The following is a 72,089-nucleotide window of genomic DNA, read 5'->3' on the forward strand; positions in this document are numbered from 1 at the left end:
AACTGCCAGTTTCAGTATGACCGTTTATTGTTTTTAGCTTTCTTTTTGCATTTCAAGCATGTTTCTGCATAGAGAAAAAATACCTCTGGAAAGTTGTTTTTCTCCAAGAGGGAAAAAGCTAGGAGGCTGAAACTCTGCAGGTGTGTAGGGTACTATCCACCCTACAAAGGGGTAGGGCAATCCTGGTTCTGGCTTAACTGCCAGTTTCAGTATGACCGTTTATTGTTTTAGCTTTCCCTATGCATTTCAAGCATGTTTTTGCATAGAGAAAAAATACACCTGGAAAGTTGTTTTTCTCCAAGAGGGAAAAAGCTAGGAGGCTAAAACTCTGCAGGTGTGTAGGGTATTATCCACCCTACAAAGGGTAGGGCAATCCTGGTTCTGGCTTAACTGCCAGTTTCAGTATGACCGTTTATTGTTTTTAGCTTTCTTTTTGCATTTCAAGCATGTTTCTGCATAGAGAAAAAATACCTCTGGAAAGTTGTTTTTCTCCAAGAGGGAAAAAGCTAGGAGGCTGAAACTCTGCAGGTGTGTAGGGTACTATCCACCCTACAAAGGGGTAGGGCAATCCTGGTTCTGGCTTAACTGCCAGTTTCAGTATGACCGTTTATTGTTTTTAGCTTTCCCTATGCATTTCAAGCATGTTTCTGCATAGAGAAAAAATACCTCTGGAAAGTTGTTTTTCTCCAAGAGGGAAAAAGCTAGGAGGCTGAAACTCTGCAGGTGTGTAGGGTACTATCCACCCTACAAAGGGTAGGGCAATCCTGGTTCTGGCTTAACTGCCAGTTTCAGTATGACCGTTTATTGTTTTTAGCTTTCCCTATGCATTTCAAGCATGTTTTTGCATAGAGAAAAAATACACCTGGAAAGTTGTTTTTCTCCAAGAGGGAAAAAGCTAGGAGGCTGAAACTCTGCAGGTGTGTAGGGTATTATCCACCCTACAAAGGGGTAGGGCAATCCTGGTTCTGGCTTAACTGCCAGTTTCAGTATGACCGTTTATTGTTTTTAGCTTTCTTTTTGCATTTCAAGCATGTTTCTGCATAGAGAAAAAATACCTCTGGAAAGTTGTTTTTCTCCAAGAGGGAAAAAGCTAGGAGGCTGAAACTCTGCAGGTGTGTAGGGTACTATCCACCCTACAAAGGGTAGGGCAATCCTGGTTCTGGCTTAACTGCCAGTTTCAGTATGACCGTTTATTGTTTTTAGCTTTCCCTATGCATTTCAAGCATGTTTTTGCATAGAGAAAAAATACACCTGGAAAGTTGTTTTTCTCCAAGAGGGAAAAAGCTAGGAGGCTGAAACTCTGCAGGTGTGTAGGGTATTATCCACCCTACAAAGGGGTAGGGCAATCCTGGTTCTGGCTTAACTGCCAGTTTCAGTATGACCGTTTATTGTTTTTAGCTTTTTTTTATGCATTTCAAGCATGTTTCTGCATAGAGAAAAAATACCTCTGGAAAGTTGTTTTTCTCCAAGAGGGAAAAAGCTAGGAGGCTGAAACTCTGCAGGTGTGTAGGGTACTATCCACCCTACAAAGGGGTAGGGCAATCCTGGTTCTGGCTTAACTGCCAGTTTCAGTATGACCGTTTATTGTTTTAGCTTTCCCTATGCATTTCAAGCATGTTTTTGCATAGAGAAAAAATACACCTGGAAAGTTGTTTTTCTCCAAGAGGGAAAAAGCTAGGAGGCTGAAACTCTGCAGGTGTGTAGGGTATTATCCACCCTACAAAAGGGTAGGGCAATCCTGGTTCTGGCTTAACTGCCAGTTTCAGTATGACCGTTTATTGTTTTTAGCTTTCTTTTTGCATTTCAAGCATGTTTCTGCATAGAGAAAAAAATACCTCTGGAAAGTTGTTTTTCTCCAAGAGGGAAAAAGCTAGGAGGCTGAAACTCTGCAGGTGTGTAGGGTACTATCCACCCTACAAAGGGGTAGGGCAATCCTGGTTCTGGCTTAACTGCCAGTTTCAGTATGACCGTTTATTGTTTTTAGCTTTCTTTTTGCATTTCAAGCATGTTTCTGCATAGAGAAAAAATACCTCTGGAAAGTTGTTTTTCTCCAAGAGGGAAAAAGCTAGGAGGCTGAAACTCTGCAGGTGTGTAGGGTACTATCCACCCTACAAAGGGGTAGGGCAATCCTGGTTCTGGCTTAACTGCCAGTTTCAGTATGACCGTTTATTGTTTTTAGCTTTCCCTATGCATTTCAAGCATGTTTTTGCATAGAGAAAAAATACACCTGGAAAGTTGTTTTTCTCCAAGAGGGAAAAAGCTAGGAGGCTGAAACTCTGCAGGTGTGTAGGGTATTATCCACCCTACAAAAGGGTAGGGCAATCCTGGTTCTGGCTTAACTGCCAGTTTCAGTATGACCGTTTATTGTTTTAGCTTTCTTTTTGCATTTCAAGCATGTTTCTGCATAGAGAAAAAAATACCTCTGGAAAGTTGTTTTTCTCCAAGAGGGAAAAAGCTAGGAGGCTGAAACTCTGCAGGTGTGTAGGGTACTATCCACCCTACAAAGGGGTAGGGCAATCCTGGTTCTGGCTTAACTGCCAGTTTCAGTATGACCGTTTATTGTTTTTAGCTTTCCCTATGCATTTCAAGCATGTTTTTGCATAGAGAAAAAATACACCTGGAAAGTTGTTTTTCTCCAAGAGGGAAAAAGCTAGGAGGCTGAAACTCTGCAGGTGTGTAGGGTATTATCCACCCTACAAAGGGGTAGGGCAATCCTGGTTCTGGCTTAACTGCCAGTTTCAGTATGACCGTTTATTGTTTTTAGCTTTCTTTTTGCATTTCAAGCATGTTTCTGCATAGAGAAAAAATACCTCTGGAAAGTTGTTTTTCTCCAAGAGGGAAAAAGCTAGGAGGCTGAAACTCTGCAGGTGTGTAGGGTACTATCCACCCTACAAAGGGGTAGGGCAATCCTGGTTCTGGCTTAACTGCCAGTTTCAGTATGACCGTTTATTGTTTTTAGCTTTCTTTTTGCATTTCAAGCATGTTTCTGCATAGAGAAAAAAATACCTCTGGAAAGTTGTTTTTCTCCAAGTTGGAAAAAGCTAGGAGGCTGAAACTCTGCAGGTGTGTAGGGTACTATCCACCCTACAAAGGGGTAGGGCAATCCTGGTTCTGGCTTAACTGCCAGTTTTAGTATGACCGTTTATTGTTTTTAGCTTTCCATATGCATTTCAAGCATGTTTTTGCATAGAGAAAAAATACACATGGAAATTTGTTTTTCTCCAAGAGGGAACAAGCTAGGAGGCTGAAACTCTGCAGGTGTGTAGGGTATTATCCACCCTACAAAAGGGTAGGGCAATCCTGGTTCTGGCTTAACTGCCAGTTTCAGTATGACCGTTTATTGTTTTTAGCTTTCTTTTTGCATTTCAAGCATGTTTCTGCATAGAGAAAAAAATACCTCTGGAAAGTTGTTTTTCTCCAAGAGGGAAAAAGCTAGGAGTCTGAAACTCTGCAGGTGTGTAGGGTACTATCCACCCTACAAAGGGGTAGGGCAATCCTGGTTCTGGCTTAACTGCCAGTTTCAGTATGACCGTTTATTGTTTTAGCTTTCCCTATGCATTTCAAGCATGTTTTTGCATAGAGAAAAAATACACCTGGAAAGTTGTTTTTCTCCAATAGGGATGCAACTGTGTAGTTGTTCAGTGATTAGCTACACACTGGAACACAATGCGTACATGGACACAACATTGCTGTGCAGGTATTATCAGCTCTGCAATGCCCTCTGCACCATCACTCACAAGTATACATGCTATGGCTGCATGTGTTATCTGTGTGACACATAGATATCCATGTCTGAGTGCAGTGTCTGTGTCCATAGCAGATAACAGTGGGCACGGGTGTAGCACATGCATGCTATGTACACACACGGGATGTGCGGTGCATGTTGACATGAAGGAATCCCAATGCTCGACATGGCCAGTGTACAGTGGTTATGGTGAGTGTGGGACATATTGCAGATATGTGGGTGCCAGACATGGCATGGCATGCTACATGACTGCAACATTAAACACCACACATGCCCAATATGTGTCAAGTGACCTATACACCCACTAGCATTACAGGACATATATGTGACACTTTGTGTGGATGGTGACTGCTGTGCATATTGTGTATACTGGCATATGTAAGCACACAGGCAACATGCTATGCATATTGTGTATAGGTGCATATGTTTGCACACACACAACACTGAGGTGCAAAGCAATGACTGCTATGAGTAGTATTGTGGTCACTGTAACTGGATGGGGTGTAGTACCCTGTGCCATCATCAACATGCATCTTGTGGTCACTCACAGCTACTAATGTGTGCAAGACCACAGCCTAGCATGCTGTACCTCAACTGCAGTGCCGTGGCTACGTTCACAATTACACAGCCACCTTGTACATGGGTGTGGGAGGTGCCCAATAGGGAGCATTGCCTAACATGACTGTGTTATGTGTTGCAGAGTGTTGCACAGCCCCATGATAGGCCACTACCCCTGAGGTACATCATGTGTGTGTGCATGACATGTGGGATACTGAAGTGTGACCTTACAGCGAGTGTGTGGTAATACCAAATGTAGCATGTTTTCATGTACTGCGTATGATAAACGTGTTCTGGTGTGTACAGCTGTAGCAACTATGCATATCCAATGTGCAGTACAGTGTTGTCACAATTGTGTCTGCTGCACTGTGCATTGCATGTGATTGAGGCAGCTACTGACTTTACTGAGATGATTGATGTCTCACAGCAAACATGCACAGCATGCATTATGCATAGGTGTGTAATGTGTACATGGCCTACACCTCACCTATAACATGCACATTTCATTACCAATATTAAAGTGTTAACACACTCACCAGCATGTATTGTCTGCCCTGCTGTCACACCAGAGGGACCTAGAAGAATATGACACAGTTTGTCAGTGGCCACAACTGTGGCATTGCTACTGTGAGTGTGCTAAATGACAGTGGAACAACAGTCAACAGTCACAGGTGTACGGATACTATTCCAAATATCAGTATTGCACACGTTAGGCAGCACAACTGCTAAACACACAGCACATATCTCACATATGCATATTCTAACAATACAGGTAACGGTAGTCTACAGCTAGGGTGTATTACCTGCACGCTCCATGTCATCCTGCTGGGTGGCTCCGGCCTCCATGATGACAAATGTGTGATGCTGTTGCTGCTGTAGGCCAGGAGCCACCATGCTTAGGAGCAGCTCCTCCACTCTGGTGAGGGGGGTATGTGGCAAGCTGTTGCCTATGGATATCAAATGCACACCACCGGGCATGTCTAATTAAATCACTGCAGTGATGGCATACCTTCTCATATGTCCGGTTATGCATGCCTATGTCATTTACCCAGCGAACAAGGTCTTGCCACATTGCAGTACGGTCATGCTGGTGCTGGCTGGCCCTGGAAAAAAGCAGGTTATAGCGCTGCACCAGACTGTTCAGAATTTCCTGCTCCTCCACAGCTGAATACGATGGATTACGTTGATGAGCCATAACCCTGGAAGACAATTAAACGATATGTGTGAGCATGTCATGTGGCACACTTAACATTATGAAGTACAGATATCACTTAACTACCATATATAGCATCTATCTGTGTATCAGAGGATACACACATTCATTACCACATATCAGTGCTCAGCCCCAACTGGCTGACAGTACCTGCAACACTCCATATAACACACCAGTATACACCAGTAGTCGGCACACTGTTTGGGATACAATGCACAACCTCGCCCCGGGGGTATATATCAAGCTAATGCATGAAGAAATATGTCATCCAATGCAATGAATGTCATGTACATTTACAGTATTACCGGTAAACCACCCTATTCTTTGATGCCATACCCCTACCTAACATATGTGCATGGTTGTTAATATAGCTGGCATACTGCTGTAACAGAGTATACATGTTGCTAGGTACACACACACATACCCTGTAACACACATGTCATTGTGGGCATGGTACAGGCATCATTAAACACACATCAGACATACATACAACACACAGATGTATGCCGACACAGATGAGCATTACCTGTGTACCTTATAGTACTGTGTGCCCCTACTTACAGATACCTATGCCTGTGGTATGTAATTTGTGCAGACTACAGGAAACACACAAGACAGTGTTAGCAGGGACTGTGAACATACACCATACTGTGCTGTTTAGGCCTACAGCTTCAGGTAGTACAACAGTTCATATGTGAGCTGGAGTCACCAGCAGTACCACTTACTGAGCATACATGTATTGCTTCAGCCTACATTGGGACACCACAGTCATACACAAGGAACTACGTCACGACATATGCCATCCTACTATGTCTGCATCCCAATAACTGAAACATCTTTCTCTGGCCTCACACCTAGGACACAAACTACCATGACAGACACAACCTCACACTAAGCTATCACACCTTTACAAACCTTGCACACAGTCACTGTCACACTCATTCCACCTCACATAGCAGGTATTACACTGAGTACATGTGTGTGTGCATTGTGTCATAGGTAGGTAATACGCTATTGGCCCTAGGGCCTAGAGCAGCCTAGCCATATGCTACCCTGGCCATTGACACACATGTAATGTGATTTCACTTGCTCCTGTCAACCGGATAGACAGACGTGACTCCCAGGGCATATTACCTATCTCCAAAACAATCATCAGGGGTATGTATGGCATCTGTTAATGAGGAGCCTTGTTCATTCATGCTGGGTGGTTTAGTCCAGAGTATGGCATATTTGTGGATAGGAACCTGTACCTTCAGCATGTGCTGTTTAGTGAGGTGACAAGGATTAGGGCCCTAGGTCATGTAGCCTGCAGGGATTGTGAGGTGTTGTCATGGTGGTTGGCTGACTGCTATGGGTGTGACATACCTCTATATGTCCGGCAGTGGTAACCTCTGGGTGGGCGGTATGCAAGGCACTCTAGCTGTGGTTTGTGAGTCAGTCTGCATAGGGCATGTGTTTGAGGGCAGTATTACTCTTTGTTAGGTATGTCTGTGGCCTTTCTACTTGCTGTAGTTGTCATGTGAGGTACATACCACATGGGGCATTGTGATGAGTAGAGGAGACCACCGACCTATATTTCCCTAGATGACAAAACTTTTGTGATTACACGTACCATGTAGACAGATTACATTACTACTGTGGCACTGTGATTATCAAAGGGGAGCCTACTGTCCACCTGTGTCCCATGTACCCTTCTGACACCATCAGTGTTAGGCAGGCTACCACCTATGTGGCAGTTACTGTGTAAGGTGTTTTGGAATGGGGTATGGCACTGCAGTATCAACACTGGTGTTCAGTCCATGCCTTGGACAACAGGCACCTGTTGCAGTACATATGACCCCGTGTCTCCCTCACTCTCTCTTATAAATATATATATATATATATATATATATATATATATATATATATATATATATATATATATATATATACATGCATACATATATACATATCTATCCGTATCTATCCATATCTATCCATATCTATACATATCTATACATATCTATACATATCCATACATATCTATACATATCCATACATATCCATACATATCTATATCTATCTATATATTTATATATATATCTATATATCTGTATATATATATATCTATATATATCTACATATATCCATATATATCTATATATATCTATATATATATATATATACATATATATCAATATATATATATCTATATTTATCCATATATTTCCATATATATCTAAATATATCCATATATATATATATATATATATATACACACACACACACACACACACACACACACACACACACAGATATATATATATATATATATATATATATATATATATATATATATATATATATATATATGTATACATGTATATATACACATACATGTAAACACCCATTGCTATACATATAGTTGCACATACAGGCACATATACTGCCCACCTTTCATGATGGGGATGTCAATTATGCAACAGTTGTGAGACATATGGTTATGTAATGCTATTGCACAATGTTGTGCAAAATGCATTATGCTGTCCTCAGGCTGTATAGCTGTTGCAGGCCTCACTGCCTGTAGCTCAGTCCCACAGGGTTTAACACCACATGACATATACTGGCACTGCTTGCTTTCTGCAATGCCACACACTACAACCTACATGCATATGTGCACATAGCAGCCTTCAACAACATACTTATGTCCAGCCTTCACTAACAGTTGCAGTATGTCCCTTGCCCTATGCAAATGTGCATGTACATATAGATATGGACTGCTGCCACATATGCATGATTCACAGTATGTAGAGTACCCTTCAGACACATCTTTCGGATGTCAGCAAATACATATCTGTTACATACCTTACCATTGTATTCCTCACCTCTGTCTGTTGTAGGTGTTGTTTTTTTATTTTCTATTTTTTTTTTTTGCTTTTGTTTCCTATGTGTGTTGCTGTTTGTTTTCAGCGTCTGTCTCCTTCTGCCTGTTTGTGTCTGTCTGTCTCTGTCTGTCTCTCTTGCTTGTGCTGTCTCTCTCTCTCTCTCCCAGTTGTTGCAATGATATTATTGCATATGTGGACAGCAGATACAGGCTGCTTTTCTAGGTATCTGCACATGTGCATGTGATGGCCTCTGCACCAATTGATGCCCACCATTTAGTAATTGCATGCAGCCTGCTGTGTGGTAATTGCAGTTCTCACTGTGATTTCAGGACACTGCTATAAAATTATAGGTTAGGTAGGCATAGTCCTTTCAGTTTTGCAAGGTGGGGACCATGCTTGTTTGCTGTGGGCACTGTTGTCTCAGTCAGAAGGTTGGTATATGTCTCATATCTGAAGCTGGGTTGTAGCCAGTGAAATGCATGTTGTACTGAAATCTGACTGTTGCTTCTTCCAGTACACTCTTCTCAGCATGTAGGTTTACTCACACCTCCTAATGCTAACACTGGATACATGGGAGTATGTACTTTCTTTTCGAATTAGAGAATTAACTGGCATACAACAGTAGTTATTGCAATGTATTCCTATGGCTTTCCTATTTTCCCTTCACATTCACTCATTGTAATGCATGTTATATTTCTTTCAGCACCAAGTTATTGTATATCTGCTGTGGTGTAGTGGTACTTCATGCAGACTGGTGAGTCCAAGGTCCCGGGTTCGAGACTGAGAAGGTTTTTTATTTTGCTGCTGAGCAGTACAAGGGCCTTGTCATACAAGGTGACTAAGGCACTTTTAAGCAGTTGTAAGCGGGTTTGGCAGGTTTGCGCGATGCTTAGCGATGCTAAGCTAAGCTTAGCTCAGTTTATTTTATTTTAGCAATACTACGCCAAGCTTGGCTTAGCTTATCATATCTTAGCAATGCTAAGCTAAGCACACACATGCGCACACTGGTGCAAACCAGCTTACTACTGTTTACAAGTGCTCACTCCCACTAACCCCTGCGCTCATTTCTTTGACAGAAAAGTAAATGGGGAGATAGGAATGTGGTGATAAAGGGTGCACAAAGAGGGGAAGACAGTAGGGAAACCAGCTCGGGATGTATAGGATGGGTGTGGAGAGGGTCCATAGCTGCCCATTTCTTTACCAGCAACAGCTGTGCATATGCAATACATTAGGAGGGATATTTGAAACCTTCCACCCCTGAGAGAGGAGTGAGGACAACTAAGTATGTTGTACTACCAATTATGAATATCAGGCACATGCACTATTTGTGAACTGCTACACTGTCATTAGTACGTTACTCACTTCTGAACAGTTCGTGGTTTGTTTGTGTTGACATTAACGCAGTCTGCTCAGGACAACTGGACATATTTCACTACTGTGTATGCCTACCTACACCCTTGGTTGTGCCTGACTACACGGGTATATAGTATCTTTGGGTAGGGGTGCAGAAGTGCAGAGTACATTATTTATTATCGTGTGATGTTTATCTTACTGAACATGCAGAGTTGCTGTGTACCTGTAAGTCTATAAAAGCTAGTAGTCTGTCTGAGTTGCTCCCACCTGTGTACATATCCAGATGGTAGACAGAGGTCAGCCTAGTATTCTTTGACTGTGCACCACAGCAGTCTTTTCAGCACCTGAACAATGGTATTGTCACAGGTGGTTGCTAGCAGTACATGGCTACTTCCTTTGATATTTCTGTGTGTACTTCTACATAAGGGCATGCTTGTGGGATTCATTCTACAGCTATTTGCAGAGTTTGTAACAGCAGACAAGCTGATATGCCTGTGTGTTTCTGAGTCTTCCAGGCCTCAGATACCTTCAGGTATATATTTGAACAGCCTCAGGGAAAGGTACATATAACTGGGATACACCTGTGATATATTTCAGACACTTTGCAGTTCAGACATTGGGGGATTCAGAGCATATGTATTACTACACCTTTTCTGACATGCAAGCAGTGTCTACTCTCACTTATTGACATTTGACATTAAGTGAGATTCCCCACCTTTCTGCCTACTGTTAGTACATTTCACAGGGAGTCAGAGGGGCACAGCTAACATTTGTTTACAAATTAGGGTCATCACTGTAGATCAGTCACTGTTGGGAGGTCTGGCCTGTGACCTATGCAAATATGCCAGTGTTTATCCTGCTCTGATACTGTGTGGGGTTTGTAAGGTGCTACTGTAACATTATTCCCTACTAGCATGGCTGATTCTCTTTTCCCAGTCATATCATGCAATTCCACAACACCTGCTGGTTAAGGCCCACAGAACAAGATTTGTGTTATGCCATTCCTATTTTCCCTTTACATTCACTCATGGTAATGCATTATATCTTGCTTTCAGCACAAAGCTATTGTATATCTGCTGTGGTGTAGTGGTACTTCATGCAGATGGGTGTGTCCAAGGTCCCAGGTTCAAGACTGACAAAGTTTTTTATTTTGCTGCTGAGCAGTACAATGGCCTTGTCATACAAAGTGACTAAGACACTTTTAAGCAGTTGTAAGCGGGTTTGTGTGGGTTTGCGTGATGCTTAGCAATGCTTAGCTAAGCGCACACAAGCTCGCACTCGCACACCCCCGCTAACTACTGCTTAAAAGTGCTTACTCCCACTAACCCCTGCGCTAATTTCTTTTAAAGAAAAGAAAATGGGGAGATAGGAAAGTGGTGAAAAGGGGGCACAAAGAGCGAAAGACAGTAGGGAAACCAGCTCGGGATGTGCAGGATGTGTGTAGGGAAGGTCCATAGCTGCCAATTTCTTTACCAGCAACAGCTGTGCATATGTTTGAAATTTGGTGTGAAATTTGAAACCTTCCACCCCTGATAGAGGGGTGAGGACAACAAAATATGTTGTACTGCCAATTAGTATTATCACTTTACATGTCCAGCAGACATGTGTGCGAATTGGGCAGCTATGTATGGGGCTTAATTTTTTTTTGTGGGAACAGATTGCCCTTTCTTTTTTATTTTTTTTTAGGTGAGAGTGGAATATGAGGTAGAGGAAGTAGGTATATTTGGGGAGGTAGGTTGGGGAAGTAAACAGACAAGACAAACAAGATGCATACAGGGGTGGAGTTTGACACATGGGGTGGGTGAACACAATTGGCGGGGAAGGATGTTTGGAAATCGCAAGCCCATGAGCCCACAGATGGTAACAGTGGAACTGAGATCCCCACCCATGGGCAGTCACCACTGCACCTTCACAGCCCTGAGGGTGGCTGTGCTGAGGACTGTGTAGGATGGGCAGGCTCACCCGAGAGACACGCCACTCTTGCCTCGAGCTGGCGTAGGGGATCAGTGACTGAACACTGGATCTCCCTATGCACCACAGCCCGGACCCTAGCAAGGGTGACAGGTGGCCCTCCTCCGCCCACGCTTGCACAGGGGAGGTGATCCCCATCCCCTGCAGTGCTTCCACCCAAAGGAGGCTCAGGACCAATGGAGGAGGTGAGCCCGGGCTGGGCACCAGAGCCGCTGGTGCCAGGTGCACTCGCCAACTGAGGAGGAACAGGTGGGTCCACTGGGACCAGCCTTCCCATACATTCTGTGATTATATGTGTTTAATTACAACATAAACAACAGCATTCCAGATTAGTTGTAACAGAATGCAGTAATATTCCCATTAACCCAACACACCAAGGTTCCAAGAATTGAACAGCAAGCATAACACATGCATATATTGAATGACAGTGGATATTCCAACAGCATGCAGGGATGTTTGGTAGCAACAGGCCACCATGAATGTGGTGTTTGAACAGGGCACATGCATCAACATCAATGCAAATATTCATAAAACAATAGGACATATGTCCCAACAAATATTTAAGATTACACATACCCATTGAGGTGTGGAATTGCATGGTTTATGCACATACGGTAGGGTGTAGAAAAAAACCTCTGTTAACATCTTATAATGACCTTTTAGTCTACACTACATTCCCAGTGACTGCAAGTGTATATCCCCTACCTGTATTATTACACTTGCCACCATACATTAGGTTGTGTCATGGGTTTGGCTAGTTCAATATATGCCTGACCTATATCTGACATACTAACTGTCCAGGATGCAGATGTTACTGCTACATATTTCTTGTTTGCATTTATATTTCTTTATCTACATATCTGGGATGTTTTCACATGACATTTTCACTTCAATTTGTACAGAACCCTGCATTTCTTGACACACACACACTCACATTTCTGGTGAATAATTACATGCTACACATGTGCCAGGTTTACTTATTCATGCCAGCCAGTAACTGACTATTGTGGACTGTATATATGTTTCACAGCTACTAGCACTTCCATCACCCACTTTATATGGGACTGCATAACTCTGGGTTGCCAGCATATTTTCAAACAGTACTGTTTGTATAATGCAAGGGTACAACAATATTTCAGACTCTGTGACACAGACACACTCTGGGTTTTAGACCTTTATTAATGACATTGCACACTTTTCCACAGGATCACGCCTTTATTTGTTTTAACGGTGTTTATAGCAGACATGTTCAAGACATATTATACCTTTATTAATAGGTTAGAACAATCTTTTTTCAGGCTCACTCACTTATGTTATATGACAGTGCCTGCAGAGATATTATTCCAGACATATGTTACCTTTCTTAATGGGTTACTACACTCTTTTTCTGCCTCTCTGACATTTTTATCTGACAGTACATGCAGAGGACTTATTCAGGCAATTCTATGGCTGTTTTATTGGACTACAACACTTTCTTTCATGCTCTCTCCCATATTTTATATAACAATACATGCAGAATAATCACTAACCTGCCTGGTGGCGCAGCCTTAGCAGCCTATCAGCATAGGCTTGCTGATTCGTAGCATGGTCACCTGCAGCTGTAAAGTAAATGAAGGGATATTGAGACATACCTATCCATTATACATACTCCATTATCAATTCTTACATACTGCATTCTATGGTTACATACTCAGTTGTGGGGCATTCTGCATCCCACGGGCCTCATGTATGCACTGGTTCAGGTGGTCCTGCTTTTGTCTCTTCAGGTCTGCATGGTGGTGACGGACCTGCTCACCAGTCCGAGGAACACCTGTGGCACTGGTGAGGTCACGAGCTAACCGGTTCCAAGCCTCTGCCTTGTACTCCGTCCCTTGGAACTGGCCCTGCAGGAGTCTTGTCTCATGATGGTAGACAAGGAGCCAGACCATGTATTTGGACTCCTCAATGCCCCAATGTTGTGCTCAGAAGCATGAACCCTCTCCTGCACCTGCTGTTCTGACTGCAAATGTGAGCTTCAATCAGTTATGGCGAGTATTCCCACCTATGGGGCTTAAATATGCCGCATTTCCCACACTTTTTTGAGATTGGCCGTTTTGTAAAATTCTCAGCTGACTGCAGACCTGCTTAGTATTGGTTAAACTACCATTCGTAAGTTTAAGAATGTTAATAGTGGCTGTTTTCTCTATGTTGTCATGGCTTAGTGGTGCTGTATTTTGATTATGATGCAAAGGGTCCTGGGTTCGAACCTTGTCATTTTTTTATTTTTATACTGTCTAGACAGGCTAGGGGGTGTTGCTGTGTTTAAGCAACTTAGCTCTACATTGCTCCACAGTGCCCTACGGTGCCCTGGTTGGCGTGACACGCACGTCAGCGCAAACACATTGCACTGGGTAAAGCGCTTTTAAACTTTGGGCAACTCTATTGTTCTGGGTAAAGCACTATTAAACTATGGGCAGCTCTGTTTAGCTGGGTGAAGTGCTATTAAACTATGGGCAACTCTGTTTAGCTGGGTAAAGCGCTATTAAACTATGGGCACCTCTGTTTAGCTGGGTAAAGCACTATTAAACTATGGGCAACTGTGTTTAGCTGTGTAAAGCGTTTTTTAACAGCAGGCTATTATATATCTGGGTCCTTTAAAAATATATATTTTGTTCACTGATACATTGGCCATGTCACTGCTTTTAATAAAACTTTAATCATATATGTCTGGTATTATTTCAAACACTGATTTAAAACATAAATAAGACGGGGAGTGGTGGGACTCGAACCGTGAACGCCTTCTCTTTATGTATACACTCTACCATTACGCTATTGCAATTTGGTGTGATTTGCATAAACATTCTTTCTTCCATGTCAGAATTGCTAACTCTAGCTAAGCAATGGGCACACCCACGCACACACGCGCAAATACAGGCAGCTATATCATGGATTTAAAAAATATATATAATTATTTACTTTATATAAGTGTGATGGGTGCTTACAGTGTCAGGGAGTGTGGTGTTGGGTGCAAGTACATTTGAGCGAACTCGCTCTTGTGTGTTGACATTATGCTTTTTAAAACCTTGCAGGGGTGTGCACATTTAGACTGCTCGGCAGTCGGACACTCCCCCTGCTTTCCTACTCAGTCCGTGTAAGAGTTACAGTTGAGTCAACATGCCGTCATGAATATTCATGGCACGCTGACGTCAAACCATTCAACTGCAGCCTCCGAGTAAGACTTATTAAGTCTTACACAGAGGATTAGTGAATCTGGGGGACTGGGTTTAAGAATGCAACTACAGCAGGGTGAGTGGGAGGGGAAAAGACCCTTAGCTCTGAGCTAACTGGCCTGGAATTTCCCTAGTGCAAAGACAAGACCTGAACTAGCATGAAATACACTCAGTACACAAGAATGAAACCAGGGGTTAAATAACAACAGTTAGGACACTTAAAGAGAAAAATGCAGTACAACTATGTACTGAAATCAATAATATAGGCTTAACCACCTTAGGTAAAGCAGATATAGACTGTTAAAATAATTTAAGATCAGAACAAGAAATTAAGACACTTGCATCTCTATCTGTATAGTAGAACTATTACAATGTGTTTGTGCAGCAAATATCTATTACTATAAATTAATGAAGAGTGAGTTTCAATTCCATGATTGCCACTAGGTCTAAGCCTGCAGTGGTATGGCATTAGTGGCAGAAAACCTGAGTCTTCTTTTAGTAACTGCTCTACAAGACATATACATATATATAAATATGTATATGTATATATGTATATACACAGCTATATGTATGTATATATATATATATATATATATATATATATATATATATATATATATAGATATATATATATATATATGTATATATATATATATATATATATATATATATATATATATATAGATATATAGATATATATATATATATATATATATATATATATATATATATATATACATGTATACATATATGTATGGGTATACTTAGATTGAGCTAATGCTAATATTGGCATAAAAATATCTAACAAAAATTATGTAAACTACAAAATATTGACAGAAAAGGAACTCACCCAAAAACAATGCTTTTGCAGATGGGCAAGCCCCCTTTACTGTTCCCCACACACTCCCTGCAACTTAAATATATCCACACTGCAACCACACTACAGTGGGAAAGCAAATGTATCCTTCCCTGCTATTAAATCAGTTTGTTAATATTTTGTGTTTTAGATATTTTTATCTTTTTATTTATCTTTTTATATTGATGTTATTAGCATTAGATCAATTTAAATATTCTCTTTCTCTCTCTCTCTCTCTATATATATATATATATATATATATATATATATATATATATATATATATATATATATATATAACATTTTCTACTTCTTTCCCTTATCTTTTTGTCACTTTTAATTCATGATTATGCACATCAAGCAACATCCTTTTCCATTTTGGAGGTGCCTCTAACAAAACATGCATGAATATGCTTTGCTAAAGCTTATCGTACAGTTATGCATCAACTGTTTTGCCATAAATTCTTTCTCACAAATGTATCTGTATATGAACAAATTACTACTGATAACAGTTTTTCTGTCTGAGTGTATCTCCTTTATGCATTTCTGACAAGTATATTTTCTTGTAGGATCACAGCTCCCATACCATTCTGATTTGCATACAGCTGGCTTATTACATTATACTATTTCATGAAGCTGCTTTTGTTACTAATATTATTAGTAGTTTAAAACTACTTTCTTGATCATTACCCCTTCTTACCCGCACTAGAGGAAGCAACATCCTTGACCTGGTCATTACTAACATGGGCGGCTGTTGATCTACACCAATAGTCAGCTCCTCCCTAGTTAGATCCAACCACAAACTAATCACCTTGGAAATCCACATCCCTCCCACCCCATCCGCAAAGGTAACCACCAGGAAAAACTTCTAAAAAGCTAACTTTGGGCTCCTAAAATTAGAGGTGACTAACTTCACGGCACCCATGCAAATAGAAAATAGTTGCATGAATGCAGAATCATACACCAATGCACTGTACGTACATGTACACAAATGCATGGATCTTGCCATACCCAATAGAACCAAGACACTCTCCTCCAAAAAAATGAAGCCAATCTGGTGGTGCCCTGCCATAAACAAACTGCAACAGAAGGAGGAAACTGATGCAGAATAAGGTGAAGTCCCAAGAGTGGAAAAACTCCCTTATCAGCCTCAACAAAAAGTTGAGATCCCTCATCAAATCCTCTAAAACTAGCTATGAAAACAGAATTGCAGCAGATAGTAAAGACAACCTCAAGGCCTTTTATAGTTACATAAAGAATCTCCATGGCAATACCCACATTTGCTCTGAGCTACTGCACAATGGTACCTCCTATACCAAGCCAGTAGATATTACCAGTATACTGGCTGACAGATTCAGTGCCAACTTTACCCCTCCGCCCCCAAAGGACCAATCACAATACCAGTAGATTGCCAGGCACCCAGTATTACTACTGCACAGGTTAAAACAGCACTGTCCAAAGCCAAGAATACTGCTTCTATGGGACCTGACAATATCCCTGGTTATGTTCTACATGAACTGCAGAGTGAACTGGCACCTCACCTGTGTGCCCTGTTCAATCACAGCCTCACCTCAGGCTTTGTCCCTACCGAATGGTGCACTGCTACAGTCATCCCTCTCCACAAGGGAGGAGTGACTACAGACCCTAGAAACTATCGCCCCATTAGCCTGATGAGTCTGATATGCAAAGCTATGGAATGCGTCATCATGGACCTAGTAAACAAGGATATAGGAAATATCCAAACTCTGGATCCCACACAGTTTGGTTTTGTGAAGAGTAGATCATGCCTGCTCAACTTGGTCAACTACTTTGAGTCAGTCACCAGAGTTGTGGATGAAGGCAATGTGGTTTATACAGCCTACTTTGATCTGGCCAAGGCTTTTGATACCATTCCCCTCTCAGGAATCATAGGAAAACTCACTAAGCTTGGCATCAACCCCTATATCACTAGGTGGGTTGCAAACTGGCTCACAGATAGAACCCACAGTGTAAAAATAGCTGACTCCAAGTCAGACTGCCAACTAGTCATGAGTGGAGTCCCACAGGGTTCGGTCCTGGATCCTCTCCTCTTTGGTATCTACTTCTCTGAGGTCATGGCCAACAAGAAGGGACTCTGGCTGACAAAGTTCGCAGACAATTGCAAGTTGGGAGTTATTATTAACTCCCCAAGTGATGTTAACATCCTACAGAATGGCCTCAGACCAACAACTGGTGTCAGAACCATGGTTTAAGCTCAATGCCAAAAAAATGTGTCATTATCCCCTTTGCGAAAAGCCCAGTTCCTGTGAATTACCACATTGATGGTAGTCCACTGAACACAGAAGGTATTATAAGAGATCTGGGAACACAGGCTGACAGCAACCTTTCTTTTAATCACCACATTGCCACTGTGGTCAGAAAGTCCTTCTATGTGGCACATCTCATTACTAAGAGTTTTGCATCCAGGAAGAAAGAGGTCATTGTCTCCCTCTACTCTTCCCTCATTAGGCCAATCATTGAGTACAATGCCCCATTTGGCATGTACCTCACTAGACACCTGCGACAACTGGAGAGGTCACAAAAGTACCTCACAAAGAGAATCTTAGGCCTTAAGCACTTGTCCTATATGGACAGACTCAAAAAACTCCAACTATTCTCTGTATCATATCGCCTACTTAGAGGAGAACTCTGCATGACTTACAAAGCCATGTCTGACCCAGCTCTGTTAGAAATGCTACAGCTAAAGAAATCCCAATCCCTCTGAACCACACACTCCAGAGTCCTCAACCTCATTACCACAATCAAAGAAACATGCTGGAGGAGCAAGTTCATAACCCAGAGACTGCCCATGCTATGGAACAGACTTCCCATACATGTCAAACAGAGCACCTCGCTGACCCTCTTCAAGAGAGATCTTGATGAGTGGATGGGAAACAGAAAATTCACCCCGGAGATAACTCCAGTGGCTCTACTCAACAGAGGCACTGGGAACTAAGGTCGGGTGACACTATCCCAGGGTAATCCTATGGCTAGGCTTGTAAAGGCCCCAGGGCCATTCGCCTAGTGCACACCTATGACCCTATAACTTCATTTTAAGATAATGTAATGTTCCCGCAATAGTGCTCTATTTAGTATTCATTAAGCATCCCTGCATGATGTGTAGAGTTGCACAACAAAGGGAAATGGCAGAATATGATAATGAAGGGATAAAGAGCTGCAGTACATGCTAATTAACCAATCCAACATGACAAAGCTATTCAGGAAGCTCTAAAGAAAAAAAAATGTGTACACTCAGTGTAGACATTTGCCCTGTTCACCAAAACCTTTTGGAATGCAGTATTATTACTCTTAGGGAAAAAAAACATGCTAGGGGTTGCTGTTGCTATTATTATGTTGTATGTGCAACAAGGTTTAAATCAGGGTACTGCTGCTGTCAACTTTGAGCAAGAAGAAGAAAGCTATTTAGGCTACAGTTGACCTATCATAGACAGTATGATACAGAAGTTGTTGAGAGATATGGGGTAAACAAGGAAATACTATATGAACTATGCAACCCCTACCACTCCCACCACAGTCTCCAGGGAAATTGTGGGGAAGTTGGAACCCATCCCAGAGGAAACAAAGATATGTTTAGCATTATGTATAATTGTTACTGGTACTTTTCAGAAACCAACAGGGGTTATATTAGGGGTGGCATGAGCATCAGTCTCAAGAATATTACAACAGTTTTTAAATGCAATACTATTATATGCAAGGGATCACATTTTTTCTCATGCACCCCACAAGGGACAGCAAGAACCATACAGGACTTCTATGCAGTAGTACACCTCCATGAAGTTTTGGAGGCCATACATTGAACACATATAGAAATAAAAGTCCCACCTGGGAAACAGGAAATGAGGTATGACAACAGAAAAGTTTTCCGCTCCATAAATTGTCATGTTGTCTGTAATGCCCATGGGATCATCTACAATGTCTTTGCTGGCAGCCCAGGCAGTTTCCATGATTCACACATAAGACACACCTGTGAGCTGTGCACCCAGTTTGCTAGGAGTGACATTCCTCAAGAGCATCCAGTAGGGGATGCAAATTATGGGTCTGTGTCCTGACTCATGACACCCTTGAGAAGCCCACACAACCCCACTGACAAGGGTACAATGAAACCCATGCTCAAACTAGGAATATCCTTGAATATGTGTTTGGATTACTTGAATCAAGGTTCTGGTCTCTAGACAATCAGAAGGTGCACTGCAGTTTGACCCAGGTACCTCTGCACAAGTACTCACAGTCTCTGCCATGTTACACAATATCATTCTAATGAAATAGCTCCATCAAGGACAGCAAGGGGCAAGACCACAGTTATAATGACTACAGGCAGAGCCAGCAGCAGTAGTTACAGATGAGGAGTTTGAGGGAGAACCACCAGCTCCAGTTGGTGCTGGCAGATGGAGGTGTGCACAGTATGTCATGATTCTGGGTAAGACGCAAAGAATATCAAGTGCAATCACTTCCTAGGTCAAAGCCTAAGATCGTGTGCACATACAAATAAAACAAATGGTGCCTGTCAGACTCCACAACCTGCACTTAATGATGCAATAGATGTTTTCTGATAGCACCAGACAGGTACACCTCCCAAGGACACAATTTGTACCTACAGTAATGACAAGGGAAAGTCGTGGAACCTGTAAAGAAAAAAAATAAGTTGTGTAAGTGATTACTATCATACAGAAATATGTATATGACCCAAAGTAGAGTATTTGTCTGAGGTGTACAATTATGTCAGTAATATCTCCACTGTCAGATTTTTGCAATATGCAATTATGTATTAGAGACAATAATGTGCATAAAGCATTTCATTTGACCCCTGTCTATAAAACATGGAAGAGGTCATTTGCACTACTATACCAAGAAGCAAGACTTAAGTAATTAATACTTCCACTGCTGTAATGACAGTACTAACTGTAATACAATGTGGTTCAATAATTAGAGAAGCAATCATTCACAAGTGAGTATGAACAAGAAATCAACAACTTTACTTCTGCAATACATATAGATAAATGCAAGTATGTGAATATGCAGGTGTTAGTTGTCCACTGTAGGTATTAGACATATGCAACCATAAGTCAAAAAGACATGTGCAAAGGGCAGGGCACATTCATCATCATTTGCACAGTTTGGGGGTAGGGTGGGGTTTAAGAGGGCAAGGCTGATAGCACAGAACTGAGTGTGTGCAAGTAAGAAACACATGTATCTATCATAGCATACAGTGTTCATGGCCAGTAGCAAGAGATGTATAACACTCAACAATACTGGTTAGATAGTTTGCATGTGTGTGAGTTGGTATGAGCAAGTGATTTTTTTTTCAGTGTTTGTGTATCTACATGAATACAATGAAGCACTGTGCTAGCAATATGTCCCGGCATCTCACAAAGGTGTGAACTGTTCATGGTAGGTTAGTCAGTTCAGCATAGTCTCCCCCAGGCATGAGAAGCACCTCTGCCAGAAGTTGCACTACTACTTCCATGACCTCGGCTAGAAGTCGGGGTGCTACCTGAATGTAAGTGATGTCTACTGGATGAGCTCTCCTCATGACTATGTCCAAGTAAATGACCCTGCACCCTGCCATGTCTGCATGTGTACACCACAATCACTGATGGATCAGTGGATGTATTGTTACTCTGAGAATGGTTTAAATAAATTTACATTTATAATGAGTGTGTTAAAGCTTATGTCTTATTACGTATGAAAATAAGGTGCACATTTCCAAGGATATTTGTTTAATTTTAAAAATATTTTTTAAGAATTTATATAAAATGACTGATTTTTTTAATATTGATAATTTTTTTGTAGTAACAAAACAGGCAACACATTTTTGTATAGGTTGTTTTTTAGTAGGCATTCAAATGGTTAAAATCAGTAGTTAACAAGTAATTTAATTAGCTGGGAGGAAAAAGTATGAGGTCATGTGATTTTAACGTGTTATATAATGGATGTTTAGATTCTGAGGAAGTTTTGGTTATATTCATATGAAAGTGCTAAATCTTGTTTAAATAAAAGTATTCTGTGGACGAGCTGCTGTTTCAGATTTTCGTTTGGTTGTTTGTATTTGTATTCATTTCCTAGTTTGTGGTACTCTGAGAATGGGTTCATGCAAAGCCACATCTGTTAGCAATAGAAAATGTTGTGGATCTCCAGCCATGTGATTTCCCACCCTTCCCCAACAGACATTCAGTCACAGTCACTCCCCTATCCAGTGTGTCATTCACCCTGTCCAAGGAGCTGCCCACACACTTCAGGAAATCACTCATTTTAGAATGCATGGCATTTAGTAGTCACACTATTTCTTCTGAAGACCTTCTGGAATATGCTTGTGCCTCCACTGCTGCCCTACACATATATCTGGTGGTACCTAATGACACATCAGCATCAGCTGGAGGGTGGACAGGAAGCCTCCTCTAAGCACCCCTACCACCCCTCCTGTGTGGCAACACACTGTCACGATAGCTACCGGGAGAAGCAACTAGCTCTGCAACCAGTCTACCCACACTACCATGATCAACTGTGTCACCTTCAACCTGTCTTATATCAGAGGTCTCCATGTCATGGGTATGCATAGGCATGCTGACTGGGTCCAAAATATGGTCAGAGGATGCGGAAGCCACAACTTCAGTGTCAGGCTGATCCTTTGCAATCTCAGGCTATGCCTCTTCATCACCACCATCATCATCAGAAGTTACAGATACTCTGACATCAGATGGTAGGAGTTCTATAGTGCCACTCTCAGGATCACCTATGATAACCAACAGTAACACAAGAGACAGAAAATAGAGAATAAAACTGATCACATGTTTTTCTTATATGAATGTATGTTAAAATCTAACAGATGCTAAAGCAGCACAAATAATAATCTGATATAGACCTGAATCTACCTTATAGACAGTAATACCAATAACCAAATGTGTGCTTATCATGTGCAGGTGGGCTGGCAACTGCAATCCAGATGTGCCTTTATGTAAGGAAAGGAAACAAAATGAAAGGAAATGAGGCTAATAAATATTACAATGCAAATGAAACAAAAGAAAGAGAACAATCCCTTTCATAAATGCAGATTAAAAATGTTCTTGTACAAAAAATTACTGAACAGTTGCATCCCCTAAATACCCTACTCTAGTTCTTCATGGTTGTGTCATCTGGCTCACAGTTATCACTAGTTTTATATATATATATATATATATATATATATATATATATATATATATTAGAAATCTTAGAATACACATATAATATGTACAACAATAACAAATACATTTTGCATACCTGGAAGACCTGATTATGACACTCTAGGTTTGTCTTCCACATCTGCACCAACATCAAGTATTCTGTGGGAACCCTCTGCCAGGCTATCTGGGTCTCTAACAGTGGACAGCAACTCCTCTGTTTCACTTAGCTGTGGTTCAAAGGCAGGACCACCCCTCATAGCCACGATTTTATGGACAATTGCAGCTGTTCTACAGTGGGCAGAGGTTATCATATCACTTGCCTGGTGTTTTATCTCAGAGTAAGTTATCCTATGCCCTCCAATAGCATTAATGTCATCAACCACCTGCTGCCATATCCTGTCTTGGACAAATTGGTCACTTCTACCTCTCTCTAATTGAAAAGCTCCACTACAACATAAGACCTGGATAATGGCCTCATTTTCAATATCAGTGTATGCTGGCTTGCAGATTACAGATTTCTTCTTGGTTGTCATATTCCTGTTTTTGATGAAACAGAAAAGAGATACACACATAATTACATATATAATCCACAGACAGGATAACTCTGAACTCAGTTATGTGAGATTAAATGCATCCATCTTGCACAGAACAGCTTAAAATCTAATCCTCCTTATGACTACACACAAGTTAGGACAGCAACCCCCCATCAAAAAAACAAACAAACAAACAAACAAACAAACAAAAAGTAAATCAAATATTAACAACACTCTATAACAGTTCTGTAATGCAGATAATCGATGTCTAACTGTATAATACATTGTAGCATTAGCAATAACAATTCAAAATGTAGCATTAGAACTGCAAGATAAAAACTATTGCAAGTCCTGTGGAGGGCAGTCAGGTAGAAATCCACAGACATAACACATTTTTATTTCTGCTAACACAGATAAAAATGCCAGAACTTCCTATGAAGTTATAAACACACATCTGCAATAACTGTGCAAAATTATTTATTTATTTTACATTTGTTTACTGGGAAAGTCCAACTTGGAACAGACCCAATTTTCACCGAAGTCCCGGGGAGAAATGTTCCAGAGGCATGTTGTTGTAATGTGGGTGGAAACCAGAGGACCTGGAAGAAACCCACATGAATGCAGGGAGGACATGCAGACTCCACACAGAAGGCACTCCAACCAAGAATCGAACCAGAGAATCTCTTGCTGTGAGGTGACAACACTACCGCTGCACACTACACTGTCCGAATATTAATTAGCTACACATTAAAAATATATAGGTCATGCAGCCTTCTGTTGCACATATTTTATAACGCAGACATGGCTATGCCAAAAAATAGAAGAAACATTAAGATAAATAAATGCTTTTTAGTTTTCAGTATAATTCACATTTTAATGTTAAAAGAAAAACATTTAGTAAGAAATAACAACATACCTTGACAATACGTCACTGTAGTAAATAGATAATTCTTCAAATGTTACATTTATTTAGCAGTATCAAGCCCTCTAGATTCAAACAGTCTCCCCTGTATGATACAAGGGCATTAGCTTCACAATTATCTTTATATAGTCCAGAGACAACCCTGAGAGCACTGAAAGTTTGCAAATGTACTTAATGATTGGCAATTCTGGATGCCACAATCTGTGCTAAGTGTAAGGATTGTAAGCATGGTGCAAGGACCTACACGATTACATGCACACACATTTTTATTTATTTTTTATTTATTTTACATTTGTTGACCGGGCTAGTTTAACTGGATACATGTCCATTTTCAGTAGATGCCCGGGGAGAAAAGCTCCAAGACACATACAAAATACAATCTAGAAAGTTGCAACAGTCCAGGCATAAAAACAGCTATTGTTAATAGAAAATACAATACTCATCATGAGCATAACACAAACAGTAAAAGGTAATGTACAAGAGATGTTACTATATACATATATACATATATTTAAATTGCAATAACATGGTCTTTTGGTTCTTTAAGGATAAGTCTATAAAGGAGAAGAGTATTCATTAGTGTAAAGGAAGAAAGTTAGTCAGGGTTAGTACAGGGGCATAGCCAATGCGTATTAAGAAATTGTTTTAGATTCTGTTTAAAAAGTGTTAGTGAAGACAGAGTTACAAGTTCAGTGGGTAGTAGATTCCAATGCTTTCCAACAGTATAAGAGAACAGAGAGTCTCCTGCCAAGTTGTTGGATCTGCAAGTATTGATCAGCAGTTTATTTGAGGAGCGTAAATTCTTAAAATTGTTGTAAGGGGTAATGAGGCTAGTGAGTATTGGAGTGTTGGTGGGTTGATACAGGGTCTTATGGGCTATAGCAAGCTGGTGAAATTGAATCTGGTTTAGAAACTCTAGCCATCCTAGTTGCTTTAGATTAAGACAGTGATGAGTTCTAAAAGGAGAGCCAGTGACAAATCTAGCAATATTATTATATGAGATTGCCAGTTTGATGAGGTTGTTTTTAGAAAGATTAGTGTATATAGGTGAAGCATAGAGTAGAGTGGAGATTATGTGAGTTCTAGCTATAGTGGTCCTAGCTACTGGTGTAAGAAAGGGTATGATTCTATAGAGGAACTCCAATTTTTGTTGACTGATTTTATTGCGCTGTTTATATGAGTATCGAAGTTAAGGTTGTTATCTATTGTTATTCCTAAGAGTTTAGTAGTTGGGTCAGGAGATATGAGAGTGCCATTATTAGATATGAGTGTAAAATTTATTGGGGTGGACTTTCAGGTTGGAGTGAAAAGTAAATGTTTAGTTTTTGGGGGTTTAGGAGGAGGCAGTGGTTTAAAAAACATTGTTCTACTGTATTGAATGCTTTTTGGGTAAGGGACTGTAGTTCAGTTGGAGAAGTGGCTGAACAAATTATTGTAGAGTCATCTATGTATTGAATACAGGTGGCATGTGGAATTGCTGACTGAAGGTCATTAATAAAAATGTAAAATAAGAGTGGCCCTAATATGCAGCCCTGAGGAACACCAAGGGAAATGGGAAGGTGATTAGATAGTTTATTGTGCCATAGTACAGCCTGCTATCTATTGTCTAAGTAATATTTGAACCAATTTATGGCTAGAGGTTCGAGTGAAAGGGATTTCAGTATATTTAAAAGGTGCTGGTGATTAACCATATCAAAAGCTTTAGATAAATCAATGAAGACTGCAGAGGAAAGAATATTTTTGTTATGGTTTTTGTTTATGCAGTCTGTGAAGGATTGCAGGGCAGTGGTGGTACTGTGGAAAGGTCTAAATCCATGTTGACAGTTGGCAAGTAAGTTATTTTGGAGTAGGTGGTTAAGTAGTTGCTTATGGATGCATTTCTCCATTATTTTTGCTAGAGGAGATAGTAGAGCTATAGGCCGAAAGTTAGAAAAGTCATTGGAGTTCCCACCTTTATGTAGTGGGACGATATGAGAAATTTTCCAGATAGATGGGATAGTTCCTTCACTTATAGTTCTGTTAACCAAAATGGAAATGGGACAGGCTATGGCTTTAGCTCCTTTTTGCAGGTATTCTGTTGGAAGTTGGTCAGCTGAGGGGGTGGTAGGTTTTAGTTTTTGGAGAAGGGAGCAAATAAAGGAAGTAGACACTGGTTGTAACTGAAATGATGGGGGTGGGCTTGTAGTAGAAGTAGGCAGATTTGAGGTATCTGGAGATAGATGGCTAGCAAGTGTTTGGATGGCATCTGTAAAAAAAGAATTGAAGGCATTAGCAGTATGTGTGGGATTCTCAGGGTTTGAGCCTTGTGGGTTAGGTGTGATAAATTGACCTGGGTATAATAGTTTGTTAATGCTAGTCCAAAACTTTTGTGGTTTCTTTTGGTAGGTTTGCTGTAGTTGGAAGTAAAAGTTTTTTTGTCTAAGAGGATAGCTTTTTTTGTATTGTTTCTAAGTTGTTTTGGTGATCTGTAGAATTCTTAGTGCACGCCATTTTGCCCAGGATTTGTTTCTAAGAAGGATTTTTTGCCTAGTAGCGTTTGAGAGCCAAGGGGCAGGTTTAGCTTTATTTCTAACAGAGCAAGTTGGGGCGTGGTGGTCTAGGATGGCAAAGAATGTGGAATTAAAGTATTCCACTGCTTCATTTAGTGGGAGGGATTTTAGTGGTGACCAATTACATTGCTTGAGTTCTGTCTGGAAAAGTTCAGGGTTAAATTGCTTTGTGGTGTGTACTGCCCTGAAAGTGTTTGGGTAAGTTAGGTTGGTTTTATGTCTGATAATATAAGTTAGTGAGTGGTCACTTAGGTCATCTGGGAGGCTTCCTACTTCGTATGTTTGATGAGGAATATTAGTAAGAATCCAGTCTAAAGTACTTTCTTTGTTCTTGGGTTTATTAATTCTGGTAGGGGAGTTAATAGTTTGTGAGAAGCCATATAAGTTAATATGGGTAGTAGGGTGTACATTACTACAGGACTTCCAGTCGATATTAAAGACTCCTAGGACTATAGTTTCTTGTGGGAGATTAATAGAATGCCAGTTAAGGATATTTTCAAGGGTATTAATGTTATTTCCTGAAGGAAGATAGATACAGATCATAAACATGGATTTACATGAGTTGACCTGAAATTTAGAAATGAGTATTTCAGCACTATTGTCTGAAGGTGGTCTAAGGTCTGCAGTGCTAACTTGTAGCTCTGCTTTATAAAGGATTGCTACCCCTCCTCCCTTTTTGGCTGTGCGGTCTAGTCTAAGGATATTGTAACCAGGTGGGGTGACTTCAATGTCTTTCACTGTAGGTATTAGCCATGTTTCAGGTAAACCTAGGATGTCAAATAGGTAGACATCTAGAAGGGCGTGTAGGTTGGCAATTTTATTGTTAATGCTACGTATATTGAGATGTGCTATAGAGAGTGAGTTAGAAGGTTTGGTAGGGGCTTGGGTACTAGTGTTGTTAGGGTTGCACTTTTCAGTGGCAAGGGTATTGTTTGGGCCGGGGTTAGGATGACTGTCCCAGTCTAGTAAGGAGTAGAGGTATATTCTATTTTTAGGGTGGTGAAGCTTACAATAATAGTCAAGTAATTTTCTAATATTTACATTGGTATACTTAATGTGTGCTAGTCTATGATATTTGGCTAGTAGGTAGAAGGGTTTGGATGTGATGTTTATGAAGTTTTGAAAGATAGCTAATGGTGGTGTCGAAGTGAGTCTGGAGGGGAAGAGAAGGGTGGGGTATAATGGTTGTTCATAGGAGGTTAGCAGATAGGCAACAGTTAGAGGAGGAAAGAGTGAGACCAAGAGTAACAGTTGTATTTGGCATGGGATGGGTGATATAGTCATTATATTGGATTGAAAAGTGGAAGAAGAATTGGAAGTAAGGTAGTGTGAACAGATAAGGAGATATATTAACAGGTGAGGTGATGTAACAAGGAGGGATGGGAGGTAAAGTAATAACAGGTGTGATGTGACAAGGAGGGTTGGGAGTGCTAATGAGGTGATCTGCTAGATTGGAGCAGATGTGATGGGGGTGTGGTTTTAGAGGAATAAATGTAGGAGCAGTGGGGGTGGGTGGAATTTGGGGGCAGGGTAGAGGAGTGGAGTGACCCCGCAGGACGAATGGGGTAGGGGAGCGGAGTGAGCCCACAGGGCGAACAGAGCGGGTAGTGACAAGAACCAGAGAGAGAAGACTGTCGAGGATGACAATCAGTGAAGTGTGAAAGTCTGCAGGTAAGTCTGAAAGTAAGAGATGTAGAAGAATGTTAAGAGACTAGCAAGAATAGACTTGGGATGTTAGAGGAGTAATGTGTGGTTAAGGTATACTGGGACAATAATGAGAGAGTGTAACAACAATCAGAAGAAGACTGGGAACTGAGGGAGATTTGGTAAAGAATATGTAAAGAAATTACAAGGCAGAAAGCTTATAGTATAGCGCCACATAGTGGTCAGTCACTTTATTACAGCAAAAAGTCCCCTAAAGGGGGATATCAGGCTAAGGGAGAGGGAGGAGATATCCTGGTTTGCAACAAGGAGGGTATAAACAAGGAAGTAAGGGTTAATTAAAATGCTAGAAGGAGGGGATTTGGCTGCTGGCTAACCTGGCTGGGAAGCTTGCCTAGCCTAGCAGTAGCTTTATATTAATGTTATTGTTACAATTGGTAGTAGCAGTTACAACACATACTTTCGCTGTCTTTCTTTCAAGGAAAAGTCTCTCAGGGAGCTGTTAGGTTAATTCTGTAATCTGGACTATTTTCTTAGGCGTCCAGCAGGGCACATTCAGGTGGGCTAGTGCAGGGACATGCAGGAACACAAAGTTTCACTGTTTTTCTTTCAAGGAAAAGTCTCTCAGGGAGCTGGTAGGTTAATTCTGTAATCTGGACTATTTTCTTAGGCATCCAGCAGGGCACATTCAGATGGGCTAGTGCAGGGACATGCAGGAACACAAGGTTTCACTGTCTTTCTTTCAAGAAAAAGGCTCCCAGGGAGCTGGTAGGTTAATTCTGTAATCTCGACTATTTTCTTAGGTGTCCAGCATGGTACATTCAAGAGGGCTAATGCAGGGATGTTCAGGAACATAAGGAGAAGGTGCAAATGCCGGAGCAAGGATGCACAGCAGCCAGGTACAAGGTAAGAGAAGAAAGAAGCAATTAGCACATTAGCAATACAAGGACAAGCACTGATAAGTCTTCCCTGCTAGTGGTTTTCATGTGCCTATGATTACTCTGACTGCAGGAACAATCAGGATTTCATGGTCTCTTTTCTTTGATATATACCAACTAAGAATTTGTCAGGAGAAGAGACAAACAAAAAGTCTGAAAGTACATTGACTGATTTAGGAGAGCAATAGTCAACATTCAAATGCCATCTTTAATAACAGCAGTTATTTCCCCTTCGTAAGAAATGTACATAATCAAGGGAATACTTCAACGATTAATACAGGCAACATATGCAATAAAACAGAGATAGAATTGTTGTTAGGAAAGCAGAAATAAGGGAATGAGGCAATATAAAGAAAGAAAATACTACACCTACAGTGTTTACAGTCTTTGTTTAATATTGTGTGAGCACATGGATGTTGTAACTGTTGACAATATTACATTTATCATACAATTATTGTCAAACAAGAAAGGACAACTTGAATAACTTGTTTCTGTTGGACTTTCAATGTGGCTTGATACTATGTCACATTATCAGTACATCTGAACACTTTTTATCCTTGCCAATCTATGTCCTTGTATGTGGTAATTATGGGAAATACTCTTAAATGATTGCTCTTACTGCCTTGTTTGGGTGATCAAATTCATACAGGTTCCTGCTGGAATCACCATTTTCCCCTTTTATCATTAGTGTACTCTTTGGCATTGCACACTGCTGACTGCTAATGGTCAATAGCAGTGAATAGTATTTCACTGCCCAAGGTAAAATCTGACAATCAATAACATAATTATATCTCTCAACTGGCTAGATTTTTGCAGAATGTCCAGATTTTTGCCTCATATTTTAGGTCTGTTCCTCACACAATTTGTGGTTTTCTAGCAAATTGTTGAGGATTAAAGTGACTAAATAATAAGAAAAACTTGGATTTTCAGACTCCATACCGTTCAAAAAAATGCATGCTAATGCAATATATATATATATATATATATATATATATATATATATATATATATATATATATATATATATACATATATATGTGTGTGTGTGTGTGTGTGCGCATGTGTATATTCTATCAACCGTCTAAGTTTATAAGAGGAATGTTTAGAAATTGTCCCTATTTTTGGGCATCTGTCCTCCAATTTATTTTTGACTTTGTCAAGATATTTTGTACCAAGAGGTTGAAAGGTATGGAATGAAGACTGATATTGATGTACTTTCCTCAGCATTACGGACAGTACTGAGTGAAGAAATTCAAGTTGTCATACTGCTGTCTCTGTAAGATGAGTAAAAATAATCAGCTTGCATAAAGAGTACATGTGTTGCAGGGTTTGAAACCTGTTCAGAGATGATTTTAAGTCACCCTATACCCTGACACTCATTCCTTTGTATGTATGTGCTGTTAATATTGACTAAAAGTGACATACAGATAAGTCAGTTGAAATTATGTCAATATTATTTGTGTGTGTATGTGAACAATGAATGCATTTCTGCTATTTCCTGTGCCCTTCTCCATTCCCATTACATTAGCTAAAGTCCTGATATTGCGACACATACATGATAGTACTAATGTGGCAAGGAGATGTGAGAAGGCTGAATGTATCAGTGTAATGCAGTAGTAACTGTACTCACTGCTAGATATACACTGTGATTCATTTCATATGTCTTTAAGTAGTTATTCCCAAAAAGTTATTTGAATGCACTTTCATGGCTTAAGGAAAAAAGTGAAAAACTTAGCCTAGGCTGTCTTATGCAGCTCAAACCAGTGGAGTTGCATTGTCTGGGCATCAGCACTCTGGATACTACTCATTGAAGAAAATATACCTGTGAGGTAACTTTCTCTTTGGCACAAGATGTACGTGCAATAAGCTTTGAGAGAAAGGACATCTGATGCACGTTTCAAATCCACTTAACTGATAATTTTACAGATGATGGTCTGAATGCATATTTAATCACATTTTGTGATATCGCTGTGTTGTTGTTTATAGTGCAACTTGTCACCTTTTCTGTCAACTTTCACATAACTTGTCATTAATTACAAGTCTGATAATGTGATCCACTAAGTACATTTCTGATATTGCTGTGGCAAGTGAGAAGGATGAATGTGTCACTTGAATGCAGGTCTTGTTCTGGTCATTGCTACATATACCATTGATTGCATTTAACTTACCGTCAGCTTTTTTCTCTATCTTATATTTTCTCTAATCCTTTTTCCATTTGCTGTCTGCTCAGCAGCATGCAGAAGCAGTTTACTATCTGACGAAAAAAGTGAATAATTTAGTTTAAGCTGGTTTATGTAGAGCAAATATGCTTGATGTAATTCTGTGGCCCTCTACAATATGGATAGTACTTACTGCAGAGACACAAGGTGTTACAGAAGTGAATTGAGAGAAATAAGGCATATGAAGCATTGAGCGAATCCTGAGAGAGATCGCATTGCAATTATTAGCAAAAAAGCTTTTTTTTAATTTTAATTTGCATTTGCTTTTCACTCAGCAGTGTGCAAATACAGTTCACTACCCAAGGGAAAAAATGAAGAACTTAGTTTATACTGCCTTATGTAGTGCAAACATGCCTGGCAATGGTGCACTTTCCTTAGCACTCTGGCAGTACTGAGTGGAGAAAACCAACCTGTCATATGCCTATCACTGTGGCACAAGGTGTAAATGCCTTGAATTTGTTAAAGGAAACGGCTCATTAAGTGTCCAAATCCATTTTAAAGCTATGTTTTCAAAGGGCGTAAGAATATCATTTGTCACAAATTTTGATTAGTACTGTAACAGTAAAGAAAATGATAATGTTAAAATGCCGACTGCAAGCAGTTTATCAATAATGCTTGCATAACTAAACTTTTCTCTGAAGAATATATCATTAATGTCTCACATAGAAACTCAGGCTAATGCATCTCCAGTGTCCTAAACCTGACAATGGTGATGTTTAACATACAATTCATTTGCATATGTATGATAGGCACAATATTTTTGTTATAATCTTAATTACTCACCGCTTATCCAAGCTATGTTTTAGGACAGTTATGTCTTATGAAGTGTGCATGTAACATACCCCATCCTGTATTACTCAGCTCATTCAACTGCATCCATCTGAAGCATATTTACAGACAGAAAGAATAACTTTTATGTAGGAATGCATTCCCAGGACAAATAAAAAAATCATGCACATACAGGCTTCTCTGAAGTGTATCTCCATTCATTAATTTTCAAATTAGTATAATTCTAATTTCCATGCTTGAAAGGTAATTCTCCTTTGGCCATGTCAATTAAGAAGTTAAGTTTCAATTTTTTCATGCTTTATCCCATGGGTTAAAGTCCCAGCTTCTACAACAATATTTTAGCATTGTGTAAGTCTGATCATCATAATATGTCACAATTTAACCTCTTTCTCATTCAAAACTGCAAGGATTTAAAGAAATGCCATTAAACATTCCATTATTGAACATTAAAGTCTGTGTCAATAGGTTGAGTATCACACATAGCAAACTCAATGCCAAGCTTCACAACTTTACTGCTATGTAATGTAAGTAGTGCCAATGTATTTGCCAAGGATTCCATCTGCTTTCAATTGTGCAAATGCAGTTGGCAAGGCTGTACATCTCTGAGCACAACCAGATACCCATGAGATCTGAATTAGTCTCCAGTTCAAACAGATTTTGTTAACTTGACTTTTGTAGACTTGGCTGGTGAAGGAGATAATGGTGATAGATTTAGGGTGCAAAGGTGAGGTGTTGAGGAGTCCAGGATATTTGTGGCCCTCCTTTTGAAATAGTAGAGTCATAGTCTTCTGCAGGGGATTATACCAAGTCTCAGTATAAGGCTAATTCTTGGAATAGCTTAGCTAAGGCAGTCTCCAGTGCAACTGGCATTCCATGCACTGGAGAACAATGTCATCACCACTATAGCAACCTTAAAAAGTGCAAGTAGGAACCCATAAACTGATGTGAGGCTGAATTTAGGACTGTGATAATGCTGAAGTCGTAAAAGTGCACAGACCTGTAACCTGTGTATGATATGGCATTAATGATCTAGCCAGCCAATGCAGGTACTCATTACACATTCATATATATTTATTTTCTTTTCTTTTTGTACTGTACAGCTGCAGGTGAAATAGCTGCAAACCATGAAGTGCACCAGAAGAGATTAACTTGCTTAGATAGGCATGGAGTAAGAATGACTTAGATCCAAATTCAAGACAAAAATTTATTTTCATTCCCTCAAGCACAAGCATCTTTAGCAGGCAGTCTCAGTCTTCATTTCAAGCATGTATGCCTTCCCCAATAACTCTTGCTGCTTGCATTAGACAATGAGAATGCCAGCTTAACGATGTGTGGTTTCAGTACCCAGAAGCAGCAATTACTTTTTATTGCTGAATAAGGGATAAGTATTTATAAAATACGAACTGCAATAATATGTTAGGAAGAATCAAATTATGGTAACTGAAAATATTATGTTTGAATACATATATCTATCATAAGTAAATAAAGCTTGGTCTTTGTAAGATCACATCAGTGAGATTTATGACACATAAATATCTTTCCATCATATATGGATGTGGCAAATGTGTACAATAGTAAATTGCCATCATTGTTTATTGTACTGCAAACAAAAGGTTATTGTAAAAATACAGTACTGTAACATACTATGTATTTAATTATCTCTTTTTATCTCTCCCACCCTTTTATTTATTTATTTATTTATTTATTTGTTTATCTTTTGATTTGAGGGTTACAAATTATTAACAATCTGTTGTCTGCATGCCTTGCTGCTGAAAAATAAATTATGAACAACACAGAGAGGTAGAGTGACCACTGGAGCTCAGCCTGCCATATCTCCTCCACAGATGTCAGGGTAGATACGCATCACTTCAGGTTCATATCCTGTCTGTGTTGCCTCCACAACACCTGTTTTTCCTGTTCCTTCTGCATCAGGTAGTTCTGATCAAGCTGCTGGTGCAGTGGTACCCTCTGGGAGCAGTAGCAGTAGTGGAAGTGGCAATTTTTGATCACATGGCAGGAAATGACAGGGTACTGGGTAATATAATGGAGAGGGCCCTCAATGCAAATATTGGCATGGTTGAAAAGGTCTTGAATCAGATTGCAAAGATGATGCCACACCCGTCTTTGACCAAGGTAGCTGCTGTAGGAGGCAATGATGACAGTTCTGAAGGTGAGGACTAGAATCTCATTGTTCTTAAGCTGGATGTGGGTGTGCCTCTGATGTCCCCTACCTATTCCCAATCATAGTGTCCACAAACCTTTTGTCTCCATCATCATCCTTGTCTGTCTTGTCTGTCCTGCATGTCTGGACTTGCTACCTAACCTACCCTGCCTGCCTGACCCTCTCATTCCCAAGCACCTTCCACAATATTTATCTCTATCTCTCTTCAAAAAAAAAAAAAAAGAAAGAAAGAAAATTCCCATGAAACCCTATGGCCAGCCTACAAGGACAAACTTTTTCCCAATCTCTATACAGTCTCAGACAAGCACCCATAATTATACGGACTGCCCTTCCCATCTCACAGCTGTATCCCAACTTATTTGAAGTGCATTTGTCTTCTGCATTCCCGTGAAACCCTATCGCCAGCCAACAAGGACAAACTTTTCCCAATCTCCATACAGTGTAGGTGCTAGTCTACAGTTTTCAGCTATTCTTTATTGCATTATTTCTGTACTGTTAGTGGCTTGCACACTCGCATGGACTTGCCCCAGGAACTTCTTTATCCTCGTTCTTTTCACATTCATGTTTCATGCCTTTAAGTTTAGTTAATAGCCATTCCCCTCTTTAGTCATGAGATGGTGATATATTACAAAGCAAATTAACAAGTACTTCACAAATAAAATAAAACTAAAATTGTAAAACATAACCGACTTTTCCCATATATATAACTACCTTATCCCAGTTAAGTGCATTGCTTACTTGGTGCTAACATAACAAGTCTAAAAGCCCTTGACTATACGGGAGTGTAGTTCCTTCAAATATTTATTTCTCACATTTAAAATTGTTTTTCTGCTTGAACAAGTTCAAACTTACCAGCTAACAACAATCTCACTGCTGTACGTGATTATTTCTTTCAGCACTCTTGCCTCTCTCAGTTGGGCAGGATGCAGTACAGTGGGTAGCCAAATCACCCCGTCATCCTCCCAGCACATGCGCTGCTCCCTCGTCCCTTTACCCAACAGAAATCTACAACTAGTAGCCCCCCAACAGAAATCTACAACTAGTAGCCCGCAATCACTGTGCCGTATAACACTCCAATTTAAGGAGAGCTGCACCTTCAATACTGCAGTGATGAATTGTACTTACCTCCCTGTAGGAAGTGACCTCAGCACAAGAAGCTGTAGTAATTGGTTGTTTTGGACCATTTCTAGCTCTTTTGTAGTTCACTGTTTAAAATCCGCCTCTGGGCGTTTTTTTCTGGCTATACTGCTCAGACAAGCTCCTCGTGGTTCTGCAGAGTGGTCCTAGCAGCAGGGAACTCAGAAAAGTGACTACTTTCTGGATTTAAGTATCTTTGCTTTTTTTTCACTTGGAATAGCTTCTGTAGCTTACCCTGAACTAGCTTGAACTGTTTTTAACTGTTTGCTGCATTATTTTAAAATCTGCACTTAAAGTTACATTTTAGTCTAATTTGATCGAAAGTTTGTTTGTTTGTTTGTTTGTTTGTTTAATTTAACTGTGGAGGCTGCCCACTAAAGTGTGCTAGCCTGTGTAACTAATTTATCACTGTTTCTGCATTTTCTGTGTGTTTCTACCAAAAAAACAAAAAATAATCCTTGTTTTCCCGCCTCTCCTCGACTAGTTTAGACCAGTTTACAGGCATTTCTGTATTCTGGGCTGTGGTGTAGTTCCTGTGTTGTCCATTACCTTACTTGGATAGAAGGAAGTTTCTTTGCTCACCAGTGGGAGTGGGGAGCCTTGAGCAGCCTACCTGTCCCTGTAGGAAGTGACCTCAGCACAAGAAGCTGTAGTAATTGGTTGTTTTGGACCATTTCTAGCTCTTTTGTAGTTCACTGTTTAAAATCCACGTTTGCAAGGCTTTGCGCGGTTGTGCTCATAGCACAGCGCCGGTTAAACAAGGTTAAACTTTTCTGGCTCTGCCAAGTCTGCTCTTCAAATTTTCCCTTAAGGAAGCTCTACTCTTAGTATAACCAGACTACTCACTATATTATAAGCCTAGCACTTGTTCTCAATACTTCTCTACTAAGTAAGCACTCTCGTACTAAGTAAAGCACTACATCTACTTACCACCCCTGTGAATATCCACTTCCCTTAAAGGTACAGCACTCCCTTATACTGTTCTAGCATGTCGAGTGGTAGATTACTGGCATCGTCTCCAATTCAGCTGGTCAATCTGGGTATCTTGAGACAATGCTACAATTGTCTCATGTACACAGACAACCCTCTCCTCCTCCCAACAAACACAAATACATGTGAGAGATGCAACTATATAGCCAAACTGGAGGCTGAACTCTCTCAACTCAGGGCTGGCATGACCAGACAGGAGGAGATGGCAACCACACACACAACAATCCCAGTCCCACATAGACCTACCACAACTGCAAACCAAACACATAAAAACACAAAGACATACTCGAGGCTCTAATAAAAACTTACCAAAACAACAGAGGCTCCCAAAGCAGACATCCAAAAATCCACCACCTCAAAACAAAACACATGCAACACATACTTCAATAAATCAGTGTGTCAACCAATCACAGCCCTTAAGGCCAAACACCTTGCCTGATACACTAGTAATAGGTGACTCTATAGTCAGACACACTGATGTCCCACTGACCAGGCTGAACAAGGAGAAGGTGACTGTGAGCTGTCTATCGGGAGCTAGGATCCGCCACATAACACACGCACTCAAGTCACTCCAAAGCAAGTACAAATATGACTCCGTCATTGTCCATGCTGGTGTGAATGACCTGAGACGTACCTCCCTGGACTACATGAAAAGAGACATAGAGGAGCTCTCCGATTATGTAGCCCAGGCTGGTATGACCCTGACCCTGAGCAGCATCTTGCCCTCACCAAGAATGATACCACAATACAAAGACAAGATGATCAGCTTTAACAATTGGCTCAAGTACTGGTGTCATTCTAAGGGATCCAATGTCTGTCTGCCTGGGATGACATATTGGACAAGCCACACTGCTTCAAGGGATGGCTTACACCTGTCACCACTGGGCTTCCGGATATTGGCTAAGGCTCTTGCCACCCCATAGTGCCTTTTTAGGCAAGGCTCAAAAGACAAACCCACCTCCTTAGAAAACAAAAATGGAAAAAACTAAGGGTAATGCTGCTCAATGCCAGAAGTCTAAATCTCAAGATGCAGGCACTTGATGCACTCCTCAGCATGGAGAACATCGACGTCTGTGCAGTAACTGAAACCTGGTTCAAGGTTCCTGAGAGCACCCCAGCACTACCATGCTATACCTCGTATCATGCTTTTCGGCCCCAAAACCCAGGCCGAACCACAAAGGGAGAGGGGTGTCCATATTCATCAAGGACACCCACACCTCCAGGTTAGTAGCAACACATGAAGCATCAGAGACCATACAGGTGCAACTAACCATAGGCAAAACTGCTATACAACTGGTAGCATGTTACAGACCACCCTCCCAATCTCAAGAACCCCACTCAGCCTTCCTGAAGACATTGGAGGATATGAATGTATCACAAAATACCATCATACTGGGAGACTTCAACTACCCAAACATAGATTGGGTACATTATTCTAGCCCTAATACCCTAGCCCAAAGGTTCCTGGAATTCATAAATTCAAATGCACTGGAACAACTAGTCACCTCTCCCACTAGGGAGATAATATACTAGACCTGAACATCACAAACATGGGGACAAAATGCCCTACACCAGAAGTATACCCTCACTAGTGAGATCTGACCACAAACTAATCACCCTGGATATACATATCCCACCTCCACCCCAGCACAAAAGACCACAGTGAAAAACTTCTCAAAAGCAGACTTCACTCTTCTTAAGACTGAGATGGTATCCTTTAAGCCCACTGTGCCAGTGGATACCACATCCCACAATGCCGAATCCTTCACAAATGCTTTCTATGGACATCTCCAAGAATGCATGGATCATGCAATCCCAAACAAATCCAAGTCCCTCTCCACCAAAGGTAAGCGTCCTGTCTGGTGGACCTCAGCCATAAACAAATTGTATAAAAAAGAAGGAAGCTACTGCACCTCAGAGCAAAATCCCATGAAGGGAAGACATCTCTGATCAACATTAGCAGAAAACTACGTTCTCTCATAAAAACATCCAAGGCCAACTTTGAGAGAAAAATCGTTAAAGACACTAAATATAACCACAAAGCCTTCTTCAGCTATGTTAGAAACCTGGGCGGAAACCCTCAGATATGCTCAAAGTTGGTTCACAACAACAAAAAATACACTGAACCCACAGATATTGCCAACATTCTGGCTGACAGGTTCAGTGCAAATTTCTTCCCTCCTTCACCCCCAAAAGAAGAAATACTTATCCCAGCTGAATGTAATCTCCCTGTCATCTCAGATGTCCAAGTGAGAACCGCCCTAAACAAAGCTAAAAACACAGCATCAATGGGACCTGACGGTATCCCGGGTTGCGTGTTACGTGAACTCCAAGAGGAGCTAAACCCACACATAAAAATGCTATTTAACCTTAGCCTTACTTTGGGATATGTACCTGAACACTGGCGTACAGCAACAGTGGTCCCACTCCACAAGGGGGTGCCTCTACAGACCCTGGAAACTACTGCCCCATAAGCTTAACCAGCCTGGTCTGCAAAGCTATGGAAAGAAACATTATGGAACTCATAAACAGAGACATAGGGGACCTACAGACACTTGACCCCACCCAGTTCGGCTTTGTAAAGGCAGATCCTGCCTTTTAAACCTGGTTGACTTTTTTGAAACAGTCACTAGAGCCATTGATGAGGGCAAAGCAGTCCATACAGCATACCTGGACTTGGCTAAGGCCTTCGACACAATACCCCACTCAGGCATCATAGATAAGCTCAACAGCTTAAAAGTAAACCCTTATGTCACTAGATGGGTTGCAAACTGGCTAAAGGACAGAACCCATAAAGTTAAAATCGCTGGAGCAATGTCAGACTCAAAGCCAGTCACAAGTGGTGTCCCACAGGGATCTGTCCTGGGACCCCTCTTGTTCGGCATTTATTTCTCAGATGTTAAAGCAAACATGGGAGGGCTGTGGCTGACAAAGTTCGCAGATGACTGCAAAATAGGTGCCATAGTCTATACACCAGCAGACACACACATCCTAAAAAAAGGCCTCACAGAAACGGACAACTGGTGCCGGAGTCACGGCCTTAAACTAAATGCCAAAAAATTTAGTCATCCCCTTTGGGAAAAACAAAGTACCCACAAATTATCACATAGACAGCAACCCACTGAGTATGGAAAAAGCAATCAGAGACCTAGGGACCCAAGTCGACAGCGACCTCTCATTTGACACCCACGTTGCCAAAGTGGTTAGAAAAACATTCTACCTTGCACACCTCATCATGAAGGGATTCACATCCAGATCCAAGGATGTCATTGTACCCCTATATTCCTCCCTCATCAGACCCATGATTGAGTACAATGCCCCATTTGGTATGTACCTCACCCAGCATTTGCAACAGCTGGAGAGACCACAAAAGTACCTCACCAAGAGGATCAAGGGTCTCCAACATATGTCTTATTCTGCCAGACTAAAGAAACTTCAGCTCTATTCAGTAGCATACCGCCTGCTCAGAGGTGATCTCTGCCTGACGTACAAGGCCATGTCCAATCAGGATCTGATGGACATGCTCCACCTCAAAAAATCCAAATCCATCAGGACCACGAGAGCTAAAGACTTAAACCTCAGCACAAGTATGAATAGGACATGCTGGAGGGATAGATTCATAACCCAGAGGCTTCCCATGCTTTGGAACAAGATCCCAGTTCATATTAGGCAGATTCCCTCACTGACTCTCTTCAAGAGAAATCTTGATGAGTGGATGGGAGATCGTAAGTTTACCCCAGGGGTCACATCTGTGTCACTGCTAGACAGGGGCACAGTAAACTAATTCTATTATATAAGGGGACCTTCATTGTGTCACTACTAGACAGAGGCACAGTATTCTAAATTTATTCTGTACATTTTTTGTACCATTTCATGGGGTGGCAAAAGCCACATCACTATGGCTAGGCTTACAAATGCCCCAGGGCAGATAGCCTAGTACTATACTATGAAACTATAAATCCCACTATTTTCACCCAAGATGTCTCCCCTAGTCCTTCATGTAGTGTGCTTGCCAGTAGGTTTATCTTGCTTATTTTTTGGATTATCTTATGCATATGCCAGTATCTGCTGCTTCTATAATGTTCATTGACCTTATGAGCAAATGCGAGATCTGTTGTTTCTCTAGCTGTTATTTACAGATGCTATTTAGCTGAAACATGTCTATTTAATGCATTCTGAGGCTTCTATCTGAGTATTTTCTATGGTGATCCTGTACTTCCAGAAGCTAATATAGCTTGTGTAATACTTAGCTGTTTACAGAATTGTTAAAATCAATTAGTCGCAGTGTACTGTTTGTTACTGTGCTGTGAAACATATGTAATCCCTCTGGAGCTATTTTTTCTCATCAGTACGGGGAAGTGCATGTGAAACACACTGTCTTAATGTTGCACTGCTTTTGCTTATAATTGTTTTAATGCATGGTTATCAAATGCTATTTGGCCTTGTATTTTATTACAGTACGCTGTCCCTTGCAACCTATTGTCTCTGGTACTCTTTTATTAGTGTGCCCCTCGCTTATTCCTGTCTAAAGCACTGTACCTTTCACCTACTCTTTTTTGTATAAGTACCTGCTAGACAGGGGTCCAGGGAAGTAAATAGTGCGGGAAGAAATAGCCAGGGAATTGTTATGGTTAGGCTTGTATAGGCCCTAGGGCCGATAGCCTAGTACCAACCTATCAACCTATGAACCTATACCTTGCTTAGTCCCTGATTATATTGTGTTCCTTTGGTCCTACATTTACTCGGACTATTTAGTTTTATTTCTCTTTCATCTTTTACAGTCCTATAATTAGTGTACCTCTCTTTGACTCCTCTCTGAACTATTGTATCTTTCACCTACTTGCTTTTTTGTATAAGGATCTTGCCTAGTTCCTGCTTGCATTGTGTTCTTATTGTCCTACATTTACTTTAACTATTAGTTTTATTTCTCATTCTTCTTTTATAGCTGCATTTGTCTTCTGAATTTCTGTGAAACCCTATCACCAGCCTACAAGGACAAACGTTTCCCAATCTCCATACAGTGTTGGTACTAGCCTAGTTTTCAACTATTCTTTATTGCATTATTTCTGTACTGTTAGTGGCTTGCACACTCGCACGGACTTGCCCCAGGAACTTCTTTATCCTCGTTCTTTTCCCATTCATGTTTCATGCCTTTAAGTTTAGTTAATAGCCATTCCCCAGCTTAGCCACTAGATGGCGATATATTACAAAATAAATTAACGTACTGCACAAATAAAACAAAAATTGTAAAACAAAACCAACTTTTCCCATAAATATAACTACCTTATTAGGTTTATAGGTTCATAGATTAGTACTAAGCTAACTGCCCTTGTGAGCCATTTTAAGCCTAGCCAACTATCCTTTGTGAGACTCAAACCCAGAACCTTGTGTTTGTAAGGCAAACTCCTTGACAACTAGGCCAGCCTCCCAACCCACAGTTAAGTTCACTGCTTAATTGGTGGTAACATAACAAGTCTAAAAGCCCTTGACTATATGGGAGTATAGTTTCTTCAAATATTTATTTCTCTCATTTAAAATAGTTTTTCCGTTTGAACAAGGTCAAACTTACCTGCTAACAACAATGTCAGTGCTGTACATGATTGTTTTATTTCAGCACTCTAGCCTCTTTCAGCTAGGTGGAATGCAGATATGCAGTACTGTGGGTAGCCAAATCACCCCCTCCTCCCAGCACACTTGCTGCTCCCTCACCCCCTTACCCAACAGAAATCTATAAGTAGTAGCCCGCAATCACAGCACCATTTTTAAATCCCACTTTTTTCAGCCAAGACATCTCCCCTGTTTCTCCATGTAGTGTGCTTGCCATTATGTTTATCTTGCTTATTTTTGGATTATCTTATGCATATGGCAGTATATTTAACCTGGCTTACGTATCTGCTGTTTCTATAATTTTCATTGACCTTATGAGCAAATGCAAGATCTGTTGTTTCTATGGTCGCTATTTACAGATGCTATTTAGCTGAAACATGACTATTTAATGCATTCTGAGCTTTCTGTCTGAGTATTTTCTATGGTGATCCTGTACTTCCAGAAACTAATATAGCTTGTGTAATACTTAGCTGTTTACAGAATTGTTAAAATCAATTAGTCACAGTGTACTGTTTGTTACTGTGCTATGAAACACATGTAATCTCTCTGGAGCATTTTTTCCTGTCAGTACAGGCATGTACATGTGAAACACACTGTCTTAATTTTGCGGTATTTTTGCTTGTAATTGTTTTAAGCTGCATGGTTATCAAATGCTATTTGGCCTTGCCTTTTAGTACAGTACTGTCTCCCTTGCTACCTATTGCCTCTGGCACTCCTTTAATTAGTGAACCCCTATCTTACTCCTGTCTGAAGCACTGTGTCTTTCACTTACTCATTTTTGTATAAGTACCTTGCTTAGTCCCTGCTCATATTGTGTTCCTCTGGTCCTACATTTACTCTGACTATTTAGTTTTATTTCTCTTTCTTCTTTTCCAGTCCTATAATTAGTATACCCCTCTTTGACACCTCTCTGAACTATTGTATCTTTCACCTACTCGCTTTTTTGTATAAGTATCTTGCTTAGTCCCTGCTTGCATTGTGTTCTTATTGTCCTACATTTACTTTGACTATTAGTTTTATTTCTCATTCTTCTTTTATAGCTTGGGCAAACATCCATAATTACATGGGCCGCCCTTCCCATCTCACAGTTGTATCCCAACTTATTTGGACTGCATTTGTCTTCTGGATTCCCATGAAACCCTATCGCCAGCCTACAAGGATGAACTTTTCCCAATCTCCATACAGTGTATGTGCTAGCCTACAGTTTTCAGCTGTTCTTTATTGCAATATTTCTGTATTGTTATTGTCTTGCACACTCGCACGGACTTGCCCAGAGAACATCTTTATCCTTGTTCTTTTCCCATTCAAGTTTCATGCATTTAAGTTCAGTTAATAGCTGTTTCCATCTTTAGCCACAAGATGGCAGTATATTACAAAGCAAATTAACTCGTACTGCACAAATAAAATAAAACTAACATTGTAAAACAAAACCAACTTTTTCCCATAAATATAACTACCTTATCCCAGTTATGTGCACTGCTTACTTGGTACCAACATAACAAGTCTAAAAGCCCTTGACTATACGGGAGTGTAGTTCCTTCAAATATTTATTTCTCACCTTTAAAATTGTTTTTCTGCTTGAACAAGGTCAAACTTACCTGCTTACAACAATCCCAGTGCTGTAACTGATTTGTTTTGGCACTCTTGCCTCTTTCTGCTGAGCAAGCCCACTGTTCACCCTTGCTGCACTGGGGATCACTCTGTTCTCCTACCCTATCCCCATTCTCACCCACCCCACTTCAATTACATCTATCCCTAGCCTTGCCCCACCTACCCACCCATCCTACAATCACACACCTCCTCCTCCATACTCCTCCTACTTATCTCACCATCTATCAATCCAACCACCTTCCTCATTACCATCATACATTCCACCTCTTCTACTCCTCCTATTCCCAATCACCTCACATCCTACTTCCACACCTTACCATTAAGTCTTCCTCCCACCTTCTATAACTGCCCTCAGCCATAACCCTGATATCCCTAATTTATCTTTAAACTCCTGTACTCACCACTGTACCTTTATACTCCTATACTCCTCACCATACTTTCCTGTAACCCCATCTCTCCTCTTTTTTCTAATCAGTCCTCACTATTACTCCACAATACTCATCTTGTCCTTATTATATTCCACACTGCTCAGTAATGCCTCTCATATTCATCATCTTTCTCCTCATGTTAACTGTTTACCTCTCTCTCTCCTTCTAAGATTCTCATAATTTCACCCAATCTATATACCTCCCAAACCTACCTCTACAACATCATCCCACATTCACACCCTTTCCAGCTACTCTGCAATCTGCTCTAGTCTGTATGCAACTGATTTAATTTTACAAAAGAAGCTGACAATCCTGTCTCTGCAACATAACCTTCCTAGTAACTGTGTCCATAAATATTTCTGAAACCCAAAAAAGAAGCCCCAACCTTTTCACTGTAATTTAGTCCTGTGTGGTGACATACATCCAAACCCTGGCCCTTCTCCCACTCCTAATCTCCCTAACTCCACAAAATCATTAAACTTCACCACCATCAATCTCCAAAGCATAAGAAATAAAATTCCTCATCTGCACACATGGTTGAGTCAACATAAACCAGACTTTACTGCCATCACTGAGACCTGGCTAAAACCATATAACAAGGATTCTGAATTTCTACCCCCAAACTATCCATGCCTTAGGACAGATAGACTTCATAAAATAGGTGGAGGCATTGCCTTATTGTATTCAAACACTTTTATGGTAATTCCTTATTCAAAACATATTCCTTTCTTTTCCACAGCAGAGTTACTTGTTACCTTCCGAAAACTCAATGATTGCAAAAGCCTTTTTGTCATAGTCATATACATTCCCCCAGGCAACAATATTCCTATTCTAGAAGAGATTCTTGCCTGGGCAACCAACAATATAAAAAAATGAAACAATCATCCTAGGCGAGGTTAATATTAATTGTCTTGATATCTCCAATAACAACCCCTCTACCGACATCAACCTTCACATCTATGCTCAGATAATTTCTGATATAACCAGATCTGACAATAAGAATAACAAAGGTTTTGTCCTGTTTTGGATGATGGTTTCTGACCCAGATAAAATCTCCTCCTCCGCCACACTCCTAAATAGTATTACTGACTACTCACCAGCATTCATAATGCATAAGCCCACCTCTATACCAAACATGCACCAATATAAAAATACCAGAGATTTACCCCACTTCTCCCCAAATACCTTCAATGACATCTTTCAGAACACTAACTGGAGTCCAATAAAATGTCTCCCACTCAGTGAAGCTGTGGAATTCTTTAATTCCACATTTCTTAGGATCCTAAATAGTCTTGCCCTTCTCTGGCTAAAAAGAATCATGCCAGATGGCTTGTCACTTCCACAAAGCAAATTATGTCCTTGAGGAAATCCTGGAAATCAAGGCAGAAAAACAAAACTCCTTCCAACCACATGCGATATAAACAACTTTGCAATTAGGCTAAATGTTTAGTTGTCAAAAACAAAAAAAAATGCTTCCAAACCCTCCAAAACCAGCATAAACAAAACCCCAAGAAATTATGGGAAGCAATCAACTCCCTTCTCCATCAAGGAACTAACGATAATCCTTGCCCAAACCCGGAAAAACACCCTCTGAGTTAGCCTCACTCTTTAACACATATTTTATTGACACCATCTGTAAACTTACTACCACCTTCCCACCGATCAACACAGATCCACTAGAACCACCATTAGTACATTCCCCATCTAATCCTCTACCTAATTTCTCATTCTCACCCATATCAACCTCCACCATACAAAAACTTCTTCATAAAATAAAACCATGTACCGATGCCCCAGATAACTTACCTGCAGAATTCTTACAACTATCAGCCTCCTCCATTGTATACCCCATTAGCATTCTCATCAATAGGTCCATTCTGGAATCATGTGTATCTGATATCTGGAATAAAGCATTTGTTCTCCCACTTCATAAAGGTGGCAACAACTTTGACATCCCTAACTTCCGACCTATTGCCATTCTTTTCCCCAGCTCCAAAATACTAGAGAAGTGCATTCACACTCAGCTCCTTAGTCATCTGGTAAAACACCAACTCCTTTCCTCCTATTGACATGCCTTTAGGGCTGAACATAGCACTATTACCACTCTCATTTCCTTCTTGGACACAGTAAGCAGAGCTCAAGATGCTGGCTCCATAGTCTCTGCACTCTTTCTTGATCTATCAAAAGCATTTGACACAGTTTCCCACTCCCTTCTGCTTACTAAACTATCCAACCTTGGTATCTCTCCCCCTACCTTACACTGGCTTTCTAACTATCTCAGCAATAGGCACAATCTACTATATGGCAGCACTCCTTCTCCCCTTTCTGTTTTCTCTGTTCATTCCCAAAATAACACTATCACTGAAGTCATCCCTAGTAACAAATTGCTTGGTGTCATCATCACTAAAGTCATCCCTGGTACCAAATTGCTTAGTGTCATCATTGATGATAACTTAACTTTTGACCTTCACATCTAGAGTAACATCAACAATACCCATCAAAAGCTAGGAGCCCTTTACAGGCACAACTATTTTCTTAACTTCTCTGCTAAAAAGGCTCTTACCTCATCTTTCCTGCTTCCAACTTTCTTATATGGTGCCCCCATTCTCACCAATATCAGTTCTCCCTGAAAACAAAACTCGACTCATGCTACAACAAAGTTGCCAAATTTGTTACAAATGCAAAATTCTCCCCCCACCACTGTTCCTCCCTGCATCAACTAAATTGGAACAAATTCCCACACTTATCTACAATTAACTTCTGCTCATAAACTTATTTACTACCCAGCAACTTGCCCCTCCTTCTTCTCCATATTGACTGTGCACCATCCTAATCGACACCTTAGGTCTGAAAACAAAATGTTACTGAATGCTGATAAACCTAAACTCTCAGCCAGCCAAATGTTATATTCTTTTACTGTCTCTAAAATATGGAATAATCTCCCTCCTTCAATCAGGACTACCAGTAATCCCGCTTCCTTTAAAAAAATCCCTCAGACTACATATCTCTTCTCACTGGCTACGTACCTGCACCCTAACAAATAACCTCAAAACCCAAGTTCCCTCACTGGAACCTTTCTCTTTTCCATTTAATTACTGGTATATCCTCTCCTTCTCTCTTCTATACTAACTCCTTCCACTGTCACTTTAGCTTGCTTTGTCCATCTGTCTCCTTCTATTTTTACTCCTTAAGTTAATTATCTTCACTGCTAAAAATTCTGCATATACATTTATACGTATATGTTATTTGAATGTATTTCTATTTTCTATTTCTACATTTATACCATGATTGTGAATAATTTTTCACCATTATTATTAATTTTATTTTAATATACTACTACTGCTTGACATACTCTGTATTGTGTCCAGCATTCCTTTGTATTTAATTAAATGTGGAGCTTTTCTCCCCGGGCCTCCACTGAAAATGGGTTCATTCTATGCCCAGTGGACTTTCCCAGTAAACAAATACAATAAATAAAATAAATAAAGAAAAAAGAAAAAAAGGGCACAAGCTCCACAAAAACAAAACAGTAAAATATGCCAAATATATCCTATTCATAGCTCACCACTTCACCTATGTGTCAAATTCACACATTTGATTTGGTCCACTTGGCCATACAACATTATTTTGCTGTTGTCATCCCTCATTGGTGTGGTGACACATCAAAGTCACGAAATAATGCGGACAACTGTACATTTATGTTGTGATGAAGTGGATTGCTAGTGCTGTCCTGTGATCCTCCTGCAAATTTCTGCATTCTGAGTTTGGCAACCTGTATTTACCTAACCAATCCAAGTCATCTGCTAACCTCTGCATAACTTCAGTAGAATTTAACACTGTGTATTGTACTTTTGAACTGCATTTTACCATATCACTGCTTTGAACTGTTTTTTTTTTCCAGAAAGTGTTGTGCTTTGCTGTAGCATAGACTAGATTCAGACCTGTTGAATCTAGTTCTGTCTGTATAACTTGAGCACTAAACCAGGCCATCTTTTGTTGGAGAGGGTTCCCCTTGCACCCAAGTGGCAGGTGTGTGCAGTTAGAACTCATCTGATTGAAGGTTGCTGGAACAGGGCTCAGTTTTGAGCTTTTTTATTGGTTAATTTGTTTAAATCAGTTTGTGGTCATTTGCTACATAAGCACCATGTTTGTACGGGTTTGCGCTTGTTTGCACATCACACACTGTTGAGCAGTGGTGGATACCTTTGACAGTTATAGACGCAAACACTTCTGCCTGCAAATTTTCTCTTAGTACTCTGCTAGTGCTTCATTGGTGAGTTCTTGCGATTGTCCCTCACTGACAACTGATACATTCAGTGAAGCTCCTGAGTTACTAGCACAGATCCTACTCACTAGCCCTTCATAATTTTTGTCCACTTCTCCTGTCCTCTATTTTACCTGGTCCTTCCTGTCATCTCCCTTTTTTCTGACCACATCAGCTTACCTAGCATTATGGATGGATAATTTCCCACAGTTTCTCCAGCCAGCCTGGTCAGCATAGGCATCCTGGGGTAATGTAGCAATTGCCTCATGCACACTGACAGCTCACTTCTTCTAGCCCACAGAAATTCATCATGTGAGAGATGCATCTGTATCAATAACCTAGAATCCAGGCTCTCACGCTTACCAGACAGTACATCTGATACTAAGCAGGTTGTCAGCATGCACACCTCACCTGCTGCAACTACAAAACCAACAGCATATAAACCTACATATGCAGAGGTCTTTACCAGAAGCTTACCTAAACATCAGAGACCTCCCAAACACAAACACAAGCATGATTCACATAATACTTTGTCTGCAGAACATAGTACTTATAATATATCACACACCAGTTTCTCACCAGTCAAGCTCCTACGACATAACAAAAAACAAACATCTTAGTCATACGTGACTCAGTTCTGAGACACACACATGTCCCTCTCACCAAGTTGGAGAAGGAAAAAGTCATGGTCAGCTGTTTGTCATCTACCAGGATCTGCCACATCACACACACACACACTCAAGTCTCTCAACAACAGGCACTGCTATGACTCCGTCGTAGTCCATGTTGGTGTGAATGACTTGAGACATACCTCACTGGACTATATGAAGAGAGACATGACTGAGCTCTCTGATTATGTGTCTCAGCCAGGTATGTCCCTAGCCTTAAGAAGTATTGTACCTTTACCTAGGATGATACCTCAATGCATGTAAAAATGGGTCTATATCATAATATCGAAAGGAACGAATCTTGAACAGCTTAAATATCGAAATTGCCGTTCATTGATTTGTTTTTTGTAAGATTGCAGTACAGTGAAGATCAGGAATTTTGCCCTTTCCTCACTGTAGTGTGATCTTGGAGTTGGTATATATAATTAGCAGGGGGTGTAGGGGGTACAGCTCCCCACAAAAGTGATTTAAATGAACAACAATTTTGATATTTAAGCCGTTCAAGATTCGTTCCTTTTGATGTTATGATATAGACCCTATAAAAATGATTGACTTCAGTGATTGGCTTAGTTTCTAGTGTCATTCAAAGGGGATCCAGTATCTGTTAGCCTGTGATAACATGGTCGACAGACCTCAATGCTTTGCCAGAGATGGACTTCATCTGTCACCCCTGGGATTTCAGTTACTGGCTAGGGCTGTTACCACCCCCATAGTGCCTTTTGAGGCAATGTCACAAGAACAAAATTCCTGATGTAAAAATACCCTCTAAAAACAACCTCAAGGTTATGCTGCTAAATGGTAGGAGTCTAAACCAGAAACTGCACTCACTGGAAGCAGTCCACACTTTGGAAGATGCTGACATTTGTGCAGTCACTGAGACCTGGTTTAAGGCTGTTGAGAGGACCCCAGCTATAATAGGCTACATTTCTTTCCTCACATTCAGACCACAAACTGAAGGTGTGAGAACTAAAGGAGGTGGTGTATCATTATTCATTAAATATAAATACACATCTAAATTGGTTAAAAAGCACAATTGCCTTGATTTATTTCAGGTGGAATTGACAGTAGGTAATACCCCTCTTCAGGTCATTGCCAGCTATAGGACCCCCCTCCATGAATTAGGAAATTCACTCAGACTACTTGAATCTATTTGAGTCAATCAAAATTCAACCAAACACCCTGGTTTTGGGTGACTTTAATTACCCATCCATTGACTGGATAAATTATACATGTCCTAATCCACTTGCCCAAAGGATCCTGGACTTCGTTGACTCCATTTTCCTGGACCAGCTGATTGACGCACCTACAAGGGGCTCAAACATCCTGGATCTGGTGCTCACCAACATGAGGGACCGCTGCACCACCCCCAGTGTGTGGCCATCCCTGGTGAGATCTGACCACAAATCAGTCTCTCTAGAAGTAACTATAACACAAGACCCCCTTGGCAAAAATTAGACTAAAAAACTTCTCTAAGGCCAATTACATGTTCTTATGCGACAGCAGAAATAGCTTCATAGTCCCTCCCCCCACTGATGGAACAAACATCTATGCTGAGTGATACACCAATGCTTTACACAAGCACCTGTACAATTGTATTGACTGTGCTGCACCTGATAGAACCAAAGCAAGATCTTTGAGGAAAAACAAGCCTGCCTGGTGGACAACTGCCATTAATAGGCTATAAAACAGGCGAAAGAAACTGCTGTCTAAGAGTAGGAAGGAACAGTCTCAAAACTGGAATAATTCCCTCCTCAACTTACACAAGCAAATAACACTCCTAGTGAAGTCCTCCAAAGCTAACTACAAATCCAAATTAGCTTCCCTAACTAAGGATAACCACAAGGCATTCTTAGTTACATCTGTAACCTCAGAAGTAAGGGGCAGATTTGCGCTGAACTTGTAGTTAATGGAACTACATTGACAGAACCTATGGCTATACCAAACCTGCTGGCTGACAGGTTCAGTGAAAAATTCACTCCCCTGTCCCCACCTTATATACCCCAAAGCATCCCTAACACCTGTCCCCACCTAGTATCTCTGTGGAGCAGGTCTTAAACCCCCCGCTACAGGGTCAAAAACATAGCCTCTATGGGACCAGACAACACCCTGGGCTATGTTTTACATGGATTAAAACAGGAATTAGCATCACCATTGGGCACACTTTTCAATCACAGCCTAAACACTGGCTTCATCCCAATGGAATGAAAATGGAATATAATTAGCACAAAGCATTCCTGGGAACTGTAGACCTATTAGCCTCACCAGCCTTATCTGCAAGGCCATGGAGTGTTACATCATGGACCTTATTAACAAAGATAAAAGACAGCTCCAGACACTCGACCTCACCCAGTTTGGCTTTGTCAAGTGGAGATCATGCCTGTTAAACTTGGTGGACCCAGACGAAGGCAAATCTATGCCTACGGCCTACCTAGACTTAGCCAAGGCCTTTGACACAACCATCTCCTAAGGCATCATTGATAAACCCATATATTGTCAGGTGGATTGCAAACTGGCTCACTGATAGAACTCATACTGCCAAAAATAGGAGGCTCCATTTCCTCCAGCAGACCCATAACCAGTGCTGTTCCACAGGGATCAGTTTTCTGGCTCCTACCGTTTTAATTTTAATTTCATTTTTTTTTTTTTTTTTGCAATGCGCCGTATAGCTCAAACAAATAAATTCAGGTTTGCCTTTGCTTATGTGGCTAATGTAAAGCACAGCATTGATGACACAGGAAAAAAAAACAGACCAGACAGCCACAAATAGAAAATGGATACATTCAATTAACACTCTTGCCCATTGAGAAAACTCAACCTGGAGTACAGATGATACTGGGTTCTACAATAGATGCTACTAACTGTTAGATGGTAGCAATGTGGTTCACATTTGCACACTGCTTACCTATGCACAAACAGGCATATCTCACATGAGTGTACACTTAGTTAAACATTGAGCAAATCCGCTGCTCACTACACTATGGAACTATATATATGATGCTTTATTATTGATTTTTATTGCCCATTCCCTTAGTATGACATAAAACTACATATGGAAATATTGCAAACTAATGTCCCAATATAACTATACATCATCTATTTACAATACATATATATGTTGGCCCCTCCAACAAGTATTACAACCCTGAGGTCTCAGTACCTTTTCCACACATATATCAACCACACTACAAAGTGTAATATATAATGTTGTGTGCTCCCTCATGGATTGGGCCATCTGGTGGTGCTCACAACCTTGACCTGCTAAACACAAATATCCAACTATGCTCAATAAGGATACTTGTGTTGTTACACAGCTAGGCTTCTAAAGGGCCTTATGCTATTAGGCTAGTAGACTCATATGATGCTATGAAGCTATGTGCATATGCAGGCCTCCCAAGCCATTGTTCCTCACATGGCCTGCTGATGCCATCTACTATAATTTCACCTGCACTGTTGTGTAAACCAGACTTGTGTTGTGGTGCTTGTGTTAAGTACTGTGTTCATAGGTTCATAGGTAGGTACTAGGCTATCAGCCCAAGGGCCTACGTAAGCCTAGCCAACAAGGTTCCCTGGTTTACGCCACCCAAGAAAGTTATTTTCCTGTGCCACTGTCGAGCAGAGACACAGAAGTGATCCCCGGGGTGTATTTCCTATTTCCCATCCACTCATCAAGATTTTTCTTGAAGAGTGCAAATGAAGAACTTTGCTTGACATAGATGGGTAGCTTGTTCCAGTGTATGGGAAGTCTCTGGGACAGGAATCTATCCCTCCAGCATGTCCTGTTTATTGTGGTGACAAGGTTTAGGTCCCTAGAGTATGTAGCTCAGAGGGATTGGGATTTCTTTAAGTGCAGCATGTCCAACAGCTCTGGGTTTGACATAGCTTTATATGTTAGGCAGAGATCACCTTGGAGTAGGAGATATGCTACGGAGTAAAGCTGGAGTTTTTTTTAGGTGGTCAGTGTAGGGCATTTGATTGAGGCCAGTAATCCTCTTTGTGAGGTACTTCTGTGGCCTTTCCAGCTGCTGCAGATGTCTTGTTTGGTACATTCCAAAAGGGGGTGTTGTACTCTATAATGGGTCAAATGAGTGTCGAGTAGAGGGGAACAATGACCTCTTTTTTCCTGGATGAGAACCCTTTTATGATGAGGTGTGCCATGTAGAAGGACTTCCTGACTACTGTGGCGATATGACTATCAAAGTAGAGACTACTGTCCACTTGGGTCCCAAGGTCTCTTATCACACATTCAGTGTTACATAGATTGCTGCCTATGTGGCAGCTCATGGGTACAGAGTTTTTACCAAAGGGGATGATACTGCACTTCTTGGCATTGAGCTTGAGGCCATGGCTCTGACACCAGGCATCTGTCTCAGTGAGGTCCTTCTATAGGATGTCCACATCATTTGGGGACTTGACTATAGCTCCCAATTTGCAGTCATCTTCGAACTTCATTAGCCAGTGGCCTTCTGTGTTAGCCTGTACTTCAGAGAAGTGGATACCAAACAGGAGATGTCCCAGGACAGAACCCTGTGGTACTCCACTTGTCACTGCTTTGAGGTCAGATTTGGAGTCTGCAACTTTTACAGTGTGGGTCCTGTCAGTGAGCCAATTGACAACCCATCTTGTGACGTAGGGATTTATACCTAGTTTAGTGAGTTTAGCTATAATTCCAGAATGGGGGAAGGTGTTGAAAGCCTTGGTGAGGTCAAGATAGGCTGTGTGAACCACCTTACCCTCATCTACGGCTTTGTTGACTGCCACAAAGAAGTTAATCAGGTTCAGGAAACATGATCTGCCATTCACAAACCTGAACTGGGTGGGATCCAGAGTTTGGAGGTTACCAATGTCTTTGTTTATGAGTTCCATGATGATACATTCCATGGCCTTGCAGACCAGGCTCGTCAGGCTAATAGGTCGATAGTTCCCGGGATCAGTGGTGGCTCCCCCTTTGTGGAGTGGGATAACAGTTGCTGTGTACCATTCAGTGGGCACAAAGCCTGATGCGAGGCTATTATTGAGCTTGGTGCTTAAGTGGGGAGCCAGTTCATTCTGAAGTTAGTGTAAAATGCAGCCTGGGATGTTGCTTGGTCCCATGCATGCTGTGTGTTTGGCTTTAGATTGTGCAGCTTTTACCTGCATAGTTGTGATTACAGGGACTCTACATTCTTTTTTGTATAGATATGGGCCCTTTAGGGGGTGGGGGGTAAAGTTAGCACTGAACCTATCTGCCAGGATGTTGGCAATATCAGCTGGTTCTGTAATTTTTGTGCCTTTGTGCTGTAACTCAGAGCAGATCTGGGTGTTGCCATCAAGATTCTTGAAATAGCTATAGAATGTTTTGTGATTGTCCTTAGAATTAGTGGTGATTTTGTTTTTGTAGCTAGCTTTGGAGGATCTTATAAGGGATCTCAGCTTCTTACTGAGGCTGACCAGGGAGCTGCTCCACTCATGAGATTTTACTCTCTTTTGCAACAGTTTCTTCCTTCTGTTGTACAGTTTGTGTTCTGTAGTCTTTACACTTAAGTAGGGGTTCTGTTCTCACTTCAGTCGACTGTGTGCATGTATGTATGTCTAAGCAGCAGAGAATACGTTGTATCCTATAGTTACATCTCCAATGGCATGGATGGTCAGCTTTTTGATAGCTGCTCGTCCATACACATCCATTTCACACAGGTTTCCCAACCTCTTTTCTCTCACATGGCCTGCTGATGTCATGTACTATAGGTTCACCTGCACTCTTGTATAAGTCAGACTTGTGTTGTGTCACTTGTGTTAAGTACTATGTTTTGAAGTCTGTGCACTTTTACTTGACAATACAGTCAGCATTTTACACCAGCATGTGAAACACTGTTATCTTGTCCTCAACAGATACTGCTCATGCATCAGCTATATGATAGTTTTGGATACACAGTAATCCCACCATGGCATGGTCAGACAGAAGGCTGGAGGCCAGCTAGACATGACCTCATTGTATACCAGACAGATTACAGTGACATGTTTTTTAATCAATCCACATACATCATGGCATGGTTTGTAGTGTCTGTGTTATGTTGATGAGAAAGGCCTGTGGAAGTAAGGCAGCCTGCAGTGCTGTTGTGATTACCTCTTCCCAAGCAGTACTCACTCACATCTACAATCCATTATTAATCTACAACTTTTAAAAAGGCAACCCTGTAGCTAGGCACACTGATGTTAGTTCTATATGTTTGGAACATTGAAAACAAGCATATTCTTCACTATAGCTCTCCAGAGGAGTACTGATTCTTTCAAGGTATGACTCCATTTTGTCACCTACATACTGCATATGCTGGAATGTATTTAACAATAATGTGAAACCCAGGCTTTTACACTGTTATCGATATGCATTACTTAGAAATGCACTGATGTCATGGTCATGTTTGTCTAACCATTTCAGAGCTAGGCATAACTGTCAAGACACTAAAATAAATGGAAGTGACTGCTGTGTGATAAATATGTAGAGATGTTTCAGGGACAGGACCTTTGACAGCACTTCATAGGTTTATAGGTTCATATGTGTTTACTAGGCTAATGACCACAAGGGCCTTTTTAAACCTAGCCATGCATCCCAAATCTCTGATTAGTTGTGATACCCTTGATAAATATAAGCATGGGCCTGGGAGATGAATCATTTAATGGTTACCTGTTTGCATCAGAGACATAGGAGCCAAACCAGGGCTGAATTTCCATTTCCTGTCCAATTGTCCAAGTTGCACTTGAATTGGATTAGGGAGGAACTCTGATTCACATGGATGGAGAGGCTGTTCCATAGACAGGGTAGTCTCTGGGCTACATACTTATCTCTCCAGCAGGTCTTATTTATATCACAGGCAAGGTTTAAGTCTTTAGAATGGGTAATTATGCTGCTATTTGTTTTGTGGATATGCAGGAAGCCCATCAGAGTGGGTTCTGACAAGGCCCTGCGTGCCAGGCATAGATCTCCCCTCAAAAGCTTGTAGGAGACAGAATACAGGGATAGGGCCTTGAGATGGTCTGCATAAGACATATTACGTATGCCCTGTATTCTTTTAATGAGGAACCTCTGTGGACATTCCAGTTGTTGGATATGCCTAGTTAGGTACATACCAAAGGGGGCATTGTATTCAATGATAGGTCTGATGAATTCCAAATACAGTGGAATGATGGCTTCCTTGGACTTAGATGCCATACCTTTGTTTATAAGTTGCAAACATAGAATGATTTCCTCACCACTGTAGACATGTGATGATCAAAGGTTAGATTACTATGTGTGTCCCTATGTCCCTGATGACTGGGTCAGCTCTAAGGGGTGTGTTGTCAATATGACAGTTACCAGGGATGGATGACTTCCTAAAGGATACTATTATGCATTTCTTGGCATTTAGTTTTAGTCCATGACTCTGACACCAGTTGTTTGTCTGTGTCAGCCCCTCCTGGAGAACTTTTGTGTCAGTGTGAGATTCAATGACAGCTCCTAATTTGCAATTATCTGCAAATTTAGTCAGCCAGAGACCGCTGACATTGGCCTTGTTGTCTGAGAAGTAAATGCCAAAAAGGAGTGGTCCAAGGACTGATCCCTGAGGGAGTCCATTTGTGACCGGCCTCTTTGTAGAGGTAGACTCCCCAATTCTAACTTCCTGAGTCCTGTCTCTGAGCCAGTTGGCTATCCACCTGGTGACATACAGGTTTGTACTTAACCTCTTGAGTTTGTCAACAATGCCCAGGTCAAGGTAGGCAGTGTGAATGATTTTGCCCTCATTCATTGCTTTGGTGACCTTATAAAGAAGTCCACCAGTTTGAGTAGTCAAGATCTGCCCTTTATGAAACCAAACTGGGTTGGGTCCAGTGTCTGGAGGTTTACTACATCTCTATTGATCATCTCCATGGTAATCCTTTCCATGGCTTTACATATAAGACTAGTGAGACTTATGGGTCTGTAATTTCCAGGGTCTGTAGATGGCCCACCTTTGTGCAGAGGGATGACTGTTGCCTTTCTCCATTCATGAGGCACAAAGCCCATTTGGAGGCTACTTATAGGATTTCCAAGATATTTTGATAGCCAAAAGAGTAATTTGCCTGTTCTTTTTTGTGGATAGGGCTAAGCTGAGTTATTGTTATGGCACTAACAAGGATATATTGCCCTTGGCACTCTCCTTGTTTTGCATCCTGCCTGTTGTTAGTAATTCACATCTCTAATTTACCAGTGGGTAATACTGACTGGCTGCATTTTCTGTTGTTTATGTAAACAATATTTTGTGGTTATGTGATACTTATGGGTATTATATGTCAGTTTTATTTTAGGCCATCTGCAATCATGGCATTGAGACGTGAATCTGCATCTAAGACTCTTCACAGATGTTGAAAACAATGTAATAATTGAGGCTTTTTGACAACATTGTGCCTTCCTTCTGCAAAGGAGAAGGTAAGATATGGGGCATAGACTCATACTATGGCAACAAATTGCTACCAGTGTGAATGCTGTGGGCAGCCACAGCTGAACCTATGAAGAGGTGCACCACAGGGCCACTGATATGATTACTGCTACAATAAGACAAGCAGCTGCAGTAGGTCATGACCTCTTAGTTACAGGTGGAGGCCTTCCTAGGGAAACACCACTTTACCCCAATGAGCTGTTCCCAGCAGTTCTATGAAACACAGTCAGCTCCCAGGACACTGCCATACTACATGTGCTGGATGTGGTAGACAACATTTCATTACAGGAGGGGCTTCCAGGTATGCCTTTTTATCTGAACATCTGAATACTGCTGCATAGTTAAAGAATTTAAAGGAATAAGTTAAATCTGTGTCACATGTATTTACTTGACTGGTGGGGGGTTGGATTGCTACAGGTATAAGCTTAGCTTAAAGTTGTCAGCCACATTCTTGTTTAAACAACTGTTTACTACAGCTATAGAGGGGCAAATGTATTAACTTCTGTGTTACTGTTGATTGTGATGCTGTTGATCTTTCTTCTTGCTTAACTTCTTTCAGGACCATCAGGCCTTCAGGAATGCTTGTCTTTTGCAGCTGATAAGCCAATTTGTTTGATGTCAGTACTGATGATCAATTTAAACAAATATTGTAGTGCGTGATATTGATCTCTGGTATGTTGCGTGAATTGCAGGACTGAATGTAATAGTGGCAGCAGTGTTAGTTTGTTAGCGTATATTGCACATTTGTGGTGCTGGTATGAATGTACTCCTGTGTTTCTTGTTCTTTATCATAGGTGAGTCTGACAGTGGAATTGTGCACCCTGTGACACCTTATGTCAATGTCTCATCAGACTCTGATGATGATGGTGGGCAACATGAGGCATGGTCAGGGGGTGCAGAGGTTGAATCTGACACAGAGTTTGACATATTCCATCTCCTGCATTCACACTGCACACAGCCAGTAGGCCTATGTCTACCCTGTCCACTCACCGCACAGATATTAGACAGGTGGAGGGTAAGGACAGTAATCAGGGAAATGTGGCTACTGCAGCTTCAGTGCCCATTGACTCTGTTCACAGCCAAATTGTGGGTGAGGTACCACACAGGAGGATTGATAGGGGTGCTTAAAGGGAGCCTGGTGTCTCTCCTCCACCTGGTGAAGGTGTCACGTTCTGTGCCACACTACTTACCTTTGTGGCCATCATGGAAGTACAGACACTTACCCATAGGTTCTCCAGACAACTGCTTAGGAATGTGTACACAGGTCAGTCTGACATGAGTGACTGCCTGCACAGCAGATTGCAGATTCTCTGGATTGGATGAATTCCACATTGGAACAAGGGGTTTCTGTGATGGACCAAAGGGTGTATGCCATGGAACAAGCAGTGTCTGTGATGGAACATCTGCTGGAAGGTAAACGTCATCCTCCAGGGCATAGGTCAGCCACAACATCTGCGGATAGCCAATGTCCCTGCAATGTTATGTTGAAGACCTTGTTTCCTTCCAATACTAGTACTGGCCTGGCCCAGTGGATCTACCTGCCTACACTTCACTGGCTAAGGCACCAAGGCTCAGTATGTTCGGGATGCAACCTGATAGCACCCCCTCTGCTGCCCCTGCACTACATGGCCCCTTGGGTAGTTGTGCCCTACAGGATAGGCCAGTAATTCCCTCCAGGAGCTGAGGCAGAGGTGGTGATTTTATCACCCACTATGAACTGCCAAAGTTGGTGCATAGGTTTGTGTACCACACAGTTGGTGCAAGCCTATGCCAGATGGAGACAGTGCTCTCCATCATTGTACTGAATAACACAATGAGACACAGATGTCAGACACTGCAGCCATTGGCACAGTGAGGTGGTACTGATGACAATCCAGTAGGTGATGACTTGATTCTCACTGTCACTCAGCTTAACATCCATGGGTTCACAATGTCCCCACTCTCACCCCAACCATGGTGTTCACCCACCTCTTGTGTCCTTCACCATCTCTGTGCCTTATCTTGTATGACCTGTCTGTCTATGATTACTCAATCACCTACCCAACCAACCTGACCGAGACATACCCACGTCCCTTCACTAACATTCCTCTCTCTCTCAAAAAAAGGGAACCTGTCCCAAAAAAGAAAAAAATGTCATCCCATAGATAGCTCTCCATTTCACACGTGTCATCTTGACAAATTTGATTTGGTCTAATTGTCTATATAAAATGATTGTGTTGTGGTCACCCCACTATCTGTGGTTGACACTGCAAATTCAGCTAATATTCTGCACATCTGAACATTTTTTACTGTTGAAGAAATGGATGGCTACGGTACTTTCCTACATTCCTCCTGCAAATTCCTGCCCTTTTTTCACTTTGTTCTTCCCCCTGCTGACTCCCCATTTTACCACCTTCCTGTCTATCCCAGAAACATATATATTACTCCATTAATTGCATGAGCACATGCTACCACAGAGTCAGTTAATTACCACGTATATTTTGGAGACACCATGCCAACTATCACACTTTATAATTTGGATTTACATGTAAAAGTATTTGAAACTGTTTACATACACCTGGATTTGAACCCAGTAGCATCTTACCCAAAACATGAATGGATCAATGCATTAACAGATGGTATTACTGACCTAGTTGAGCAGCAGGTGTATTTTACAGATGGAATAGAAAATGGCAGACTTAACTGCTGTTGTATACACCTGCTGCTTAACTGAATATCTGGCTGCAGGCATTAGTTCACTTAATGCAGTAATGAGTTCCTTTTTAGGGCCAGATGGTACTAGCTCCAAATGCAGCTGTAGCTAATTCAGTGAACTACTTTTGTATTAGCATTGCTTAGTGACGGTGTGTGTTGAGCACCATCTCACACTAATGTTGCGCACGGATGCTTTATAAAAATAAATGGGGATCTCAAAATAAGGCTTTATAAAACATTAATGGGGATCACACAATGATGCTTCATAAAAAAATAATGGGGAAGATACAACATTGGTGATATGGGGAGCAAGCATGGGGGAGAGTGCAAAGGGAAATCCTTGGGAAACTGACTGTTACTATTGATTGCATAAAATACATCTGCTACTTAACTGACTCTGTGACAGCATGTGTTAATGCACTGTTGTTGGAAGAAGATATTACCAGGTTTGATTATGGGTATAGGTAGTAATTTTGCAAGTGTGTATCATACTTTTAAATATATTTACTTATATTGCTGCAGTTCACCATTACTTCTCAGTGATGTGCGATGTGCACCATTGCACAATTATGTTTTAAAGAAAAGTAATGGGGAAGACAGGAAAGTGGTGAAATGGCAAGGAAGCAAGGGAAAGAACAAAGTGAAAGGAGGGATAGGAATGTGCAGGAGGCATATGGGAAAGAATCATAACTATCTATGTTCTTCAACAGTAAAACATGATAATATATGCAAAATATTAAGCTGAATTTGCATTGTCACCTCCATAGAGAGGGCTGACCCCAACACAATCATGTTGTATAGCCAATTGGACATGATTAAGGGCATCAAGAAGACATGTGTGAAATGGAGAGCTATGTATGGGGCATTTTTTTGGGGATAGGTGCTCTTTTTTGGAATGAAAGAAGAATTCTGGGGAAGGGATGTAGGTATATCTGGGGCAGGTAAATTGGGAAATTGGGCAGGAGAGGAAGCAATCTCTGACAGACAGGACATACAAGACAAGACACATGGGCTGTGAAGGATACAAGAGATGGGTGAACACCATGGTTTGGGTGAGGGTGGGGGAAATAGAAGTCCCATGGGCATCAAGCTGGGTGACAGTGAGAATCAAGTCATCACCCACTGGACTGTCATTGCTATCACCTCACTATGCTGCTGGCTGTGGTGCCCAATTTATGCATCTCCTTTGGGTATTTTGAACCAGGATGGAGAGCAGTGCTCCATCCTGTGTATGCATGCACGCACAGTGCAATGCACAATCTTACACATCAATCCTGACAGTTCTTCTCTGGAGATAAAATCATCACCTCCACCACTGCTCCTGGAGGAAACCACAGGCCTATCATCTGGGGCAGAACAACCTGAGGGGCCAGGTAGTGCAGGGGCAGCATAGGGGGTGCTAGCAGATTGCTCACAAGATGTGCTGGGCAGCGGTGCTGTAACCGGAGGAGAGGTGGCAGGAGGACCTTGTGGAACAGGCCTACTCCACTGTGCTGTGGGAAAATAATCAATGAATAAAAAAAAATGAGAAGATAAGGATTGGGGTGAGAGAAAAAAGGGAGAACATTAGTAACTCATATGTGACATACAAAGCATTGACAAAAATATTTGACTCTGTTCTGTTACTTTTACTTTTAAGACTAAAAACGCCTGGCAAATTTCTTTATTACTTTTAAAACCACACAGTTCATAACAGATGCACACTGTAGTACAGCAATCCTTGATGTGTGTATATATTGCACATATACTTGTTCCAATAAAACTGATTACAGTTTACAGCAGGCTATTTGTGCTACTGGTACAGAGGTCTGAAATTACATTGCAATAATGATGAAAACTATTGTATATTTGGAAGTGTGGATTTTGAACCCTCAACTGCTGACTACTCTCTAATACTGTACTGTTATTTTGTCCTACAGACTACTGCATGCATACTGTCCTTTTACAGTTTAGAGATATATGCTCACTGTTATTTGAGAATATGAAACTGTTGCTTTTTGTTTCAGACTAAAGCATGCATACTTTCTTATACAGTTGAGATATGCATGCCTAATTTGATACAACTGTATGAAATACCAAGTAAGCCACCTTTAACTTTTAATGTTACAATAATAGTACTGTTCTGATGCATATGTACCATATGCTTCTCACATCCTTGCAAATTGCATGATATGGCATCTCACATTTGATGCTCATTCCATGGCAGCTGTGGAAAAATATTATAAACACCAGTCCTGACTATATTCAGCTTTTAGCTCTTACAATTAGTCACTGTAATTGATACTTACACATCTGCAGGGTGTCCTACATACTAAATTCACTGATCCAATGATCAAGGGTATCTGGCTTCCTTCTCTGGAGGTCATCAAAATGAAGTTGGCATTGTTCACCAGTGCGGGGGATGCCTGTAGCACTAGTCAAAGCCCTGGCAATACTATTCCAGGCTTCAGATTTATATTCTGAGCTTAAATAGTCCTGCTGCAGCAACCAGGACCCATGTTCCTTGACTTGGAGTTCAATAAATACTTTGGACTCTTGAATACCCCACCGCTGTGCTTGGAAGTGCATTTCCTCACCATAAACACCAGACATGCCTACCATAGATCAAGCCCAATGTAGAATGAGCATTTTCTTCCAATTGCATTTTATATCCTGATGTTTTCCTGCCAATTGCACTTATCATGCTTACTGAGAGTGTGCACTTTTTGATTTTGCAATATTTGATAAAAGCTATGCATTGCTTAGCATCGTACAAACACAGTAGTTAAGGATGCACACTTCTGGTCAATGCGTTTGCGTAATGGTAAGCAATGCGTAACCGTGGCAAGCAATGCAATTTCCAGGTTATTTGATATACAGGTACTTATATAAATGTGTCAGTCAAATGGGAAGGCCATGCCACTCCAGATAGCACAAATATACTTGCATGACCATAGTACATAGTCATACTTTTGATAATAAATGGTCAATACATAGATAAATAAATAGGTAAGTAACTGAGACAAAAACACAAAAAAACTACACCAGATAAAGTCCACACCAGGCTCCAAAAATATAATGCAAGAAATCCAAGCAGGCAAAGGACACACATGGCATAAAAACAAACAATTTATTTAGTAAGAAACATGTAAGTGCTTTCACGTGGTACTCCTACACTTCATCAGACATAAAATTCTATCACAAGCCTAAACGTTTTAAACACTGTTAAACCAATCACTGCTCGCAACCTTTGTCCTTCCAATTAAATAATTAGTGGAAACCAAGTAATTTAAAGTAACCTAACACTTTAACAAAATAAGTACATCTTTTAGTATGTTCCTACCACAACTTATATAATAGATTTCAGATATAATAAATAACACATATATTGCAGATATCTAAACAATATAATATACATCATACATAAACCATTTCATCATGCTGTTACAAATATACTGATGTTTTGGAAAATTTAATGCAGAACTGTGTCAAGAAAGGCTGAAACAGTCCTGCCATCCACATAGTTAAGTAAGGATACACCTTATATGTTTACAATAAAAAACTTGAACTGCTACATGAACACTCTTCAATCTATTAAGATGCTTAAAAAACAAACACATAAACAAAAAATATAAAAATAAATATAAACAAAACCAAGCATCATAACTAACTAAATACAGCTAACATAAAAGATATGTGCATATATAAAAACACAATAAGAACAGAAAAATATATGCATAAATATATAAATAAACAATATATAAAGAGTATGCACATATATGTGCATATATAAATATATATATATATATATATATATATATATATATATATATATATATATATATAGGTCTAGGAACATTTAACTGAATGCACATTTCACTGAAAGTCAAATTAGTGTGCACTTTTCACTGAAAGCTCAATACACTGAAAACTCAATTCACTGAAACACATTTCACCAAAAGTAATATAAGGTCTTTTTCCCCACTGTAATGTGACCCTGGAGTTAGTATATATAGTAAGGGGGGTGGAGGCCACCGCCCCCTACATCAGGGGGTGTGGGGGGCATAGCCCCCCACATATTTTAAATATTTTGAGCTATATACATGGATACTTGCAATTCCAATATATTACTCTTTTCCAAACATAATATATACTTAAAATATGTGGTGGCTACCCCCACACCCCCCTTACTATATATATATACTAACTCCAGGGTCGCACTACAGTGGGGAAAAGGCCATATATAACTTTCATTGAAATGTGTTTCAGTGAATTGAGTTTTCAGTGAATTGTGCTTTCAGTGATTTGTGTTCAGTCATTTGAGTTTCAGTGAAATGTGCATTCAGTGAAATGTCCTAGGCCCATATATATATATATATATATATATATATATATATATATATATATATATATACATATGTAGACACACCTATAACTACTAAAAATATATATATCTAACAGCCAACTATATTCAACTTTTAACTCTTACAATTAGTCACTGTAATTGATACTTACACATCTGTGGGTTGTTCCACATACTAAATTCCCTGAACTAATGATCAAGGGTATCTGGCTTCCTCCTCTGGAGGTCATCAAAATGATGTTGGCATTGTTCACCAGTGTGGGGGATGCCTGTAGGACTAGACAAAGCCCTGACAATACTATTCCAGGCTTCAGATTTATATTCTGAGCTTAAATAGTCCTGCTACTGCAACCAGGACTCATGTTCCTTAACTTGGAGTCCAATACACACTTTGAACTCCTGAATACCCCACCTCTGTGCATGAAAGGGCACTCCCTCACTATAAACACCAGACATGTCTACCATAGATCAAGCCCAATGTAGAATGAGCATTTCCTGCCAATTGCATTTCATATCCTGATGTTTTCCTGCTAATTGCACTTATCATGCTTCTTGAGAGTGCTCACTTTTTGATTTTGCAACATTTGAAAAAGTTATACATCACTTAGCATCACACAAACACAGTAGTCAAGTGTGCATACTGCTGGGCAATGTGTTTGCACAATGGTAAGCAATGCGCATCAGTGACAAGCAATGCAATTTCCAGGTTTTTTGATATATAGGCACTTATGTAAATATGTTAGTCATATGTGAAGGCCATGCCAGTCCAGATAGCACAAATATACTTGCATGACCATAGTACACAGTATATCCACAGTCATATCTTTGATAATAAATGGACAATACATACATAAATAAAAAGGTAAATAACTGACACAATATTAGTGTCTCAGCCCTCATACATACAAATATTAATATCAGATACACTATGTCAAGTGTTATAGTGAGAGTGACTTTAATGTGAAGTGGAACAACATTAGAAGTGTATGGAATATGCTGTATTTGAACCCTGGGCCATGTATATGGTACTTCTACACTTACAGCTGTTGCCACAATAAGGTTGAGAAAACAGTTGTGCATGTTGCATTTCATTGCTATAATCTGCAATGTCACAACAGTAAAACAAAGTTTGCACACACTGTACTAGAACCCAGGATCATCTGCACTCCAGGCCTACACTTAACATCTGCTGCCACAGGATTACTTTTATAATGCTCCCTATCTTAGTATATATTGCAAAGTTCTTGCTGCACAATAAGGCTTACCGTGTTTGAGTGATGGACTATAGTATTAATTGAATGTTTATGTTTATGACTGTCTGGGTCCTGTCTGCAACCTGGGTGGTCCATTTATCCAGTTTGTGCACTGCCACACTTTGCACAAACCAGATGAACACAGCCAAACATATTTGTGCTAAGCAGTGCATCGTGCAAGCACTGTCCCCCCCTGAAAAGAAAAAAAAAATGGAGAAATAGCTGAAATGAGGAAAAAACAATCTATGGCAGTGCCCCAAACAAATTTTAATGAAGAAAACTCAAGAAAGGGAAAAGCAATTGCTGTGCTGTCATGCAATCCTCTTTTGTGGCCAGAAAACTTATATGGAAATGCTATCCATATAAAATCATTGAAGACAGAAGTCAATAAATAATGACATACATTTGAGTTTTGTACTTCATATCCTCCAGAAAATGCATGCTAACACAAATTCTATTATTCTAGCTACTTTCTAAGTTTATAAGAACAATATTTAAAATTTGTCCCTATTTTTGGGCCTTTGTTCCCCAATTATTTTAGCCTTTGTCCACATTTCTTGCACTAAGAGGTTGAGAGGTATGATCCACATTCATATTAGAGGTTTTACAGGCAGCAACATTGGTATGAGCTGCGAAACCTTGTTTATACTTGCCACGCCTTATTAATATTCATGGTGCCATACCGTAAGATGAGCAACATCTTGTACGTGAAAACACTCCATGTAGGCTCTGAGCGCAACCTACATGGAGTTTATTGACTCCCACCATTGATGTTGTTTCCACTTTCCCTGAGAAGAATACATTTTACTTTTCACACAGCTCCCTTATCCCACTTTTTACTGAAACACCCTCTATGAAACTCACCGATGAAGTCATCCTGAAAATTTTACACTCTCTCCCCTTATGAATCAGACTTCTCCTGTAGCACTTGTGACTAATAGAGTGTTCTCTAGAGTGTGTCACTAGATGGGTAGAAGATTTAAGGCTCTGCATGTGAAAGGAAGCTTGTGTATCTATAACACTTGGTCATGCATCCACTCCTCCTAGGAGAAATACATTTAACTCTTCACACAGCTCCCTTATCACACTTTTTACTGAAACATCCTCTATGAAAAGCACTGCTGAGATCATCCTGACAAAAGTGTACTATCTCCATTTAAGATTCAGACTTTTACTTTGGTACTTGTGACTAATATAGTGCTCTCTAGAGTGTGCATAATTAGAAAGGTAGGAGGTTTGAGACCCAAAATGGGGAATGTGTGTGTGTAACTCTTGGTGCAGTATCCACTTCATTTGACAAGAATACATTTAACTCTTCACAGGGCTCCCTAATCCCAGTCTTATGCATCATATATGAAAAACATTGATGAGGTCATTCTGACAAAAGTGCACTCTTTCCCATTAAAAGTCAGACCTCTCCTGTGGCACTTGATGCTAACATAGTGCTCTATAGATTGTGTAACCTAGATTGGTAGGAGGACTGAGGCCCAACATGGGAAATTTGTGTGTGTGCAAAACAATTGTTGCTGTATCCTCTTCCCCTGTGCAGAGTACCATTAAATGAGCACTCCCTTGTCCAATTTTTTACTAAAACACCCTGATGAGGTCATCCTGACAAAAGTGCACCCTCTCCCCTTAAGAGTACAACTTTTCCTGTGGTGCTTATGACAGATACACTGCTTTCTAGATTGTGGAGGTGTGAGGCCCAACCTGAGAAATTTGTGTGAGTATTTGTAATGCTTTGTAGATTGTGGAGGTGTGAGGCCCAACCTGAGAAATTTGTGTGAGTATGTGTGTGTACAATGCTCTGCATTTTGTGGAGGTGTGATGCCCAACTTGGGAAATTTGTGTGAGTATGTGTGTGTAACGCTTATTATTGTATATACCTCACCTGAAGAGAATGTATTTAAATCTCCCTTATCCCACTTTTTGCTGAAACATAATATCTGAAACACACTGATGAGATTATCCTGACAAAAGTGCACTCTCTCTCCCCTTAAGATTCAAACTTCTCCTATGGTGGTAGCAATTATTACAGTGCTTTTTACATTAGATAATTACATAGGTAGGAGTTTCAGTGCTCAGAACGGGTAAAGTGTCGGTGTGTGTGAGCTGGGATGTTTTTAGTAAGTTAAGCATCTGCTTGATTAACTTCTGCCCTGGGTAAACATTTTACTCTGCTAGATGACTCCACAATCCTCTAATCTCACCTTTCACAGCCAGGACTTCTTTGCAACACAAGGCTGTAGATAGGTATACTGTTTGCACTCTACTGATTACAATTTTGTATATATTACTTAAAGAAACTATATTTTGTTTAGGCCCTACTATATCCACAACTCTCTAAATTAATGCTTGCAATAAGAGTGTCATAGACTGAAAAACTATCTAGTTAATGCTTTTAGAGGGGAAGTGATGCAAACATTTAATGGGGGAGGGGTAATTTTCCAAATGACAGGGGGTTTGTGGAGCAGCAATAAGACAACACGATTCCAAAATTATATTAACAGCCTACATCCCTGGTATAACACACTGATGGTATAATTGTTTCTAAAATAAACTGTCACACTTTAAATGCCAGATTCCTCCTGTAGTATTTGCATCACTTACCCTATTCTCTAGAATTTGCAACCAGATATGTAGAAGGATCGAATACAGCAGTGCTTAACTTCTAGAAGTGTATGTGTGTGGTTCAGGACTGGCTTACACACATTTGGATTGGCAACTTTTAGAACCTCATATGGCTGTAAAAGTCATTTTCCCAGACAGATAACCTCGGCAATACACTACTGGTGTCATCATTTCTTAGATGCTGTTTGCTTAACTTGTTCTCAGTATTCTCCTGTGGTGCTGGCTGATGATAATGTGCTATTTGGATGGTGTAAGTGAATAAGTTGGTGGTTCAAGTCCATTAATGCTTAAATAGTGTGACTGTTATTACAGTCATATACTGCTGGCCACCTCACAACCACTTTTGTGTACACTTCTACTTATAAGATAGATTTATAGTGGCACACTGTTACAGTAGCAAATCCTAGCATCCCAGGGAAAGTGCGTTTTTGGTCACAGCATGATTATATAATGCTAGCATAACTGCAATATCTCACAGGAGTGTGAATTCTTCCGTGTTGTGTGCCTTTAATACTGTGCTTTGTGAATTGTATAACTACATATGTCAGAAGTTTGAGGCCATCTGTGAGTATGTCTTTCACACTCACACTGTGCATACTACTTTTCAAATACATATATGATGTACAGCTGTACAGCGTTATTGTGTACTTCAACCACTTTTTAGCATAAACATCCAACTAATAAACACTAGTGATGTCATCCATTTAAATGTGCACTGTCCCAGCTATACCTCAAAATGTCATGTGGTGCTTGCCATTCAGGCACTAATCTATAGCTTGTGATCTTGGTTAGTTCAAATCCAGCCATTACTGCTCAGACTGAGTTGTGTCAGTCTTATTGTGACTGCACATGTTGTTAATACTTTTGTCACTCACATCTCCTGAGTACACATATAGATGTTGGCTGCTCTTACAAAAAGCTCACATACCAATGCTATTATTCAGAGTAATGATGACATGTGATTACATTTTCCTGACAAAACATATGTAGGAAGCATTATCCTCTGGCACAAGGGAATGTGATGACATTCTGTATGTTGCTGATGTAGTACAGCAATGACAAGCACACATATCCCTTGCAGCATTAACATGATGTAATGCCTTGACATACTGACATCTCACAATTGTAGTGAGACTTCTAACATGATCCATTCATCCTATACAATACCATGTGTCATCTGTTGTCAAATGCTCATGTGTTCAACATCCACATTCAGTGCCTGTTAGCATTGTTGGGCCTTATACTGTAATGCATGAATGGCATCCACCACAGTTACACTGTGTACATTTACAGGGGGAGGGGCCTACAACATCCTTTTTATCTCATCTCAAGGAGATTGTTTACAACATATACATTTGATGTAATAAGTTAGCAGATGTGGAGTGTCACAATTATGTTGCAACTTCCATTGTGGCACTTGTGGTTCATCTACATGACATTAGTCAGTAGAATCATTGGCTGTTCAGTTACAGAAAGAATGGCATTATATGAATGCACTAACATTGCAGAAACACCATTGTATCTAGTTATTCTTAACCATTGTATATTGGACATTGATATAGCATGACAGGTTGTGAATGCATGACAGTGAAATGGTTACTCCTGTGGAGTGTGTATCGAGTACTGGCTTGTATGGCATGCCTACACAGATAGAAAGTGGTTGAACTATATGTCTGTGTGTGTACATTATGGAAAAGGCTTCATTGTCAAAGAAGCATTGATATTGTACTGACAGTAATATTTGTAGTTCCTTTACAGTATTCTGACTAAATCCAATTGCTCATATTATAACTTCTTTCTTAATACAGAAATTTAGTTCAGTTATTGTGATATCCTCCATTGCTATCTGATGTGGTACATATAGTGTGAAGGTAGAATTATTTGTTTAAAATTATTACAATGCTTATAATGAGCATACAGATGTTCATGTTCTTAGCAAAATCAGAAGCAAATATTATATTTAGTGAAATGCAAGCCAGAGGTTATTAAGTTTATTTCTAATGGGCTTTCATAGCAGAATGAGATATTCAGAGTGTCCTTCAGTGTGTATCTAAGCTTATTTTCTGTCTGATGCTGGCAAGTGCAGACATTATGAGATTCTAGCGAATAAAGAAATGTTCAATAAAACAAAAACAAAAAAAATGGAGTATTCTTCAGAGTGCTGACAATGATTTACGTAAAACATATTTGACATTGATTTAGAAAGTTTTACGTATATCATAAAATTCTTCCTGTAAACAATTTATTAATACATTGTATAACTACTGTGTGATATAGTATATGATTCCTAATACTAAGCAAAAGTAATGATGTGATGTTTATTTCTGATTGGTGACGACAGCTTTTTTATGATAAAAATGTTTCATATTGATTATCCTAAACCTTGGAAAATGGTTAATTGGAGAGATGGGTTATACTAATTGCCTAGTCTCCCCACACATGTGTTATTAATAAATTAATTTTTATTCTCTACTGAATTGTTGTGTGAAGTATGATATTTTGAAACATTAACAGCACAGTAGCCCCTGCAGAGGTCTGTAGAGAGCCTAGTATAATAGGCAGGAGTTTGAATCAGGTAAAATCTGTCTGTCAGGCAAATGTGTCAGACAGCAGTGGTTTACACACAGACAATAGTTATGGCACAGTCAATCTTTTCAGGCTATGTCCTACAAGGTAGGGCATCCATAGCCCTTATAATAGAAAAGTGCTATAAGGCCTTCAAGGATGTTCTTCATGACGTGTCTGATATGTGTATTTCTGTGACATCCATGATTATTGTGCATTTCTCTGATATCTGTCCTGGAATATGTTTGAAAAATAGCACAATGCAAATGTTTATTATATCATTCCTTGCTCACAGGCATTACCTATTCCTAGGATAATTATGCCTTGTATTACATGTCTTCATCTGGGCATTTCTTCATTACTGCAATTGTTTTTGTCACACTATACAGCTTAATGGCAGATAAGGGATTCCATACATGTTTATTACTGTATGGCATGTTGAAACTGTGATTGGTCCTCTGTTACAACCCAACATGATGCTATGCAGGTAGGTAGATGCGCGGCCAAACCAACCAAGTAAACAACAAAAAAAGCCCAGTAATGTCGATCAAAGAAGAAATAATTAAGGTCAATATATATGAATAATAAAAAAAAAAATAACCCTTTATTAAACAGACCCGGTTTTCATATCTTCAGTGTATCAAAATGAAAAAAAAAATTCAAAAAAAATTTAACAATATAGACACACCACACCCTGTGAGAATGATGAAA

This window comes from Protopterus annectens, chromosome 1.part0 (assembly GCF_019279795.1).
Source record: "Protopterus annectens isolate FY-2018-M chromosome 1.part0, PAN1.0, whole genome shotgun sequence".
Classification (NCBI taxonomy): domain Eukaryota; kingdom Metazoa; phylum Chordata; order Ceratodontiformes; family Protopteridae; genus Protopterus; species Protopterus annectens.